The sequence below is a fragment of the Aulonocara sp. 'chitande type north' Nkhata Bay genome, linkage group LG2 (assembly GCF_057382095.1).
Source record: "Aulonocara sp. 'chitande type north' Nkhata Bay isolate Kocher_YH1m ecotype deep benthic linkage group LG2, A_spYH_male_GT1.1, whole genome shotgun sequence".
Lineage (NCBI taxonomy): Eukaryota > Metazoa > Chordata > Actinopteri > Cichliformes > Cichlidae > Aulonocara > Aulonocara sp. 'chitande type north' Nkhata Bay.
Window position 1 is genome coordinate 36,979,668 of NC_141345.1, and position 70,333 is coordinate 37,050,000.

The 70,333-nt window shown below is 41.7% G+C and overlaps 3 protein-coding genes across 5 annotated transcripts; 1 reads left to right on the forward strand and 2 right to left on the reverse strand.

Annotated features, from left to right (window-relative positions):
• Positions 1–11,030: 11,030 nt before the first annotated feature.
• Positions 11,031–19,406, reverse strand: LOC147338371 (ovomucoid-like). The gene is made up of 4 exons (XM_086264576.1): positions 19,261–19,406; positions 18,492–18,592; positions 11,253–11,362; positions 11,031–11,163 (listed from the first exon to the last, which is right to left on the reverse strand). The coding sequence occupies exons 1-4, from the start codon at positions 19,307–19,309 to the stop codon at positions 11,112–11,114; spliced, it is 312 nt and encodes a 103-aa protein (XP_086120702.1). The 5' UTR covers positions 19,310–19,406; the 3' UTR covers positions 11,031–11,111.
• LOC147338372 (uncharacterized) lies at positions 15,346–16,129 on the reverse strand. The gene has a single exon (XM_086264565.1). It carries the CDS (start codon positions 16,127–16,129, stop codon positions 15,521–15,523), a length of 609 nt encoding a protein of 202 aa, XP_086120691.1. The 3' UTR covers positions 15,346–15,520.
• Positions 19,407–30,283: 10,877 nt separating the features above from the next.
• csnk1a1 (casein kinase 1, alpha 1) lies at positions 30,284–58,899 on the forward strand. 3 transcript variants are annotated; one of them, XM_086261610.1, is made up of 11 exons: positions 30,284–31,021; positions 31,278–31,384; positions 40,580–40,706; positions 40,860–40,958; positions 48,292–48,375; positions 53,052–53,191; positions 53,436–53,514; positions 53,759–53,833; positions 54,111–54,217; positions 54,493–54,641; positions 57,741–58,899. In XM_086261610.1, exons 1-11 carry the CDS (start codon positions 30,899–30,901, stop codon positions 57,746–57,748), a joined length of 1,098 nt encoding a protein of 365 aa, XP_086117736.1. In that variant the 5' UTR covers positions 30,284–30,898; the 3' UTR covers positions 57,749–58,899. The 3 variants fall into 3 exon arrangements, with proteins under 3 accessions (XP_086117736.1, XP_086117745.1, XP_086117755.1); XM_086261619.1 differs by having other exon boundaries at positions 30,285–31,021; positions 54,493–54,605; XM_086261629.1 differs by lacking the exon at positions 48,292–48,375 and having other exon boundaries at positions 30,287–31,021.
• Positions 58,900–70,333: the final 11,434 nt, after the last annotated feature.

Consider the following 70,333-nt stretch of genomic DNA (forward strand, 5'->3'; position numbering starts at 1 on the left):
GCATAAAATGTTCTTGTCCTCAATTCTTCCAAGTTTGTACACACTCATTTTAGTACATGATTTGATAGCTTACACATCCCATCACTCAGTGCTGCTGCTCCAACACCTCAGGGCTGGATGTGCTGCAGCTGTCCCACAACAGACTGACCATTTAATTCAGGTGTTTTGGAGTGGGGAAACACCCCTACCTAAAACATCTAAAGCAAGCTGTCCCAAGAACCAGAACTTTGAACTGCTGCATTGCCATTATTGCCTGAAGAAAACTGGCCCAACTACACGGTGTTGCCCTGAGACAACGAACCAAAATCTGTCTATAAACAACTAAAAATACTTCTTCAATGTTCTTAAACATGCACAGATTTTAAATATATGCTTATTTCAATTTAAACGTACATAAAATTGATATTAGTCTCAGCATTAGCTAGCACTCTGTCGTGCAGATTTGACATCTGAGAGGATTGCTCCACCCCCGAGTCAAAGGTCAAACTCTGTGCTTCTCATCATTTTACTGAAAACTGAAGTGTGTTGTGTCACAAAACAAGTAAATATGTCTTTTTTAAATTATGGGAGAGTGTAATCACAACAAGATTGGTTTAATTCCTGAAGGCAACACTGTGCCATGGAGGGTTATTAGTAATGGGTGTAAATGGGTGAATGTGGTATGCTCTATATAAGAACCAGTCTATTTACAGATTCTTCAACCTGCATTTGTGGGATTGTAAGTCAACCAGTGTGGTTGTGTTGGTCACTCTGGCAGAACCAGTGCACTCAAGCTGATGGGATTCCAGAAGCTCAGAAAAAGAGTCAGCAGCAGAATCAGCTGCTTGACACTGGCAGAGAAGATCTGGCAGGTTTTCAACCCACATACTCAACCCTACTCTTTACTTTTGGTCCTAAGTTTATTATTCAAGTCAAGGGTAATCATTTATTTACATGGGCTGTTCGGTTGAGTCATTCAGCTATAGATAGATAGATAGATAGATAGATAGATAGATAGATAGATAGATAGATAGATAGATAGATAGATAGATAGATAGATAGATAGATAGATAGATAGATAGATAGATAGATAGATAGATAGATAGATAGATAGATAGATAGATAGATAGATAGATAGATAGATAGATAAACCTGTTAATTTAAAGTTAAAGTTAATTCTGCACGTCACATTTTTCCTCCCTCACATAAGAAACTTCCCTGTATAACACAGAAAAGGAGAAAAAATAAGTTGCAAATAGGAAAACAAAAAATGTTCATTTCAAAACAAAGTGCTTGAATTATCTGGGAGGCAAAACTTAACATCTTCTGCAACACAGGAACACTGAGTTGCTGAGGGGACAGTGTGTGATTGTTTGGTACCACCACATGGCCAGAGGGAGGAGCAGTTTGCAATCTCAGGTCAGGGAGAAAGGGAGGTTGGAGGTTGTGGCTGATAAATCTGAGGGGCTGATGAGAGTGCGAGGCTGTGACCCTGAGTGTTTCAGCATCTCTCAGGTGTGGATGTTGAAAATTTAAAGGGCAAAGGAGCTGATAATGCAGGTCGCTGATGGAGCTGAGGCTGTGCAGGTACGAGACAAGCACCTGGTTTGTTCCCACCTTTGGGGACAGGTGCACTGTAAGACCGGAGAGGATTGTAATGAACAATTTGAGACCTGACCTGCTACAAAGACCAAGAAGCTTATCGTGGACTACAGGAACTCCAGGGTGGAGGGCACACCCAGCAGTTTGATGGGACAGAGGTGGAGAGAGTCAGTGGTTTCAGGTTCCTGTGGATCAACCTCAGTGAGGAATAATTTGTTATTTGCAGGTCACTCTGGAATGGTGGCTGCACGAGTTTATTTCTCTTCACTTTTCACGTCTCTTCTCTTCTTTGTCTGTACTTGTTATGTCTGCTTTGCATTCAGTGCTGGAATTTATCACATAAACATACAGCACACACACAAACACACAAACACACACAGCAAGCTTCATGCCAACAACAGCCTCGGCCCTCCTGATGGTCAGTCTGTTTGCGTCCTTTGCTTTGACGCCTGCACCCCAGCACGCCACAGCAAAGACGATGGTGCTGCCAACAACAGGCCGATAGAACATATGGTGCAGCTGCTGCAGACACTGAAGGATCTGAGCCTTCGTAGAAAGTAAAGCCGGCTCAGAGCCTTTGTGGAGGCAGCGTCCGTGTCGGCAGACCACTCCAGCTTGTCATCCAGTTGAACTCCCAGATACTTGTAGGATGTGACTATTTCCACATCAGTCCCACTAATGCAGACAGGAGAAGGTGGGGATCTGTTTCTGCAGGTGGTTCACCTCACACCACCTCATAAAGAGATCAGTCCGTCCTCTGTACTCCTCTTCCCGTGTCCACACTTCCAATAATGGCCGTGTCATCAGAGGATTCCTGGAGGAGTTTCTGTGATGTGCTTGAAGTCGTCCGTATGGATGGTGAAGAGGAGAGGGGACAGCACAGTTCCCTGGGTGCTCCTATGTTGCTGTTCAGACTCTCTGACACACAGCTCTGCAGTCTCACAAACTGTGGTCTGCCTGTCAGGTACAGTGGGGAAAAAAGTATTTAGTCAGCCACCGATTGTGCAAGTTCCCCCACTTAAAATGATGACAGAGGTCAGTAATTTGCACCAGAGGTACACTTCAACTGTGAGAGACAGAATGTGAAAAAAAAAATCCATGAATTCACATGGTAGGATTTGTAAAGAATTTATTCGTAAATCAGGGTGGAAAATAAGTATTTGGTCACCTCAAACAAGGAAAATCTCTGGCTCTCACAGACCTGTAACGTCTTCTGTAAGAAGCTTTTCTGTCCCCCACTCGTTACCTGTATGAATGGCACCTGTTTGAACTCATCATCTGTATAAAAGACACCTGTCCACAGCCTCAAACAGTCAGACTCCAAACTCCGCCATGGCCAAGACCAAAGAGCTTTCGAAGGACACCAGGAAAAGTATTGTAGACCTGCACCAGACTGGGAAGAGTGAATCTACAATAGGCAAGCAGCTTGGTGTGAAAAAATCAACTGTGGGAGCAACCATCAGAAAATGGAAGACATACAAGACCACTGATAATCTCCCTCGATCTGGGGCTCCACGCAAGATCTCATCCCGTGGGGTCAAAATGATCATGAGAACGGTGAGCAAAGATCCCAGAACCACACGGGGGGACCTGGTGAATGACCTGCAGAGAGCTGGGACCAAAGTAACAAAGGTCACCATCAGTAACACACTACAACGGCAGGGAATCAAATCCCGCAGTGCCAGACGTGTTCCGCTGCTGAAGCCAGTGCATGTCCAGGCCCGTCTGAAGTTTGCCAGAGAGCACATGGATGATACAGCAGAGGATTGGGAGAATGTCATGTGGTCAGATGAAACCAAAGTAGAACTTTTTGGTATAAACTCAACTCGTCGTGTTTGGAGGAAGAAGAATACTGAGTTGCATCCCAAGAACACCATACCTACTGTGAAGCATGGGGGTGGAAACATCATGCTATGGGGCTGTTTTTCTGCCAAGGGGACAGGACGACTGATCCGTGTTAAGGACAGAATGAATGGGGCCATGTATCGTGAGATTTTGAGCCAAAACCTCCTTCCATCAGTGAGAACTTTGAAGATGAAACGAGGCTGGGTCTCCCAACATGACAATGATCCAAAACACACCGCCCGGGCAACAAAGGAGTGGCTCCGTAAGAAGCATTTGAAAGTCCTGGAGTGGCCTAGCCAGTCTCCAGACCTCAACCCCATAGAAAATCTGTGGCGGGAGTTGAAAGTCCGTGTTGCTCGGCGACAGCCCCAAAACATCACTGCTCTCGAGAAGATCTGCATGGAGGAATGGGCCAAAATACCAGCTACTGTGTGTGCAAACCTGGTAAAGACCTATAGTAAACGTTTGACCTCTGTTATTGCCAACAAAGGTTATGTTACAAAGTATTGAGTTGTATTTTTGTTATTGACCAAATACTTATTTTCCACCCTGATTTACCAATAAATTCTTTACAAATCCTACCATGTGGATTCATGGATTTTTTTTTCACATTCTGTCTCTCACAGTTGAAGTGTACCTCTGGTGCAAATTACTGACCTCTGTCATCATTTTAGGTGGGGGAACTTGCACAATCGGTGGCTGACTAAATACTTTTTTGCCCCACTGTAGATCCACTGGACCAGTGGAGCCTCCACCTGCATGGACTCCGACTTCTCCCTCAGCAGCACGGGCCGGATCGAGTTAAAGGCGCTAGAGAAGTCCAAGAACATTATCTGAACTGTGGTGTTGGGTCGAGGAACACGCTCTCTGCAGCACATGTATCACTGCATCGTCCACCCCCAGGTGGGGCTGGTATGGAAACTGCAGAGGGTCCTGTGACTAACTCTCCAGGGTGAGTAAGTTGCTAGTTGTTACACTACAAACGTAAGAGACAGTCTATTTTTTCCTGTTATTATTTAAATCAGTGTGGTGGTTGCATTTGGTTACCCATAGGTGTGTGTGGGACCATGCAGACAGCAACATATGTTCGTATCATCACACACACAACAGCTGTGTGCATTCTTAATGCCTTGTTGTAGGAGGTAAGTGTTTGCCCAGACTGTGTTCAGTAAGTTCAAATCATCACATTACTGTACACTGGTACAGCACATGTGGGTGAAGTTCTGGTGTGCAAGCTTCCCAAGCAACAGTGGTGTTGTCACGGTGAGCTGTGTGGCAGGCAGAGGTTGGACCCAAACGCAGGACTCAGAGATGGGAGCACTAGAAACAAAACCAACATTCAAACTCGGAAGGATGATCTAAACTGGGAGTTCATGACGCGGCATGACATAACCTGACAAAACATGACGGCCGAGAAACACACAACTTTTTATGTTTTCACTGTGAAGAATATAGTGACGTATTTGTAACTTAATGGGTGACTGAGACTGAAGAGCAAAAATAAAACTCAGATGTTGTACTTCTAGGTGAGATGAGAATATGTTAATTTAACGTTTGGTCACATTGTTGCAAACTATTTCTTTGCAAACTAAGGTGAGTAAATTTGAGTAGATACGTGTCACAGATAACTTGAGGATACAATAAAGTAAGTATTGGTGATATTACGGATAACGTGGGTAGAATAAGCTGAAGTGTTACTGTAACACACCCAAAGAAAGATTCTAGGTCTGACCAACCGTCTCAGTCGTGGGCAAAAAGATGACAGTCAATAAAATTCTAAAAGATAATTTATTGACAAAAAATATATCAAGAGATAAAAGATAAAACAGTCCAGTGTCCCATTTATGAATCGTATAAAAACACACAGTCCCAAGGCCAGAGCCAGCTATGCCACACAGCCAAGTTGCACTCCACGTGTTGCCTGTAACAGGGTTAGAAGTTGTCCTTGGAGACCCACCACCCTGCAAGCATATAGTCAGTGGTCACTCAAGCCTCTGCAACTCTGCTGCCTTTAGGCTGTGGCATATAATAGGCCCTGGCCTGCACAGAGAGACAAAACGACACAGCAGTGTTTGTAGTGTGGGCTATAAGTGGACCAGTGTATCAGTGCAATCAAGTACACCTGCCTCTAATTAGTCCAACCCCATTCCAGCCATTGGCTCACCAAAAATGTGACACACACACAAAACCACTCCCAACCCAGTGCAACTTCACACAATAATATGGAGCTGAATTAACACAGGCACATTAGTCTACCATGTTACATTACAAGTATCTTCATCAACTCCACAATAAATGTTTATGAGGAAGTTACACAAACACATTAAAGAGGGTGGATAGGAGCTTTTCATGGTTTACACATCATTATAAGGCTTGTCCACAGGTGGCTTTTCACATATCTTATGTATAACAATTGTTATTTGAATCGTTAGAACACAATTCAACTGTCAGGGCTCTGTGTGCGGGCAGGCAGAGATGAGGATCCAAATGCAGGACTCGGAAAACGGAATGTAACTCAAAAACCTCAGCTTTATTGCTGGCAGGAAAACAAACATGAAGTGAGGCTGGAACACTGAGACCAAGGACACACAGGCATAATCTGAGGGTACGACGCGGCACTGGGCATGGGAAAACACAGGGCTTAAATACACAGGGTAGTAATGAGGAAATGGGCCACAGAAGGGAGACACAGCTGGGAGAGATCAGGGCTAACGAGACATGGGGAACAAAGCTGCACACACTAACATAAGACAAAGACTTTCACAATAAAACAGGAAACATGAATCACAACTCAGAGACACGGACTCAACACAGAGACAGAAAATGAAACATGGAACTGAACTATACATGAAACCACCATTCCTAAAACATGGATAATAGAAACATGAAACTAATAATAATAATAATAAACATCACAACAAGAGAATGAGAAACAATCCAAAACACCAAGATAACTGAAACACAAAGTACCAGAGAAACAAAGAATAATCCATGATGCAAAAGTGAACCAAAACATAATAAACTCAAAATACTGGGTCCAACAGACCCAGAACCGTGACATCAACAAAAAGTGTTTGAAATAGTCTCTAAACTGAGGTGACATTTACTTTCAGTCAGCTTATCCGACTGCTAGCAAAGGGTGCATAGAAGGCAGTAGGATACTTTTAACACAGATTTGAGTTGTAAAGATTTAATCTTTTATTTGTTTAAAAAATACATTTCAAAATCAACAAGTGGCAAGATGCAGGTCACATAAATGTAACATTGTTTGCTTCTCCTACTGTGCTGTAATACTCAAGATTTGTTTTGCTGTTTTCATTCTCCAGAGTTCGGTGGAAACGAGGAGCGAGAGAGAGCCGCCTGGTGGTGTATCTGACAGAAGAGGATCTCTGAAGAGAACAGTTAGTAGGTAAATCTCACTTTGTTTTGTGATTATATATTTTTAAATGGCACTGTCATGATGTGCTGTGTATAAGACCCAAATGCAGAACTCTCAGAGACAAGACTGAAACTGAAGAAACTAAGAACCACGAACTGGGAAAACCACACAGCAAAATGAGGGTACAACGCACCACGGAAAACACAGGGCTTTTTGTTTTGATTGGTAATTTATTTCAACATGTGAACAATATACAAGTACATTTAGAAAAGAAATAAGAGAGAGAAAAAATACTATACAAATTACATACAAAAAACATTCTGATTAATTTACATGTTGAAAGGGAGTGGGAAGAAGTATACACTTATTTAATCCCACCCCTGTCCCATAAATTATCAGTGAATATTTAGTCAGCTTCCTTACTGATATAATTTGTAATAAAAATAGTGAACAGATTTCTGATATACTATATACTATAATATCACATCATGAATTTTTTGTTTGTTTGTTTTTAAATAGAGACATTCACTTAATTTAAATATTTTCCTTTTCTTTATAGATCGAGAAGATCATATTTTTATAACTCTTTTTGAACAGTTTTATGTTTGGACATTGCTTTAATTCCATATTCAGTTTGTTCCATAGTTTCACTCCTTGAACAGAAACACAAAAGCCTTTTCTTGTAGTACGTACCTTCATTGTTTTGAAGTTACAAAAACCCCTTAAATTATAACTTCCTTCTTTCAAAAAAACATACTCTGAATATTACCTGGCAGTTCTTTATTTTTTGCTTTGAATAGAATTTGTGCTGTTTGGAATTTCACTATATCGTCAATTTTCAATATTTCAGACTGCAAAAATAGTGAGTTTGTATGTTCCCTATAACCTGCAGTGTGGATGATTCGAATTGCTTTCTTTTGAAGAGTAAAAAGTGAATGTAATGTGGTTTTATAGTTATTGCCCCAGACCTCTGCACAATAGCTTAAGTATGGTGAAACCAGTGAACAGTAGAGAATATGAAGTGATGTTCTGTCGAATACCTGTTTTGCCTTGTTTAGTACTGCAATGCTTCGTGATACTTTGGAATGAATATATCTTACGTGAGCTCTCCAGTTAAGTTTTTCATCTATTATTACCCCCAGAAATTTATTTTCACTGACTCTTTCAATATCAACACCATTTATTTGAATCTTTGCATTTGTATTTAAACTACTATTTCCAAATAACATAAGTTTAGATTTATTCAAATTTAATGATAATTTGTTTTTATCAAGCCAGAACTTCACTTTACTTATTTCATTAGTCATATCCTCCAATAAATTCTGCAGATCATCACCAGAGCAAAAAATGTTTGTATCGTCAGCAAAGAGAACCATTTTTAATACTTTGGACACTTTACAGATGTCGTTAATGTACAAGTTGAAGAATTTTGGACCCAAAACTGACCCTTGGGGTACACCACAAGCAATGTCCATACATAAGGAGCAACCACCATTTATTTTCACAAACTGCTTTCTGTCACTTAAATAACTCCGGACCCAATCTAAAACTACCCCTCTGACACCATAACGTTCCAGTTTTCTTATTAATATATCAGGATGTATAGTGTCAAATGCCTTTGTCAAGTCTATGAATAACCCAGCCACATATTGCTTTTTGTCTATGGAATTTGTGATGTATTCTATTGAATCTAATAGTGCCGATGATGTTGATCTGCTTGATCTGAATCCGTACTGACTCTCAGTGAGTAGTTTATGTTTATCTATAAATTTTTCCAGTCTGTTTTTAAACAGTTTTTCAAGAACTTTTGAGAATTGAGGTAGTAAAGAGACATAAATACACACTGGAACAAACAGGGAATGGGAGACAGGAGGGAAACACAGCTGGGAGAAATCAGAGCTAATGAGACAAGGGGAAGCAAAACCAGACACACTGCACAGGGACTATCAAAATAAAACAGGAAGCACGCGACAGACACAGAAACACAGACTTGACACCGAACAAAAGGGACACAGGAGCAAAACCCAAGAACTAGAAATGACAGAACAAAGAACTAGAGAGCTAAAAAAAAATACCGGGAGAGAAACCTAAACACTAATAGTGACAACAATGATGAAGTCTACGATCAAAAAACAGAATGAAACCCAAAACACTGGGTCACCGACTCAGGACTGTGACAGGTACGTAAAATACTGACGTCTCCTTTTGTCCTGCGTGGCAGGATGGTGAAGAAGTTCCCAGAAGCTGTGGTAAACATCGCAGTCACCAGTTCAGTCAGTCCGAAGCTGGAGGACAGCATCTCAGAACAGTGTGAAGACGGAGTGAATGGGTGTGTTTTAGCTTCTAAACACACCTTACACAGGTAATAAACATGCTCGTGTTGTTATTGTTTGTTTATACTGAAGTACTGTTTCTGACCACTGATTTATAATTAAAGGGCTGCTGTAATATTTGATTTGGGAATTACTTGGAAAATGTTTTGTAATAAACTGTTTAATCAGTTGGAAAAGTGAAATGTCTGTGTGTGATTTTACAGAAGTTACTTTAGTAACTTAAAACTATTTGGATATTTGTGAGTGGGATATATGTAAAAAAGTAAGTTAGAGCAACTCAGCTAATGTAATGTGTCAACTTAATATTACCAGAAAATCTAAATCAATATGAGGTTGTTCAGCTTAATTATGCTTTCGGTGGTCAAAGTAAAACACGTTGGTTTGTTAAACCAGCCGAGTTTGCCAAACCTAAAATTACTTGCTGGATTTATTGAACAACACTGAGCTGAGTGGAAACTTTGGGCACATTTTTTTAAGTTGAGCCAACAAAACGTTTTATAGAGTGGAGAAGATGATGTTGTAAACTTGTGCAACATGCAGTGGTTGGATGTTATCACCAAACAGTGTTGGTCAAGTTACTTGAAAAAAGTAATCAGTAACTAATTACTGAAGTAACGCGTTACTGCCCATCCCTGTCACCAAATATTACATCCTGTGACATGTACAGACCCCAGTGTGTGCATTCACTGCTGTAGTCTGACTGCAGCTAGAAGACCTCTGAAGTCTCTCTCACGCACCAGCAGAACATGTAGCAGTCTGCCACTGAAGGAAGTACTCGGGGCTTTAAGAGTGACCGCCATGGAGGGGGGAGTATTATCTAACAGGTACGACAGTTCAGCCAACATTCTCTTATTGCTCACTACCACCACTGGGTCAAGAGGGCGTCCCACAACAGGCCTTCAGCTTGTTCCCAGTATGCTGCTGCCCCAGCAGACCACACCATGAAACACGAGTTATGATGCACTTCTTTCTGTGTGCTGTGGTGAGTGGACATCCAAGCCTTCTTGATTCCATAATCTAACACGGCAAAAATGATCAGAATAAAAGGCAGAACATACAAAACCAATCTGCAGGTTTGCAGTCCAGGCAGCGGTCCCCTGGTGTCTCTGCTGGGAATTTCCACTGTGGACATCTCATCTCACAGAAGGAAAAGGGAAGAACCCTATATAGAAAATAGTACATTTAGTGAGTTTTTAAAACTTTTTTTCTCTAAATTAAAACCTCTTGAGACCCAAAGCTGCCAGTAGCGGGGGCAGAGGGGGTGAACTGTAGCTGAACACTATTGGCATGTGTGGTGTCCACAACAACCTCAGGATCGCCACTAAATGCTCATAGAAACCATTTCATCCAAACTCAGCAAAAACAAGTGAGCTAAACTTACAGCCCAGATTCTATTCAGCTGCAAGACTTCAGACTGCAGTTCAGTTTTTTTACACGGCGCCAAATCACAACAGCAGTCGCCTCAGGGTGCTTTATATTGTAAGGTAGACCTGCAATAATACATGCATTATCTTCTGGCATGCTATAGGAGTGTTTGATATTTGGTATGTCAGAAACACTCGTGTAAAATATTGCTTAGCTGTGACTAAAGAAGAGACCTTGCTCATTTGGCAGGACATACACTTTTCCACCGTTTGTTGTATTGTCTACACATAAGTTGTGATTATATCACAGAAATGTGTGATGATGAAATTACTGTTTCTCATGAACAAATCATTGACTACACCACATTTTGCGTACCTATAATAAATAGTATTATGAGAAAAGTCCAAGTACAGCTTTGTGGGACAGGTTTGAGCCACTTACTGTTATTACTGTTTAAATTAAACCTGTTTGTGATCAGTGCTGTTGTCAGGGTGTTTTTGTGTTAAAGGATTAGACCAGAGACATGCTGCAGAAGGTAACTTTATTGAGAACACAAACACAGGAAATCAATAGGCCCTATCTAACACCCATGAGTGCAACATAGCCATCTAGGAAGCGCATGGCCCCTTTTTCGCCACCTTCACAGTATTCTTCTCTTCTCTGTAGGAGAGAAAAACAAACATAGATTCAGTGTGTGCGTGTGCGCGTGCGTGTGCGCGTGCGCGTGCGTGTGTATGTGTGTTACATGCCTGTTCTTCTTGCAGAGAAGACACTCGGTGTCATAGGTTTTTCCATCGCTCCCACATACTGGAGCATACTCCTTGGTGCAGATTCCTCCTTCGTACTTCCCACAGTTGGGCTGGATACAAAAGCAGGCAGTGACAGGATTACTGATTCTTAATTTAATCCCTTCAGCAAGTCTTGGGTTTAACCTCCAGTGCCTGGTAGACCTCTGAACAGACCCACACGGGGGTCACCATTAACAGGTGCTCATTTCTTAACTTCTTAACTGAATCAGGAAAATCTGAATCATCTTTATTTGTTTGTGTACACAAACAAGGAATTGCTCTCTGCATGCAAAGAACAAATGTTTTCAAGTAGCAGTATCTATAGTACACACACACAAACACAGGTGTGTGTGTGTATATATATATTTCAATGCGTTAGTATGGTCAGCTCGTTAACGCGTTAGTTAGCGCAGTGCAGCCCCACGCACGGGGCTCGCTAACGAAGAATTGCCGTGTTAATTCAGTTATGGCGTTGATGTTATTTTAACGCTGACAGCACTAATATATATATATATATATATATATATATATATATGTATATATTCACACACACATATATTGGCAAGAATACCAGAGGCACAAAACACCAGCTACTGGCAGACCGAGCAGTCAGCTGAGACTGCAACACTAGGCTGACCAACCTGTGCAAGAAGGCCTATGACTCAGTGCCCCACAGCTGGATCCTGGAATGCCGAGAACTGTACAAGATCAACAGGACCCTGAGAGCCTTCATCAGGTGCTCAATGGGGATGTGGCGTACAACACTAGCCCATAGCACAAGTCACCATCAAGTACCTCCTGCACAATCCAGTTTCTCTGTCCTGTCTTTGTTTATCGTACAGTTAGTATTGTATAGTATTGTATAGTTAGTAAATAGTACCTTTTAATCCCTTAATTTTACCGAATTTACCAATTTAGCATGTTATTTATTTGTAATTCCTAGTTTTATATCTCTTGGAGATCATTAACAAGACTGGCTACGCAGTTGTCAGCAGCCACCTCCTGTTCATGGATGACATCAAGCTGTATGCTAAGAGTGAGAGGGAAGGTAGTCAGAACTGAGGGGATCGAACTACCAGAAGGCAACATTGCAGACATAGAGGACAGCTACAGGTACCTGGGGATAGGGATGGGTATCGAAACACGGTTCTTGTTGAGAACCGGTTCCCACTGTTTCAGTTCCTTGGAATCGTTTGCCATTTTTGCAAACGATTCCCTTATCGATTCCAGTCGCCCCGAATGACGTCACCACGTTGCGGAGCGTCATTTACCTGACAGGAAACACGGCGCCTAAGCTCAACGCTCAAAAGTTTGGTTAGACTTTACGAGAACAGATGACATCAGGGCAACTTGCAATACTTGCAAAGTAGATATTTCATTTAAGGGAGGAAACACTACGAATATGCAAAAGCATTTGCTCACAAAACACGCGATGACCTTAAATGAATGTCGTGTTTTTAATTCCGCTCCGGACTCGTGAATCTCAACCCAGCAGCAGCGGTAACGTTTGCACGTCCTCTCCCGTTAATGCAGCAGGTAAATAATCAACTAACAGTGCATATTATGTTAGCGCGATCTGCCTTATTACAAAACCTGCCATTACTGTGCATTTAGTGACCATGATGAGACAGACAGAGTCTGGCTCAGATGCTGGCAGTTCTCGCTGCAGTCTACCGGTAGCATCTCCTTTCAGGCCAGGATAGACGAACGTCACCAGCCTAGAGGGAAGCGAGCCGGTGTCAGGAACAGGCTGAGAGCTCGTGCACACCGCACACCTCTGCCTAGCATCCTGCTCGCCAACGTCCAGTCACTGGAGAACAAGCTTGACGACCTCAGGGCCAGGATAAAGTTCCAGAGAGACATTCGGGACTGCAATCTCCTCTGCTTCACCGAGACATGGCTGAACCCAGCGGTGCCGGACCACGCCATCCAGCCGGCCGGGTTCTTCTCGGTTCACCGCATGGACAGGACACGGGACTCGGGGAAGTCAAGGGGAGGCGGCGTGTGTTTAATGGTGAACAACAACTGGTGCAACAGTGCGAACGTTGTTCCTCTCACACGCTCCTGCACACCAAATCTGGAACTACTGTCCATCATGTGTCGTCCTTTTTATCTACCTCGGGAATTTACATCGGTCATTGTAAGTGCCGTTTATATTCCACCACAAGCGGACACGGTCACCGCCTTATGCGAGCTGCATGAGGCACTCACACAGCACCAGACACAACACCGGGACGCTGCGCTTATTGTGACGGGGGACTTTAATAGCGCCAACCTCAAACGCGCAGCGCCGAACTTTTATCAACACATCACCTGCCCCACCAGGGGTGAAAGGACACTGGACCACTGCTACACTACGGTCAAGGACGGCTACAAGGCACAATCCCGCCCCCCGTTTGGCAAATCTGATCACGCCGCCATCTTCCTCATGCCAAAATACAAACAAAGGCTAAAACAGGAAGTTCCGGTTCAGAGGAAGGTCGCGCGCTGGACGGATCAATCGGTGGCCGCGTTACAGGACGCACTCGATGACGCAGACTGGGGCATGTTCAGAAACAGCTCCGACGATGATGTCAACGTGTTTACGGAAGCGGTTGTGGGATTCATCGGGAAACTAGCGGATGATACCGTGGAGACAAAGACTATCACAACGTTTCCCAACCAGAAGCCGTGGGTGGATAAAACCATCCACGACGCTCTGAGATCCCGCACCGCTGCCTACAACACGGGACTCACGACGGAGGACATGGACCCGTACAAAGCCGCGTCATATAACGTGCGGAGGGCGGTGAAAGAGGCAAAGCAGCGCTACGGGAGGAAACTAGAGTCACAACTCCAACAGAGTGACTCTAGGAGCCTGTGGCGGGGACTAAGGACAATAACGGACTATAAAGCACCAACAACCGGTATGACGAACGCGGCCGTGACTCTGGCAGACGAGCTGAACACTTTCTATGCTCGCTTCGAGGCTGCAGCTAAGGACTCCAACAATGCTAGTGCTAGCGGCGCTAACGGCTGCAGACAGGAAGATACTGCCAGCACCGGAAACGTGCTCGTCATCTCCGAGCATGAAGTAAGGAGAGCCTTCAAGAGAGTGAACACCAGGAAAGCAGCAGGACCAGACGGCATCCCAGGTCGTATCCTAAGAGACTGCGCATACCAGCTAGCTCCTGTGTTCACTGAGATATTCAACATCTCTTTATCTCAGTCGGTGATCCCCACATGCTTCAAAGAGTCCATCATTGTTCCTGTCCCGAAGAAACCCCACCCTGCTTCTCTCAATGACTATCGCCCTGTAGCCCTCACCTCAGTAGTGATGAAGTGCTTTGAACGCCTGGTCAGAGACTTCATCATTTCTTCACTACCAGACACACTGGACCCACTACAGTTTGCTTACCGTCCAAATCGTTCCACAGACGATGCCATCTCTCATCTCCTCCACACATCACTCACTCGGACACTAGAAGGGGGAATTATGTTAAAATGCTCTTCAATCAATCAATCAATCAATCAATCAATCAATCAATCAATCAATCAATCAAAGCTTTATTCGTCACATGCAGGTTGCCCTGCAGTGAAATAGGACCCCCCCCCGACCTTACACATATAGCACAAACATTACATGGGGATACAGGTCAGAGATTGGTAGAATCAGAAAAAAACATTGAAATGTACACTACACTGGGGAAAGTACAAGAGGAAAAAAAGAGACCCCTACTCATGCTGTGCTTCCATGGTAGGACAGCATGAGAACAGGAAACAAAAAACTCCTCTGCACAAGAAGCACATAAATGTCCACAGCACAACATTGTGAAGACATGACAAGCCACAGGGGTGGGTGGGGGTTGAGGAGTAATCCGAAGCGAACACAGCAGCCACCCTGCACAGCGCTACCATTCCAGCGCGGCACACAGACCCGCCGTGCTGCCCCTTCAGGAAACAAGCATCGAAGGCGTTTGGAAGGGAGGGGGGATGAGTGCGTGTTTATCAGTGTAAGTGTATATGTGTGCGTGTCCAGAGTTCAGCGGAGACAGTGTCCTTCGCTGTATCAGGCTAAGTAAACAGTCTGCCAGCCAACCCAGGTGGCCTTCATGGGACGGGAAGAATAGTCATCACACAGTCGTTATCAGGGAGTTGTTTTGGTGGGCTCCAGCCTTGGGCCTGCAGCTGGCGCCGTGGTGTCCAAATGTTGAATATTGTTAATTTCTGTTTTGTGAGCAGCTCGAATTTTAGCACTCTGAGACAGGTCCCTCAACTTCGCGTTGAAGAGCTGCGAGCCTCCCCATGATGGTATCAAACTTCAGTTCCAAGGTGTTGTCAGTCTTTTGATTCTGAGACTTCACAACTGCAGTGATCCGTTCCGCGATGTTTTCCAGCTGTCGCTCAAGGGTCTCATTTTGAGCAGGCCTCTCTCTGATGTTTCCCCTCATACGCTCAATGGTGTTGTTTTGAGCCTTCACAGCAGCAGTAAGCGTCTCCAAGGTGTTGACCATATTACGTTCGTTGTGAGAGGTCGCACCTCGTCCCCGCGCTTCGAATCCAGCGGGCAGCCTTGTGGGGGTTTGAACAGCCGGTTCCGCTTTCTTATTTCTCTGATAAACCAGGGCTAAGCCAACGCCGATCAGCATGAACCCTGTTATCATGGTTCCGAATAGATAGATATCTTCAGCGTCCTCGATCGACAGTCCCGCCAGGCACACGGTCCTCCAGTTCTGCCACCCGTCCATCGTGTAACCGGCAGGGAAAGTCCCTCCAGGGCACTCAGGCTCTCCCGAGCCCAGACTTCTTGTTGAGAAAAGGGTGTCAATAGCACTCAGGGACCAGTTGATCAAATCCATAATTCTCTTTTAGGTTTAGAGAACGACAGTGAGAGACTGTTCGAGGGAAAGTAATGCACGCAAGACAGGACAAGGACATAGAGGCTAAGCAGGGAAGATAAGGGTGAGGAGGAGAGGAGAAAGTGCGACCGCCTTCGCTGAGAGCTGAGAGAGACTACATAGACTACAGCTCTGCATTTAACACCATAATTCCCTCCACACTCACCACCAAGCTGGAGCATCTGGGACTCAGCTCATCTATGTGTCAGTGGATCTCCAACTTCCTAACTGGCAGACCACAGGCAGTAAGGATGGGCGGACATGTCTCAGCCTCCACCACTCTCAGCACTGGAGCCCCCCAGGGGTGTGTTCTGAGCCCCCTGCTGTACTCTTTGTACACATATGACTGCGTGGCCACTACCAGCTCCACCACCATCATCAAGTTTGCTGACGACACCGTCGTGGTGGGCCTGATCTCTGATAACAACGAGACGGCCTACCTGAAGGAGATTAGGAATCTGGAGAACTGGTGCCAGAGGAACAACCTCCTTCTAAACGTCAGTAAGACAAAGGAGCTGATAGTGGACTTCAGCACTAAGCAGGAGAGGAACTACCAGACCCCCGTCATCAACGAGTGCCCAGTGGAGAGAGTGGACAGCTTCAAATACCTCGGAGTTCACATCACGCAGGACCTGTCATGGTCCTGTCACATCAACACCGTGGTGAAAAAGGCCCGACAGCGTCTCTACCACCTCAGACGCTTGAGAGACTTCCAACTGCCCTCCAAGGTGCTCAGGAACTTTTACTCGTGCACCATAGAGAGCATCCTGGCGGGAAACATCTTAACCTGGTTCGGGAACAGCACCATGCAAGACAGACGAGCTCTACAGAGGGTTGTGCGGTCAGCTGAGCGCACCATCCGCTCCGAGCTCCCTGACCTGCACTCAATCTACAGCAGGCGGTGCTGGACCAAGGCCAGGAAGATGGTGAAGGACCTCAGCCATCCCAACAACAGACTGTTCTCTCTGCTGAGGTCAGGAAAGCGATTCCGCTCCCTGAAGACCAACACAGAGAGACTGAGGAGGAGCTTCTTCCCGCAGGCGATACGGTCTCTCAATCACACCACCACACAGTACTGACCCACACATATGGTTCTTACACACACACTGGACTTTCTGGACTTTGTTTTTGCACAACACTGGTCACTATATTCTTCATTTCCGGTTAATACTTGTACAGCTGCTGTTATTGTGTATATATTTATTTATATTTCTTCATACATTCTTATATAGTTCTATATTGTGTATTTTGTTGTACAGTTATTTTATTTTCAACTTTAATTTATATATTTTATCTTATTCTTTCCCAGTTAAATTTACCCTTCATTCTAATTTGTGTTGTACAGTTATTTCATTTTTTACCCTTAATTTATATTTTATTCCTTCCTAGTTAAATTTACCCTTTTTAATTTTTCATATTTATTTCCTATCTTATTCATAGCCTTTTCCTTTTTTTTCTTTAGGTCACGAGCAGTTGTCCAAGCATTTCACTGCATATCGTACTGTGTATGACTGTGTACGTGACAAATAAAATTTGAATTTGAATTTGAATTTGAAGGACATGTCCTGGTCAAAAATGACTCCAAGGTTCCTCACAGTGTTACTGGAGGCCAAGGTAATGCCATCCAGAGGAAGAATCTGGTTAGATACCATATTTCTAAGCTTTTCAGGGCCGAGTACAATAACCTCAGTACAGTTTGTGCTGACCTTTTTGGGTGGTAATATCAGCATGAAGTTCAAAACACAGTTTATGACCAAAAGAACACCTAAATACTTGCAAATCTCCACAATAACCTCATTCTTTCCTAAATTTCAAAACAGAAAATTAGAGGTCACCTAGAAAGTACAGATATTTGTGTAAAAATAAGAAAAATAAATATTGCCTGTGTCCAGCTCCCAGCAGCGACACTGACCACAGCCAAATGCAACACGCTGAAGAAAAAGTGTTTCTTACAAAACAAAACTGATAAAGGGGTGAATAAAAACCTTGAACTTTGACAAGGATGATCTCAACACTTTTAATAATAATACTGAACCATAACTTTCCCCAATACTGTTTTTCCTTTAAGCTGTTAAAGGTTTCTCAAGAAGAACAGTTCCATGAGGCTCTGAGAAACCAAATACATGTTTAAACTTGATGGTTTGATCTCTGTTAACGGGAAGATCTTGAAAGGGGCGACTCCCGTAAGTAGAAAGGCATCGTAAATAAAGGTAATTAGTTAAAAGAACGTCGTATTCATTTGAAGTGACCATGCCCACTAAGAAGATCCTGGAAAACATTTAAGACGGGAGAAATAAAAATACTGAATAAGACCAACTCGTACCTCTGTGAGATCAACAAGAGCTTCTGATCTTGGTCCTCCAGATGTCCTCAACTTGTGGTTGTTTGGAAACACAGATGCTGTCTCATCCTGGTGGGAAAGGACTGCACAAACATACACACATGTATTATTTGTGTATTTGTATATATGCTTGTGATCGACCCTGTTTTAACCATCACAATTTCATATCCGGTAAGTATGAGGGTAACCAGCAGTTTGTCCATCAGATTATAATCCCGGTAAGCATAATAAGAGGATGTCATCTGAACGTCCTGTTACGTTGCTCCACTCCAGGTCTTTGATGTGTGAATATGAAAAACATGTTTTGGTCTCTGACAACATCAAAGAAACTCTTCCAGTTTAAATATATTCCTGATCATAAAGGACATCAGGTCTTATCTTGTAAACTAAGGTTTGATAATAATCTGCAGTTCACTTGTTAATGTCGTTTCAAGAGAGAAAACTGGAACTAAAAAAATAATCTGTTTATTTCTTCTGACTATCCTTGAATCCTAAAAGCACACAGTGAATGATAATTTAGGCATTTTTGTATTGTTTAATTAATTAATTAATTAATGTACTGAAATGGACTGAATGTCTTTGTTATAATTATTTGTTTTTACAAATTGTAAACATTCTTTTAAATTAGTCTTGCTAACATATTTTACATGCACCTAAAACCTCAGTTAAAAGGAGGAAAAAGTTATTTAAAGAAGAGCCTGAGACAGAAAATGTTCTGAAGATCATCAGTTTGTGCTGTGAATGAACTCACCACAGACAGAAAACAGCAGAACAGCCCAGAACAGCACGGTCAGCTTCATAGCTTCCAGTTTGTAGACGTGTTTCTCTGGCAGCAGGTGTGTGTTTCACATGTTATCCTTATACACACACACTGTGGTCCTGACTGAAGCCGTCCTTTGATTGGCTTCGTTGTAAAGGAAAGGAGACACTCCCACAAGAATATGTCACTGGATAGAAAGAAAACAGCATCCAAAAACTAATATCCAGTTGAAAATGAAGAAGTACAGGGATGTCCACGCCAACAGTTACCCTGTGTTTGGCTTCCTGGAAGGAGGTATTCTTCCAGGTTGGGAAACTTTCAGATTTTGTGGTTTTGCATTTGTGCAAAATAACCCCAACATTTCAGAAAAACAGAATAAAGCTGCTAAAATGGCCCAAACACCTGAACACACACGCACACACAGACACACACACACACAGGGAAATGAATAACGTTACGTCGAAACCAAGCACACCATTATTTTTCTTGTGGCGTTACCAATAAGTGTGATGTGTCACATGGTCCTCTTCCTATTGAAGAAACAAAAGTTGTATCCAAGATGGCCGACTTCTAAATGGCCACCATGGTCACCGCCCATCTTGAGGAGTTTGCCCCTCACATATACTAATGTGCCACAAACAGGACTTTAATATCACCAACCATTCCCATGTTGTTACGCTGTATCCATGGCCCACCCTGTTGTACTACTTTTTACTTGCTCCCTACATGTTTACAGTTTGAGCCTAAACAGCAGCACATGGCCTGCAGTCCTTTTCTTTTATTAATCACCAGAGGATGTTGCATAAAAGAGGCGACCTGTGCCAAAGTCAGGGGTTAAAGGGGACGGTGGTAAATGGACTGATTCTTAAACAGCACTTTTCTACTCTCCCAGAATACTCGCTGTATACAACATGCCTCATTCACACAAGTGCAAACTAATCTACATTCACACACTGATAAACACATCGGAGGGCAACTTGGGGTTGGTATCGTGCCCAAGGATAGGGCTTTGGAGTTGACGTCACGCCGCAATGCATTATGGGAGCGCAGCGCCATTTTCGGGGTCTACGAATCAAACCAAACACACTGTGTTGGAACGACGACTACAAGAAAGATGCTTAAAAGCAGCTCAAAAGAGAACGGACTGCATAGAGACCGATTTCATTCAGAGGTGAAGCAGCGGTACTTGCAGAAAATAGCGTGCATTGGAAATGTGGACCCGTATGAAATACGGCCGTGGAGTAGAAACCCTGAAGACCAACCGCTACTGACGTAGCCTGATATATTTCATACCTTATCTGTGGAATCAGCGCGTACAAGTCGTCATTCAAGCAAAGGTAAGTCAGCTCGAGTACTGCGAGTGAAATGCGTTTGATTTCCCTGCAAACATTCAGATTAGTGCAGCATAAATTCATTCATGAGGGGAAATTACAGTGAGAACATGTGGAGACTGTTAGGTGGATAACATAGTGAGTTCAGTGCATTGATGAGACACTGTCCTGAAGGATTTAGTTATTCTTTATGGTTAAAGAAATTGCACTAATTTATTCATATTTATTATAAATAATCCTAATTAAACATCTTGCTTCCATATTTGTATCTTGTGTCACTAAAAATACATTTTATTTTAGTTTTATACTTTGATTAATGACCTGCAGAATCTCCTTATCATATTAAGGGATTCATAATTGTCACTTTATGCTTTCTCCATCTCTACAGTGATGACATCCTTGCATTACATACTTTAGGTTCATTTTCTGCAGGCAGATTTACACTATAACATGCAGCGTTCTATAGATGGACACATAAAGAAATGAAAAATGACATGTATGTGCTAACTTTCTAAACACTTTGTTACATTTATGATAAAGTAGATAAAACACATTTACGTCGGCCTTGGCTCATAGTTCTTGTCTTTAAATGAACTTTGTCTGTGTGTGTTTCAGGTCCTGCACTCTCAAAGACTGAATGAACCAGCATTGCAGCCATGGGTCACTGTGAGCATCACAGGGAAGGTTGAAGCCGCCCGCTGCACCTGTAAGGCCGGAGTCGCAGAGACCTGCAGCCATGTCGCTGCTCTTCTGTTTAATGTAGAAGCAACAGTGTTGATCGTGGCACAAGGACTGTTACAGATGAACCTGCATACTGGGTTTTGCCTGGTAATATGACCAAGATACAGCCAGAGGTTGGCCATAAGATAGACTTCTCCTCTTCAGCTGCCCAAAAAAGGCTCTTGATCAAAACATAAACAGACCATCTGTAGTGACGGGGAAAAGGAGCCGTCCTCAAAAAAGAAAAACCCCACCTGCTACTGTGGAGGAGTCGTCACTGCTATTGGATACTTTGCTGGAACACAGTGAAGCTGTGGGTTGTGGGCATGACCCATCATGTTTTATCTAGGGGTCTAGATGTATGCCTGTAGTGCACTGCCGTGTAAATAATTTGCATTTACTGAATATATACTGACTGAGTCCCACTGTTCAAAAGTTGAATAAAGAAACAAACTAATTTTTGCTCTTTTTTTTTTTTTTTTATTGAAACCACCTTATAGAACATCACATCCGGTACAATGATGATGTCATTTATAGTTTACAAATGACAAAATGTTTACACAAAATCATGAGTGTTTACATGACATCACCCACTACTAACTTTATTTACTGTATCTTTTGAAAAGAATACAGCAATTTTAACAGCACAAGACTTAAGAACATTTAACAGGAGCAGGTTTCATTCTTCCCTGGTTTTATTATCACACTGTTCACCAAACGCAGCAAACCTTCACCATCTTATCCAGAAGGGTCACCTCTTCACCCTCACATGGAAGAAGTAATCTGATTGGCATGGTGGTTTGTTTGCAGCAGGTCCCTTGTGTAGCGCTGGAACCCAGTCACGATGTTTCATCCATTTCATCGGCTGGTTTGCTGCAATAATGCCAAATAATTAGCAACTCTATAAATAGAAGGTAGTTCTGCAAAATCACTCAGTAGGATGTTTGTTCTAATTTGCTATGAGCTCAGAGCGCATCGAAAATAAAACTAATAGGCTATAAAGATATGAACATATTTAGAACTTACCGGAATGAAAATGTCTGGAGCACCAACAGATATTTGGAGATGGAAGAGAACTGGAGCTCGCCTCACAGCTGCTCTCCAGGCTGGACGCCTTCGTTTGGTAACATCGATACACGAGCTGCCTCGTGTTGCTTCCAGGTTGGGAAAGAATGAAAAGATAAACCATTTTCAACCTTATTCTCTTGCCGGTCGTGTGATCGAACATTGCAGCCGACCACACAGCAAATACGAACCATGGCTGTTGTGTGTGACTTCGCTCCCTTTTCACTTGCGCTAGACCCCCAAAATGGCGGATCGGGCCAAAATCCTTTCCACGCCCACCCCCCGTGACATCACGCTCCAAAGCCCTATATCCGGTTGTTCAGTCTGACGTCACTAGCCGTGTCTGGGTCTAAACTCTGCTGCAGGTCCATATATCAAACGATCACTGTGGCATTACTGAGAGTTGAAAAACTGTCTAAAGTCTTTCATCTTTAATAAAATGATCAGCGTTCTGCTCTACCAGGTGTAACAATTGAGTTTAACATCCAGGCATCCATGAAAACGGAATTTATGACATTTAACGGAGTTAGAAGTTAGCAGGAAGTTAGCTCGCTAGCTTCTATCTAAATACAATATAGCATGTCCTGACTGCGGGGTTTTGGAAACAAATTCAAACGTACAGCTCTGTTATCACTTCCAGCATAAATGAAGACAGAAAACTAAACAGCAGTGACGTTTGTAGGGTTACTGAAGTTGGGCTAGCTGGCGGGAGCCTGGGATTGTTTAGCTAAACGGCCCTAAACTGTTTCCCATTCATTCTCTATGGTAGCGCTAAAGCACTACGGGTGTGATATATTTTTGGCCACTACGGTCTTCCGGCGCTGTAACGAGTTTGAGATGCGGCGGCACTTTGAAAAAATCTCCTCTTTTACGTTTCGGGAGAGAAAACAAGTAACTCACCTCTCGCAACACATCCCAACGCTCCTCATTCATTGATCAAAGGTAAGAAACGTCGTTTGAAATAAGAATAAACAAACAGAATACATTTACAGCTGTATATTACAGGTAATAGGCGTGTTGCGATTGCATTTACGAAGCATCCATCGCTCAGTTAAATAAATTGCGTGTTTCATTGACGTGTTTTACTGTTAAATAAACTTTGTAGGTTTCTGACTGCTGTGACACTGACATTACTATAATGTGGTACAATTAAATAACCGATAAGTGTCTTGTTATGAGATGACATGCTAAATGACTGAACCTGCTTAAAAAATGTATTGCTTTCATCTTGTAATGGGCAGTAATCTTATCAATGCGGAAGTCTGTCTTGATATCTCTCTAACATGAGCAATGCCCACTCGTGTATGAATAAACACGATAGCTTAAATAGATATGTTGATAATCTACCAGCAATTCTTATGTGCCATGACTGCTAAGCAGTTACCACAAATTTTGCAGATAATCATTCAACCATGAAAGGTTTTTATTTACAGACAGAACAGTTTGTTATACCTGGAGGAAAAAACAATTTTATCGCAAATGTTGTCAATGTTCTTTCAAATTGTGTCTCTTTATTGTTCTCCTGCATCCTGCTGTCTAAACCAAGCAGCAAGATTATAACCTGAAATGTCTTTGTTTGTGTTTGGAATCAATTTTGTTTAATATAATTGTTTATTTTTTCACTGCATGTCAAGATGCACAAAGGTTTGTTGCGCCATATCCAGGGAAAATCTCTGTGGCGTTCCGCAAGAGGCCACTTGGATACCTCGTCAAAAGAAGCTCGACGGATTAAAAATGACCCCAAGCTTCAGGACAAGTCTGCACCTGTGAGGGAAGACGATGCTCTGACTGTCATCTATCAGAGAGGAGGCGATGCCTCCAACATGAAGGAAGTGCAGGGAGAGTACATCCTGCAGTTTGGAAAATATAAAGGGAAATCTTTCCGGTGGCTTCTGGAGAATGATGTCGGGTACACCATGTACCTGATCAAAGATCTCAGGAAAGAAGTGGATGCAGGGACCTCTTTGGAAGAAGGGCATGGCAAGGAGAGCTTGCATTCATTTGTACAGTAAGCCCTCAGCTTTGCAGAGATAAAAGCTCTTCTGGACTATGAGGCCAGCAGAGTGAGTGTTGCTGCAGAAGCCTCTGAGGATGATCAGCTGGTTGGCTTTGGCTCATGAGCCAAGAGCACCTGGAAGGAGATTCAGGAGTCTCCTTTCTACGAGGCAGAGAGACAAAGATGGGTGGAAGAAAAGAGGAAATAGGGGAGAAACTGTTGATATTGTACATAATATAGTTTTGTTCTAGTTTTGTAATGTTTATTTTGTTTATATAAATAAAAACTGATTGTAAATATAAAAATGTGAATAAATTGTGTTCTTTAAAAATAGCAGCACAGCTCTCTTCTTTATAACCTCTTAGAGTTCACCTGTATGTTTATATACCTGTGTGTGCTCACCATCAGGTAATCAGTTTTAAAAAGCTGTGAGTGCTGCCCTGAAAGCTTACATATTATTTCTAAATCACTTCATGTAATGATAACAAGCCATCCTTTCTCTAGTGGGGTCTCACAGCTTTTATCTTTATAATCTTTCTGGTTGATTTATATCATTAGAAACATGACTGCTGTCTTGTATCTGTGTGACTGTACAGCCTATTTCAGACATGACAACCAGACAGTGTCTGAAGTTATCTTTAATGCATGAAACACAGCTGGAGATAGTGCAGAAAAATTGCTCCACAGGCCATAACACTATATAATATAAATAAAATGATAATGAAATAAAAATTAAAAGCAAAGTGAAAAATAAATGTTATCCACAATAAGTAGATTGAAAATGGTGTTTAACTTTTGATAATGTAACACAACCTTTGTCCCAACCAGGACTCGAACCCGCGCTCAGACAGTTCAGTGTAAAAAAAACCCATTTTTTTCCAATGCCCGAAAAGCTGCGATTTGATTGGCTGTTTCTCCGTTACACCTATACGTTAGGAGAACAACTGAGATAATCCATCCAAAATACGAGGTTAGTCATTCATATACTGCTGCATGGGCTGGGCTGTAGTTACATCCTAAGGTTTTAAAAACTGAGCTTAAATAAATGATTAGTGGTAATAAAAGCCGAGGGAGGTCAACAGTGATCACTGACTGTCAGTGATCACTGTTGACCTCCCTTTCTTTTGAGATCAAATAGAAGAAAATACAAAACATTAAACATGTTAACAACACAAAAGCCATATTAAACGCAGACTACTTTAGACCCGGAAGTAGGATTCGTGGCGTCATCGCTGAACAACCGGATTTGACATGCAGACTGGGGAAGCTAAGGCTCGAACCACCAATCAGTAGCTGATCTGCTCCACCACCTGAGCCACAGCCACCCAGATGGTGGAGTTGTTGTTTGTTATTTGTTTTGTTTTTGCCACAACACCAGAACAACTGCGGGTGTCCTTAATAAGTTACAGTTGCAGTACTTCTAACTAGCTCAACAAACATCAGCACGCACACACTGTTTGTGTGCAGTGTGTTGCACAGTGTACCTGCTGGCTAAAGGTCCAGCTGCTGCATTTCACAGGGAGAAACAAGAAAGAGCTAGCTTCACTCAGAGTTGGAGAAAGATAAGAAAGACTGGAGAGGAAGAGGAGAGGTTAGATTTAAAGTGTGGTCTGCTCAGTGGGATTTTATAAACTGGAAATTTCAAGCTTACATGTAAATCCTCGTGTTTTTAAATCAGGGTTTGTGCACAAGACATTGTTTTTTTAATATCGTGGAATGTGCTACAAATCAAACTGAGGTAGACTAGCTGCTATTCAGAGGCTCCATTACAACCATGCTTAGGATCCCCCCCCTGCTGGATCCACTTTGACCCCTGACTCTGCACATTTTACTGTTAAGAGGCAAAGTCACCCTCTACAATGTAGGCAGCAGTGTGTGTACATATCTCCCTTCTGTTTCTTCAGATTCAGGCTGAGTGTAGTTATAACTACATATAATATAAAAGTATTTTACTGTGTATTTTACAGTTTTGTGCTGCTCTTCTAGAATATCATTAAATTCACATAAATAGACTGATTTCACATTTCAAACGTAAATTAACGTAAAATCACTGTAAATGTAATAAAACATAATCTTCTTGTTTTTTAAATGTATCTGTCTGTACATATGCATATTTAGATTGAAATACATTCACAAATGTATCATGATCTCACAAATATCTGTCCGTTATTTGAAAGATTGAACTGTTAAATTCAAATGTAATGCTATGGAAAAGTATATAACATGATTCTTATAAACTTTCTTTTACATCAAATAATAATTATTATTATTGTTACTTTGGGCGATCGTGGCTCAAGAGTTGGCAGTTTACCTTGTAATCAGAAGGTTGCCGGTTCGAGCCCCGGCTCGGACACTCTCGGTCGTTGTGTCCTTGGGCGAGACACTTCACCTGCCACCTACTGGTGATGGTCAGAGGGGAATTGTAAAGTGGAATTGAGGGTCTCAAAGAGCGCTATATGATTGCAGTCCATTATTATTTAAACCAACTGTTAACTGTATATTTCTGTACATTTAAGTATTATGATTCATATTGCTGCATTCGCTGACCTTGTTTATAGGTAATTTCATTGTTTAATCACATTAAATTGTTCCTAATTTAATGTTTAAAAGCACTTGAAAAAGGCAAAATCCCATGTAAAATTAGGGCAACAAACCGTATTTTCATTACTGGAAATAACCGTATTTTTATGAGTAAGTTATTTTCTGTTATTTTACGGTATTGTTTTGGCGCCCCAGCTGCCAGAATATTACTGTTTTTTTAAGATGTTTTTTCTAACAGTGTACAATATCTACTGATATTATTTGTATGAAGGTTCACAAACCTCATATAGAAACCTCCTTTTTACTGGTTTCAGAGCCTGTACTTTTTACTTTTACTTGAGTAAAGAAGTTGAATCAGTGAGTAGTTTTTAACAGTAGTATTTATACTAACACGTAAGTACAGAACGCCTGTGCTTTTGCCATCTCGTTGGTCTCTGGATTTCAGCTGGATTGGGCTGAAAGGCCGTTAAACCTGCCAGCTTTATTCCCCATTTCATAATATGTTTTATTCATATATCTGACATGTCCTTCTGCCTTATAAGTTAGTAACCCATGTAACTGTCGTTAGTTTTTCATTGTAACATTTTCTCTATTGTATAATTCCTTCATCTTAATGCATGATCCCACACAGAAGTCTAGCCAGTCTTCATTTGGGCACATTTCAAATTGTTATTTTCATGACTCCTATTGTTTCAGTGAAGATGACAAAATGTGTTTCATCATCGTGAAAAAACGTCCTCATGATTGGTACACATGCTAAACAGGACAGCAACTCCCTACATGATGCACTGCGTACTCAAACCCTTTCTCTGACTCAAGAAACCCTAAATCATTTCTCTTGATTGGGTTATTGATTGTGCTACATTATAACTATGATGTTTTTGTTTAAACAAGTGTTTCCCATAAATGTGCTTCACTTGTAGATGGGTGTGAGATATGTCCACGACATATGTCAGGAAAAACAAAGAAATGGCATTAATAACACAGAGCAGGACCTCCAGTCAACCACGGTCGTTTAACTGTGTTTACCTCTGTGCTGGTCAGAGGGGTGAGACCTTCCCCCTCTGTGGGAAAAAAGGCTCAGTACGATGTCAAAGAGGCCCAGATGAGTGTAATCTGCTCATATCGAACCACCAGGACATTAAGAAATATCTCTTCTATTACTGTGACATGTAACTGTCCACATCGTCTTCATGTTTATGGATTTATGGCATTCATTGTTCCTCGTGTAGGTTCAACTCCCCTCCTCTTGTTTTCTTTCTTACAATTGAGTCAACAGACCTCTGCCCTTTACCCTTAACGTCCAGCCTTCCTTCAGCTGTCCTTAACATGCTCCGTTTCTCCACAGCATATCTCGACTCTCCAGCAGCAGCGTGGCCTCCGTTAGTGCAGCGAAAGTCTCCTCTCCGGTGTGCAGATATATTTTCACTTTTGCTGGATGCAGACATTTGGCCTGGACATCCTTTCTTTTGATTTCGTGAACATTTGCTGTCTTCATTCGTGGATCGGGACAGTTGTCTTTTTTAAAGAATGTCCATTTATGTAAAAAAAGACTTTTTGGCTCCATGCTTGTTATTTCTTGCTGTGCTGAGGAATCTCACTATTATCGACCTGGGAGGTGCTGGTGAATCTCGAGGACTAGTTTGGATGTCTGGATGTCCATTTGGGAGGTAGTTTCAGTGTCTGCTGAGCAGCTCTTTCACAACTCTGACTGTATCCTTCCTTTCACTTGCCTCTGGGACCTGGAAGATTGGAATGTTATTGGCCTGTTTTGGAGATCTTTGCGGAGAGGATCCATACCCGGTGAATTCTGTACCGCAGCACCCAGCGCTGCAACATGACTGTGTCTTGGACCATTCTAGCTCTTTCATGTCCTGGGGGGCAGGCCTGTGGCTCCCCCCACACACTATTAGATACTTAAACACAGAAACCTTATGAGCACAGCACGCTCACACACACCATCTTGGTCGGCTGCTGCCTCTAAACATGTCATGTAATATTAATACTGTGTGCTGCTCAGTAACACTTATCATATGTATGTTACTCTTAGTTATACATATGCTGGTTGTTGCTATGGTTTCCCTGCTGTGTGGTTTTTTTCAGCAGGTATTCAAGCAGATTGTCTTGTTTTTTCTCTCCCTGCCAAACTTGTCTTACTTTCTTCTTTTGCTTTTCTGTCCCCCAGTTTTGTCTGTTGTGATTTTAATATCTCAAAATAAAAAAATCCTAATAAAATATGACATTATAGCAAAAGGTGTAATGGTCTACTTGAGGAACAAAGATCTGTTTTTTGGTCTTCTGACTGCCCACTAAAAAAATCTACCCTTGTCATATTCGTTCTCTGAATGACCATGTAGAATTTCTGGCAAATATTTGTAACATATTTTGGAATAATATTTCATGTTTTCCAGTCACATGACGTAGTCTGTTCGAAAACATCACCTGCTGGTGCATTCAAGTGCTCTGTGGTGGAACCTGACCAAATTATCAACCAAACAAAAGTTAACCCCCCAAAAAGAACTTTTCACGGTTAATTAATTGGCCTTTTGTGCTTTACGTTTTATTACTGGCTATGGAAGTCGTGTACATCATTGTTTTTTGTATGCTGCTGCTAAATGTCCATCTTTGCATATTCACAGACTCTCCCATTGGTTGATTTTTATCTATAAATCTCTCCTTGGGCTGGTTCCATCTTATTTATGTGTTTATATGTGTAAAAACCACAACCAATACAACCTTCGTTCGAACAAAATCATACAACTGATTGTCCCAAAAATCAGAACAGAATTGGGGAAAAGGGCTTTTATATACGCTGCCCCTGCTTCCTGGAATAATCTGCAGAAGGAACTGAAATGATCAGAATTGGTTACCTTGGGAGAGTTTAAGTCTGTTTTAAAGGAACGAGAGAACAGCTCTTTTACTCAGTGTGATTGTTTTTAATGTACTCTTAATTTGATCTGTTATTGTATATTTTACACATGTTTGTATGGGATATTGTATTTGTTTTAAATGTTATATACCTATGTGGTATGTGACTTTTGTTGCTATGATGCCAGGTCTCCCTTGTAAATGAGATTTTTAATCTCAATGAGATTTTTACCTGGATAAATAAAGGATTAATAAAAATTAATTGGCCTTTAACATACGTCGACACGCGATAGGACAAAAAAACAAATTAAAAAAGAAACAAAATATACAAAATTTTAAGGCCATTCAAACTAGGAATGTTGCGTTATAAAGCATTTATACTGCGGGCATACATAAAGCATATTTCCTTTCTTAGCACTAAGTTTTGTGGCATATTTTTTATATTTACTTTTATTTCCGATAGCAACTGAAGGGGCCATGAGGTACCTTAGCTAATCGCCTCCAACGGCAACCAGCTGAGAGAAAGGGTAGAGAAGACAAGATGGCGGAGTGAGTGGGTTGTACTTTGTACAGACGGTTTCGACCCTTAAAGTTTGCTGAAAACGTCTTTAAAAGATCGAAGAAGCAACGGCACCCGCGAGAGTATAAAGATTTACTTTCGCTCTTCACTGCAGAGGAAACCTGGACAGTTTCTCCGTTGCGTTCGTTACGACGACGTTAGCTTGATGCTAACGTTAGCTAACGTTAGATTTGACGGACATTAGTTGCTACTTCGAGGTAGCTGGTTGGGTGTTAAAGGCCTTAGGCTTGTTCTAATTTAGTTCTGGATGTTTGTACGTCGATACTAACACGCCATTGAGCGTTTACCTGACCAGTTTGTGTTTTAACTAAGATTATTGTAGCCAGACGAAAGCCAGAAAACTATATATGAGATCTATCGAAGCCTGGTTCATTGGTTTTCGAAAATATTTTGTAGTAACAGCTAGCCCACATTGCCCCCTGTAACACCAAGTGGATATACGGGACGCCGTATGTTCTGCTGACAATCGGGCTAAATTGCCACAGAATTTCCTAAAGCAAATCAGGTGGAATTTGATATCTGGTGGATATGGCGAGCAGCAGTGGCTCTAAAGCAGAGTTCATAGTCGGTGGAAAATACAAACTCGTCAGAAAAATCGGATCAGGATCTTTCGGCGACATATATCTGGCCATCAACATCACAAATGGAGAGGTAATATGGTGCATCTTTCTACATCTTGGATTGTTTAGCTGTCTTCTGGAAGTTGCTAAATAATTTTACCGAATATGACGGTAGCTTTGTCCTATGTGTGCGATAACTTTATAGGTTGGAAAGTGCACAGCTTCTATTTATCTGCTAGGGTTACACAATACTTTTAGCTGCATTCAGTTTATGAATCCCTGGATGTTAGTAGTAAAAAGAATGGTTAATATTGAAGTGTATTTGTTGTCGTGTTTCTATTTTTCAGGAAGTAGCTGTTAAATTGGAATCACAAAAGGCCAGACATCCGCAGTTGTTATACGAAAGCAAACTATACAAAATCCTACAAGGCGGTGTCGGGATTCCACACATCAGGTAAGGAGACATGGTTGGGCGGCACGGCGTCTGTGTCGATACTAACATGGAAACATTTATTTCGGTCAATAAATGTCGTCCCGTCTGCTCTGGGAAAAAGACGGCTAACAGTGATTGTGAACCCTGCTGGCATTAGGCCTGCTAATCAGCCCAACAGCTACGAGGACACACTGTGTATTATGTATTTCCAGCCACCGCTTTCAAACGCTTCCCTCTCGGTTCCGTTTGACACTTTTGGCTGCGTGGTGACAGCCGTGTACAGACCCTAGGTGCGTACTTGTATCCTGAATTACAGCTGTTACGGAGCGGAAAGGGGACTGTGTGATTGGAAATGGCCGCTCTTTTGTTGTGCTAGCTTCCAACATGTCCTCCGTTCCCTTGTCAGAAAATGGCGGCGGCGAACAGAAGCGAAAACAGCAGACCATGCCCAGCAGTGTGTGTTTGCAGCGCGTAAACGAAGCCTCTACAGGGCCCGTCAGCGGGGACACGTAATATTAGTTGCTGTAACTGCTAATAATAACCATTTAGGGTGAGCGGTAATCTTAAGTACACTAGCTGCGTCCCACTTCCACACTGTATATTTGAACTATGCAGTGTGTACACTTCAGTCCGAGCACCAGGGTCGCGGTATTTCACCTCTTTGTTCACATCGTCTGTGCCAGAAAGACTGCTTATGATGACGTTTTTGTTTCATTAGTCGTGAGTTGGACCGGTTGTTTTGATGAAAGCATTACATTTTCTTTAGTGTATGTTTATTTAGAACAGATGTGACACCACAATAATTTAGATTCCTGACAGGTCTCACATGCCTTGATTACCAGCATTAGTAAGGAATTGGGTAGCTGCTGTTAATGATGTGACCCGTGTTAAATGTAGGGCAGGCTGCAGCTGTCAAAGGTCAACTGGATTTTTCTTTAGCGTGCTGGAAGGCAGAAACTGGAGGCGGATTTCCTCATTTCTGGTTCATTTTTTGGTTTCTGGTGTAACACCCGTCCACTCATGTCCACAGACGAACATATTTGAAGGACCATTTTTAGCCATTGGTAACTACAGAGCAAACAAACTTTAATGCAGTGTGAACACGCGTCACTACTGACCATGATAGAGGAGGGACGAGCCATTTAATTAGCTTGGGTCACTTTGTCATCGTGGCACGCAGTGTGAAAGTTGGATAACGTGTGTTTTTTGTTTGTGGTAGTCATTGAACTAGAGTTTTAATTAAAAGCTGGAATCCTAATTTTATTTGTATTTTTTTTAATATTCATGTGTAATTGGTCAGGGCAAAATGTAGGTGACAGAAATAAACAAGACTTCTATTAGAAGATCCAAAAGGCATCAAGACAGGATGAGCTGGGAAATGAGCAGCGCTGACCTGGACCTGCCCCTCATCCTTATCGCTTTTGAGTCCACCCTGCCGTGCAGATCTAGTTCAGTCACTACTCTCTGGGTAAACCCACAGAGACCGGTTGAGCTGAGCTTCAGACTCTAACTGTACCTTTGAATGTTGTTTGATATAATTGATCACTGAATACACAGGAACACATTTCAATAAGAAGTATTCCAAAAACAGACTGCATTTTAAAATGCCTGCACACAGTCTGCATCATCACTCCTGCTGAAGAACAGATTATTGGTGTCCCTCAGCTGGACAGTCGCTCCCTGAAGATGAGTGCTGATCACCTGCTTTGTTCAGCTGCTCTTGATACTGTTGCTCCTTTTAAAACAGAGTGTGTTAAACCTAAAAAAGGTGCCTGGCTAAACAACGTGACTCAACGTGCTGTTAGAAACGAAGAAGAGAAAACCTTCAGCTCTCCTTTGATATGTTAAGCCCTGTTTGGTTAGCAGGATGGTGTTAGAGGAAGGATTTTAGGACAGAAGTATTTATCAGACATCATCTGTAATTCCTGTCACAGACCTCGTGTCTTATTAACACCATTAGTTCTGCTATCAACCACCAAACACTTTCCAGGGTCTCCAGCCACCTGTGAAAACTCTTGTTTTTTGTCAATAAGGTCACTGCTATCAGGTCTCATATCACTCCTCCAGCTTCTGTTCCCCCAAATTTATCAGCTGTTGGATGCCTTTGAGCCTGTTTCTGTGTCGCCTCGACATTATCCCCACTCGTTATTTTAAAGACGTCTTTGAAACTATTGGACCTAGTGTGTTGTCCATTATTAACACCTGTCTTCTAATGGGAACTGTACCAACTGATTTCAAGCACGCCATGGTGCAGCAGCCATTTCTCAAAGAAATATATTTAGGTAACGTTTAGACATTGTGTCTTCACTCAGATATTCATTGTGACAAAGCGTGATAGTCAATAGTTTAATTAAAAAAAGAAAGAAAGATTAACCTGTCTTTGGCATTTCGACTTCATGCATCAAACTATCCAAAGCAGCCACGTGATAATGTTCATATTTGACCTTCAGAACAAGCTGCTGATCATGTACCGTTTGTTAATGCTCCTGGCACTTGTTTTAGCATTTAAGTGTTCTATTAAAAAAATAAAAGAATTCATTTTTCTTTTTGTATCTTAGACTTGTAGCTGGATTTTCTAAGGTCAGCGCTCGCAAGCAGGTTTCATACCCGAGGGGAAAATCCCTCCAAACTAAAACAGACACTTTTCTTTCATTGGTTACAAAATGTACCACATGAGCCAATCAAAAATGATGTGGCAGCACGTGGCATATGGTTGCTTAGAAAGAGAGGAAAGTTTTGGGATGGAGTTTGAAATGTGAGAGATTTGACATTGAATGTGTTTGGAGTGTGTAGCTGGTGTGTAGCGTAGCCATTTGTTTTGTGTGTTAAAACAATGAGACGACTAAAAAGCCACCAAAGCCTTCTGTCACTGTACATGTAGAACACAGTTGTGGGTGCTCTGCACCAACTGTGTATGGAATAAAAACATAAATGTTAGGGCAGCAACAATACACCCGTCTGTCTTGTGGTGGACAAGAACTATCAGGAATAATTAGTGGCATCTTGTCTCCCCGATTGTTCTGTAGTAGAACAAAAAAGGAATTTGCTGCAGTTTTATATGAATGGTTGGACAGAACTTTGTTGCCCACCTTATATTTGTATTTCAAATAATGAAAAGCTTTCTTTCAACATGTTGGTGGTTTTCACATTAAATTGAGTTGTTTTGGGGGTTTTCTTTCAACTTTTCCCTACTTGGACTAGATTGTCAAACGTAGAATCCAAGTATGCTCGCCCCCGACCGGTCGCAGCAGATGGCCCCGCCCCTCCCTGAGGCTGGTTCTGCTGGAGGTTTCTTCCTGTTAAAAGGGAGTTGTTCCTTCCCGCTGTCACCAAAGGGCTTGCTCATAGGTGTGATATTTACCTGTTTTCTTTGTGTCATTGTAGGGTCTGTAAAGCGCCTTGAGACAACTGTTGTGATTTAGGGCTAAATAAATGAGATTAACTTTTATGATCCTTCACATCAATTAAAATTTGTATCTATAGCACTCTCCTCAGCCTTTGGCAGTACTACGTAGATGAATGGTCTCTAGCAACATACATGAACTGTGATTAGGCTGAACGGCCATGTCCATCTCAGTAATGTATGTGTTCATTTAATAAACTACATCTAAATTGAGCCTGCATCTGTTTGTTGAAAGACATAATTACACACTAATCAGTGGATATTTAGGAGTACTGCATTTGTTTTTTCCCAGTTAAACTGGACTTTCAGTGAAACGACTGACTTTGGTGTTTAACAGTGTGCTAAACGGCAGCTTTTCTGACGTGTTTACATTCTGGTAGTCATCTATTCATGTCATATACCGTGTCGTCGGGGTCTAAGGAGAACATAGTCTGGTCAGATGAGACTGAAATTAAACTCTTTGGATGCCTCAGTACACACAGTGTTTAGAGGCCAAAGACACTGCATATTAGCCCAAAAAGAGGGAAGTCTGCAGCTGGGAACATAATAGCGTGGGGCTATTTTTCATACGGCACTGTCATGCTTCATTGATGGAAGGATTAATGTACTGAGACGTTCTTGATAAAAATCTGCTGCCACCTACTGAGGATTGCCAGTAGCTGTGTCCAACTCTGTGATCCCACATAGTTCCTCATTATTACACATCATTTATGGACATCTATGGTTTGAATTTGCATATGTGGATTAGAGGGGTTGTTACCAACATCTGGTGAGAATTTCCTGTCAACAGTTGCTTTGTAATGCTGTGGAATGTTTTCTAGGGTGATGTAGCCTGAAAATCCTATAAAAGCCTTAATAGCCACTAGTATGGGTTATAAAATGGTTGTAAACCATAAATCCCAGTTTAGGCTTGTTTCAATTTGGCTTTTTTGTAGTTTAAGTCTAAAGTAAGTTTCCACTTTAACTGTATTGCAAACAAGCTGTGTTCAGTGAGTCTTGGTGCTCATAGTTCTGGTTTCATGTTGAAACACTCTTGCCTACAGCCTGCGCAACCTGCTGATCTTGCTGCCTCTCCTACATTCCTGCTACGGTCTGACTTGACTTTTATTCAGGCCCCACCTATACCAGTTTGTGCAACTTCCTCACTGTGGCTCGGGCTTTTTTTGTGTGTAAAGAAGTGACTCAAGCCTTGTGTTGGGGTCATGATTATGGCCTGTGAATGTTACAGACTTCAAAATCATGGTAAAGCTGTCAGTTGTGTGCATATTGTGACTATAGTTGATTCCCACCAGGCTTATGGATTGAAAATATATCGTGCCATAAGATAATTATGGCAGTTACAGGTAGGGTTGTTCCTGGGAATTCATTTCTTAGTCTCTTTTTTTTCTTTTGGTCTCGTTTAGTTGACTCATCAGCTCGTCTAAAACTAAGAGACTGATATTCATTGAATTAAGTCCCTGTTTAATGGGCAGTGTCAAAAAGGCATTTGTAACCGTTAATTACATTCCTTAACAAGGAATCATGACGCTTGACCCTCATTGCCATACACCTTTCATCCCCACCCAGTTTATTTAAAGTATCGTCATCATCGTTTATTTATATAGCACTTTATAAACACACCTGGTAGACCAAAGTGCTGATCGATACAAATATAAAATAATACAAAAGCAAAAACCAAACATAGCAATAAAATTGTCAGTTACCCACAGAGTGGTAACTGTAGTATAAATTGTCAGTCGACCCTGTTACACCTTCAGTATTACTTCAGTCAAATGCAGTGCCACAAACTGTTCTCTTCATTTTGAAATGTTGCCTCTAGACCTTGTTGACATAAGAGTATAGCCTGTTCTGAGTGAAAACAAAATGAAACTATGAAGTTAACGTTAGTGAGACTGCAGTTTTGTTTTAAATCATTTGAGTTTTTTCAGTGGCAGCACACAATCACACCCGTTTCCCTCTGGGCTCAAAATTTCCCCCAAATCTTTGATAGTTTAAAAAATATAAAGTGGATTAATCACTCAGTTATGTTACTTTTAATTAAAAGTTTATTCAAACACAAAGATTTCATTATTCCATTTCAAATCGAAGGTCAATAAACACCCTACTTCCATTAGCACCTATTTGGATTCGCCAAGTCATGGGACATCATAGCACGGGCCTCAGTGAAGGCAGACTTTAATGACAACTGAGCCCTTCCTCAGTTTCCACCATTTACAGGCCAACAGCATACAAAGTAAAATGTCACAGGTATCATTTTTCGCCCTCGGAGACCTTCTGTAATGTTATGGACAACTCAACAAGTTTTTTTTTTTGTTTTTTTTTAATGTGCACCAGCATGGTTGCCACTAGGGCTGCACGATTTTGCATAAAATGAGAATCACGATTTTTTTTTTTGCTTAGAATTGAGATCACGATTCTCTCACAATTTTCTTTTCCAGTATAAATATTTATTGCGCTTATTAACTGCACATCAACTTCGCAACAGTTGAGACATAAAAACAACAAATGTCTCATTTTGTCGTTGCCAAATGTTGTACTGCTTGAGATTCCGTCTCCACCGTTGCTCGACGCTGCGTGTACAGAGCAGGTAGTGCAACAATAGAAAAATAGTTGCGGGACGGCACTGTGTAGCGTTTGTCGAGGGTGTTGATCATTTTCCTAAATCCCTTGTTTTGCACAGTGTTGATGGGAGCCATATCTTTGGTCAGGTGATAAGTGATAGCCTCCGTGATTTCTTTGTGCCTGCGGGAGTTCGACGTGTATAGGGAAGCACTGTATAAGGTTCCCGTTATTGATGTTTGGGTGGTTGACCGGGACGGATTTTCTCCTGTCACTTTCTTGTCATCCCTGACGTGCTCTCCGTTGTTTTTCCCTGCTAATTTTAGCAGCCAGCTTCTGTATCACGTGGTAGGAAGAGTGAGCGCTTGTTTTCATGCAGATTACGTCCCGGATCAAAATGCGGTACAATCGTCTTTTTTTTTTTTTCTTTTTTTAAAATCGTTGTCATTTGGAAATGAGATCGCACATAAGTATGAATTGAGATTAGGGCTGCCACAAACGATTATTTTGATAGTCGACTAGTCACCGATTATTTTTGCGACTAGTCGACTAATCAGATCATCATCCATTGGACATAAAACGTACAGCTGCATCTGCTCTTATATAACTATCATTAGCTTGTAGCTTTAAGTGTTTCAGGTCTGTGCTAACTAAAAATAAAGACAAGATGATAGTTTATTAAATTTTAATGAAATTTGCAGATTGTTTCGGTGAAGTTTAATAAACTCGGCCGTCTGTTCTTTATGTAAAATATAACAGGACACTGGAGTAAACTCTCGAGCATCTCACACTTCTGATAATCAGCTGTCTGTTTGACGTTTATTCAGCTGTGTGAAAACTAACTTTAATCTCAGCCAAACAGATTTACTGAGGAACCAATAAAACACTGGAAAAGCCAAACAATAACATTTTTAAGTTATCTAAGTGTTTGGACAGTCATCACGGCGTCGCTGTAACCTAATTGGCCTACAAATGCGGCCTCCGAAGGATGCAGCCGCTAAATTTGGACACAGCTATGAAACCTGACACAGCTTCTTCTTCTTCGGGGTTTAACGGCAGCTGGCATCCCTGGACATGCAGTGCTGCCATCTTCTGTTTCAGTCTGTTATTACACTCTTAAATACTACTACTACTTATTCCTGCGTCTTTTGTATCTTACAAAGCTTCAAACGACGCGTCGACTATTAAATTTGTCGTCGATGATTTTGATAGTCGACGTAATCGTGGCAGCACTAGTTTGTACGTCCATTCAATTCATCTTTCTACGCTTGTTGGCATACACATTTGATCCCTCTTTGTTTGTCGTGTTGGGCCTCACCTCTTCAATAAGGTAGCTGTAGCTTAGGAGGTGGAGCAGGTCATTTACTAATTGAAAGGTCGTGCTTCGATCCCTGACTGTTCCAGTTTGGATGCCAAAGTACCCTTGGGCAAGATACTGTAACCCTAAGTTCCTCTCCAATGCAACTATTGGGGTGTGGATGTTAGAAAGCACTTAGGTGTAGAAAAGCTTGTCTGAATGGGTGACTAAGGCATGTCATATAATACTTTGAGTGCTTGTTGTTCTTGTTATTACATTTTATACAGTTGTTATCGGTGCCTTTAAAGACGTGGTTTAAAAGTGCAGTTTGGTCTGGAGATCTGGTGTAAGTGCGTTCCAAAGTCTTGGGACAGAACAACTAAAGGCTCTGAGTCCCATGGTAGTCAGGTGAGCAGACAGGGGAAGATGAGCAGAGTGTACTCTGAGTACGTATGGAGAACATTTGATAAAGACAGGCGAGCAGGGTTATAAAGGACTTTGAAAGTGATGAACAAGATCTTGAAATTGATACTTAGGTGAACTGGAAGCCATGGGAGCTGTTTAAGAACAGGTGTTATGTTTCAGCAATTCTAGCTGCGATTTCATTCTTTTGCCTTTTCATAAAATTAACAGTTACAGTGTTAACTAAACGATGAGGCGACTTGTCACTGGGACCTGAGCACCTGTGGACGTGGGAAGTATAATCCCTGTATAAGTAATCTCGGTTCAAGCTGTAATCAGTAAAATTGAGCTTTTAGAGAGGTATGAAAGCACATCAATGCAAAGCAAAGGGGTGTTTGTTACAGATATTTATTTACTAACAAAATATTCTATGAAAAAACAAAATCAAAAGACTGACTTTCAGTGATTAGTTTTGAAAATATAAATATACAAAGAACCGTGGTTGGTTTGTTCTTTTCCATGTTTCTAGACACATAGCTGGCTTTAGTGAACAGATTGTGTTCAATGTTTTTTCCAGAGTCACATGACTCCACATCACAGTAGTGTTTTAGAGTAGGGAGGAAAAAATGAGACTGTCTTAAAACAATTTTAAAAGGTAAAAAGTTCAACCTCTGCTGCGTCACAGTAACTTGTGTTTTCTTGTTTCCTTGTTGACACATCAGGATGTCAGTCGGAACAACTAAATTAAACCAGAATCCCACTAAGCAATGATGTCATTGGTGGAGAGAATTCATGTGATGGGCTTCCATGGAACAGCGTGACATTTTAATGTCTCATGTTTGTACCTCAGAAACACATTAGAATTGTTTCAAAGTGACCTTTTGTTCTTATATATACACGACTCATTTATTATGCACAAGGGACACGTAAAACGAGCCTTTTTATAAGAGGCCAACCTGCTTTGGGTCTACAGTGGTCCCTCGCTACAACGCGGTTCACCTTTCACTGGATTTTATTTTTGTGCACTTTTGCATGTTTTCTTGTTTGTTTGTTTGTTTTTTGTTTGTTTGTTTTAAACGGCGTATTGTGTCCTGCGTCCTGATTGGCTACGTTCAGCTTGTCACATTTACATAAATCTTCGATCACTAGCAGTGTGACTCTGAAGTGCTGGACTGTATGTTTGTACGTTTTCTCCCCAACAAACAACAATGTCGACAAAACGTCGCCACCTGCGGGTTCCTTTGGACTTGTTTTCTATGAAGGTTTGAACTTGAGAGTTTAAACGAGAGAAAAGTGTGAAAATGTTCCTGCCTGTCTGAGAAACGAGTATAAAGTGTGTAGTGAGGGCTTTACAGCCTTAAAACATCTATAGTAATTGTAAAAAATAAAGTTGGCTACTTTGCAGATTTCACTTATCGCAGGTTATTTTTGGAACGTAACTCCCAGGATAAACAAGGGACCGCTGTATATTCAGCCTGTGAAGTTGGTTTAGAGAATGCATTGTGACTGAGATCAACCGTGAAAACCTACTTTTCTATGTTACTGTTGTCATCAGGTGGTATGGCCAAGAGAAGGACTACAACGTCCTAGTTATGGACCTGCTTGGACCCAGTCTGGAGGACCTGTTTAACTTCTGTTCTCGCCGCTTCACCATGAAAACTGTCCTTATGCTGGCAGACCAGGTATCCAGCTCATACACACCCACTTCTCTGCAGGCTTTTAAAAAAAGGGAACTAAGCAAAGGTTTATCTGTATCCTGCCTTCATATATAACCTGGAAACTTTTGTCCATTGTAGTAATTTGGTCACATTTAAAACACATTTTTATATCTTCAGATGATCAGCAGAATCGAGTATGTACACACAAAGAACTTCATCCACAGAGACATCAAACCAGATAACTTTCTCATGGGCATCGGCCGTCACTGTAACAAGGTAAGATATGCAGGACCAGTACATAAGTATGTCATATTCAAGGACTGTATAGACCTGTTGGAGGATAGTGATATGACAGGGGCCAGATATTATGAAGCAGTTTCAACATACGTCTTTCAGTTATATGGAATCACTGACGACTAGACTATACGGTCACATGAAGTTGGTTAATCTGAGTTAATCCAGGGTTTCACCTGCAGTTCACATGAAAGGGGTGTTGGCAGCATCCAGTTCATCTAAAAGGGGCTTTTTCATGGGTTACATGACTTTTCTTCCACATAAAGTGGAAGAAGGGGAAATGACTCTAATTTGTCGGCAGATCAAAGTTAAATGAATTTGAACAGGTGTTCTACTAGCTGCAGTTACAGCAGTGTAAAAGAGAAATATAGGAACATTTTATGCCTTTTCGAAATCAACAAATTAATACATGCACATTTCTGTGACAATGCAACACAGTGTGTGCTTCACTCAGTGGGTTTAGGTACAGTTCAATAAGTAGCATATGTATGCCCCCAGCATAGAATCCACATTGCTCTTAAAACATGCTGTGAATAAAAGAAACAGTGAAAACGGTGATTTTAAAATGAAACCCCCAACATAACCTGCTTTGGACACTTGTAGTTTTTATTCTGTCCCCGTTGTCTTTAAAGGGTTTGAGAGTAAAGTTTAAGAACAGAATTCAAACAGGAAGTGTCCTGTTTTAGGATCATGAATTAAAGGTAAATGAACAACCAAAGTGTTAGTGTTTGCTGCCAACGGGGGAAAAACACAGGATTAAAGTTGCATCTAAGAATTAGATCTATTACTGATACTCATCAGGGAAGCACCCTCCAACTCTCCATGCAGAGGTTACAGGAGTGGTGATGCTGTATTCTGCAGAATCAGTCAGTGGGCAGTGATTTCATACCTGTCGATGTCTAATCTGGAACATCTATAGCATGAGGCTATAGCAAGTTACACCTCTGTAAGTCAATCACCTTTTGTACTACAGAAAACCAGGACTAACCCTGAAGTCATCTGGATAAGCTGAAGTCCTGCTTCCTAATAGACACCTCTGGTAGTAAATGTATAGCTTTAGTAATCTCCTGATGGTGACGTCATCAACACAAACGTTTTGGTTTTCTGCTTTGATGCTTTGTGTAATGACTCCAGTCGGCACCATGGAAACATGAACCTCTCACTAAAACAGATCTGTAATAGAACTGTGGTGTGTCTAGGAGTGTGCTTGTGAATGTAAAAAACATAATGATGTTAAAACAATGCAGCCCCAAGTTTTTAAAGAACAGACTTCTGATACCAGCAGCAGTGAAGATGATGGTTTCATATTTTAACGTGGAGCCGCAGTCTGTCTACTTACAGTGTAGAGTAATAGATTTCACAGGGAAGTCAAAATTAATAAATTATTACATTATATGCACAAGACGGTGAGCGTAGGTGAAGGAAAGCATCCAAAACAGCAGCACTTGTTCCTGTAATCACAGTAAATCCCACACAGGGAAAAAGCTCAAAGTCACTCATTAAGCCACCTGCTCAATAAGCTGGGAGACAAAAACAAAACTGAACTTTGTAGCTGCTCACATCCGCAGCCAAAAGCCACAGACGCTACATTAAAATGTGCATATCGGTCAGATACGGAGTTTAAGCTGAAGAGAGCCGACCCACTTTCTGTTGCAGTGACACCTGCACCAAGCAGGGGGCAGTTTAAACGGTGAGGATTTTCACAAGACCATATTGATTTCAAGCCCTTCATAAAAATGTTTTAATTAAATGTAAAATAATATAAAATATTAATTTGTAATAATATATAAAAATGTTTTTTTTGCAGGCCAGTTATAAATGTACATGAGTCTGAACCAGTCACCTGCAGCTGTTTGGTAACTGAATTATTACCATCTACACCGGCAGAGAGGCTGTTTTCAGCAGCACACAGTGTTGCAGCAAAGCTCAGGGACAACTTCAGAATATGCTCACTTTTCTTCATTGCAGCCATCACATGTTCTTTTTCATTGTAGTTTTATTTATAGAGCACAAAATCTTTAAGGGCTTATCCTGCACACACAACCACATATACCTGAACACACAGTCTGTCATCCAGCAGATACAACACTGTTCCATCAGTGTTGTATCTGCATTTTTGCCTGAATGCAGTTAAACTTTGAGTTTCTAAAATGGAGAAACCTTCGTCATTTTCTGTTTTGGTTTTGGAAGACTGCAGATCAGGTGTGACTATTACTATAAATATTAGCAACTTTTCTTTTTGGTCTACTAGAAATGGAAAGGGACATGGTAATCTGTGTTATTGAACGGCAGGGTTTGGTGCCTTGGGCACAAGTATGAATTGTATTTTACAAGAGGGAACAAAGCCTTATTTCCCATTTCCAGCTTGAAGAAGTTCTCATTTAAACATCAGTCCTCCTGTTTTCTCTTATTAGGATTAAGAGGATTATGGATTAGGATTATGAGGGCTGAAAAATTCTCCCAACACACGCAAATTAGACTTGGCATGTGCAAGTCTGCATTTGTGAACATGTTCATGAGTCCCCATCCCCATGTTGGGAATATTGGTTGAAGGTAGATTTAAATGGGCTTGAATCTCTAAATGCATCTGTGGGAAAAATTGGATACAAATTTGACACCTCTTTATAAAAGCTATTGCCATTAACCTTGAACCATCGTCGATCCCCAACATTATCATCCATGAACATAAGTAAATAAAGCTCTTATTTTGAAAATCGCTACTAACCAGCCAGCCCTGCTCGCATCCGTTTTGTTTCTTTGTAGTAATTGTTGTTTTGCTCTGGATCTGCTGTCAGCGGGAGGACTCATATTAACATTAACGTACAGTTGGTGGACATCTGGTTAATCTTGTGACCACACTCACCAAAACTGCAGTGCAGAACCAGGGTTACTGTTGCCAACTGTAGGTCCAGATAGGGACCTAACACCGTTTAGTGGTGTCAACATGAGCTTATCGCAACTGCAAGATGCAGTCGCAAAATGTTGAACACCTGTAAAGTCCAACATGAACGTGGACTGAATGTCAGCATGCTGAAGGAGCTTTGTGACTGGTGGGAATCAATTCTGAGTCTACTTCCTGAAGTTATTGTGTTTACTGGACATACCGGTCTGTTTTCCCAGATGTCCTTATCTACCAGTTAATGATGCTTCACTGTGGTAGTGTTGCTTAAATGCTTTCCTATTAAACCCCAGTTTCTCACAGAAATCCCTTAAAAATAACAGGCCTTGGAAGTATAGTTGTAAGTTTCATTTACTTGGTCGAATTTGTGACCTTGTTTTGTGGTAGTGTTAGTATCTAATGCATTTTGGGCCACTTAATAGTGTTAGTTTCTTTCATAATCTCTCTCTGTTACCAAATTCAAGTCTGCATGTCACCATGCCTGAGTGATGTGATGAGTGGTGTAGAGCCGGGGACTCATTTCCATCAGCATTGTGGTTTCCCTCAAAGGACCATTTGTAACTGGATAAATGTAATTGAACTTTGCCATACTGTTAAACTGTCTCTGTATCTGATTTTTGATATTGGGTTACAAATACTCCAAACATTTGCATAAATGCAACAACATAGGTTGACACGTTGCTTTAATTAACAACTTTTAAAGTTATAAGTTTAATAAAGTCACACTACAGCAGCAAAAATAACCTCTTCATAACTTAGCATGTGAACTTTGTCCAGGACGAGCTTTGTCACAGTGGGTGATGAGCAGCTGCTGAGAATGTGGGACAGATTTGTATTTTAGAGAAACAAATGGCTCAACAGTCTTCACATTGTCAGCATAAGCTACCCCCAGCTAATGATGTAGTTAAACAAAAGAAGAGGGGGGCTCTGCAAGCACACTGAATACATAACTGCACATACAGAAACGTGTAGAATTTATTCAAAAGAACAAATTTGTTTCAGTTCACAACTAGATTGGTGAAGTTGGATCGATGGTGTGACCTATGGTCGTGTTCTAAAAAGAACACAAGATGCAAACACCACCATTAAATTTCAGTTAAATAAAACTATTAGAAGATTTGAGTTAAAAGGGGATAATAATTCCATCCAGATGAGATGCTGACCACAGGCAAACACAAATTCTGTTTGTTTTTTTTTGTTTTTCTTCTCATGAAAAAAATCTCTCCTGAGCTTAAATAGTTTGAGAACTACGTTCCTGCTCAGCTTCTGTGGATGGTATGGCATGTCTCCATACACACAATCCACACAAAGCTTCTTGATGGATGATGAAGTAATGTTATCAGAGGTTTGTGGCACCCCCCCCCATTTTTGTCCTATGTTAATCCTACCAAGCAGCCTTTTCCACCACACCGGTCCCTCCCTGTCTTCGTCCCATGCATTGAAGCTACATGAAAGAGCTCCTCGGGACAGACAGACGTCAGCCTTCACGCCCCATATAAAAATTGCTAACTGCACTGTGTCAGTGTTGTCTGTGCTTTTATCAACAGCTAATGAAAAAGCCAGATACCTCCCTCTGTGACGGATGTAAGATTGCCTGTAAATTCCCTCACTCACTCTGCTACTGTGTTTTGTTTTTTGACAAATTGATTTTTCATTATTTTTTTTAAGAAGTCTTATCTGGTTGGTGGATCCCTGGTCACAAAGCCTTGGCATGCACCGCTTCAAAAACACTGAGAAACTCTTTGAAGCACGGGCAGTGGCCACAGTAAAGCTGTTGGTGCTGTGTCCCTCTGGGCTGTAGCTTTGATGAACACATTCTGCTGAGGTTGCAGTCTGCCTTTAATTCTTGAACCACGTTGTGTTTTTGATGGAGACTAAAATGACTGATGTTTTTTCTTTTTTAAATACATGTGAAGGAATACAACGTATATCGACCTCCCTCACCACCGACACGCTCACAGCACAAGCTGTTTTGGTTTTTCTTCTTAAATAACAAATATTCATTTTCCTATTTCTCATTAAACAGCCTTCCTTCTGCATCGATTCTCCTTCTTCTGGAAATTCTGAGATGGTCACTAAACCCAGTGGTGTTGTAGAAACACTTTAATCTAGTGGCAGTTTGCTGTCTCTTCATGGGACGGCTTGCGTTTTGGGATATGTAGTTTATTGTCACTTTATGTATATTTGTATTGAATCTCTCGTGGCAGATTAGGCCCGCAGCCTGGTGTGTGACACAAGTGGTGTAGAGCACATAACACAGATCACAGGGAGGTGGTGCTAAAGCTGTGTCCACACTGGAAACAATTTGCTGTGCTTTGAATCGACAGCTGTTCAGTTGTGGACATTACAGGCCTCTGATACATTTAGTACCAGATCGGATGTTTTTCATAATCATTGATAGTCACTTGAGTGACTCATCTGGAAGTTGAGAAACGTGTATCTTGGGTCCCACGCTCGTGTATACTTATTAATATGATCAGTATTACCAACATTTAACTGTTAAGAGTTTGAGTTACCGTCACTTTGTCCCTGTCTTGCTCATTTTTTCTGCACTGCCTGCATGCAAGAAGTTAAAAGCTGCCGTAAATCAAAATTCTGAGTATTATGTTTGCTTTGCAGTTTTAGTCAAATTAAGGTGAAACTGAGCACTTGATGGGTTTTAATAGTGATAAAAGTAAAGCTTTTCATTAAGTTCAGGCGTTGTATTTATAAAGGTTTCCAGTGGAAATCCTAACATCTTTCCTTTTTAAGAACCTTGTTCAATTACTTGGAGGCTTTTAACCTAAAAATTACAACTTTGTGTGTAGTTTGCTTTTGAATATTTTGTTTTCTTGACATGCAGAAAGTTCTTCCTAATATTGAAATATGCTGATGAGTTATAACTGCTAAAGAAATGAGAGTAAGAAGCTGGCCTGACAATTTTAAGGAAAGTAAGGCTTTGGGCCACTCCTTAATATGCAGCCACCCCACAGGCCCTGTGAATAAGAGTGCTGTCATTATGGAAACAACAAGTCCCAACAGGACAAAACATTTTCATCAAAAGAAAAAGGTTATTATTCAGGACAGTTTGGTATTCATTTAGGCACAGATTCTACTCAATGTGCAAACTATAGTCATGGATTTGTTTAATGCTTCTTTGTAGTCTAATCTGTGTCCACTTCACAAAGCAGAGCTGTGCTGAATTAGTATAGTGTTGTGCATGCGTGTACAGACCTTGCCATGTGAAGTATAATACTGATGAGGCACATCTAATGTTAGACCGAGGCTTCCTTTGCTTGGTCATGGCCCCAAAAATCCCAACATGAGTCATTTATACCTGCGTTACTGGTGCGTACTGGTTTGTGGCAAGGAAAGTGTCCAGTAAAAACACAAGTTACCTGTGTGGTGGGTATATTTTGTCAAAGATTGATTTTTAGCTTTGCTCTGTTTGCTGTGCTATGTGAATGCCCTGGGTAAATATTGCACCTCTATTGCTCTTCACTAATGCAAGTAAGCTTGAGTAGGCCAGTAACAGAACACTGGACGTCCTCATTCGCTGGCTTCTACCTCCCCTATTAAAGAGCTAAAATGACGCCGCATGCCCGTTATAAGAGCTGTCATATTTCATAGCAGATTTATGCAGTGTTGACCATTTAAAAAAAAAAAAAAAAAAAATACATTTTTAAAAAATTAGTATTTATGTGCTAGGAATGTCCAACTTGAATAGAACCAGATTTGGGGTTTGTTGTTGTTTTTAGATCACCAAATCACAAACCACACATTAGCTTAGTCCCTCTGCTAGAGCCTTAAATCTTTGGTAAGGTTGCACTGTATCAGAGGAAATCTTGGGTGTTGGTTTCAGACTTTACAGGTGACTTATTAACCACTTTTGGTTTTGGTTTTTTGGCAATACTAACCTAACTGTAGAAAAGACATTAACCCATGAATTTGCTTTTTGTTTTTTACATGCTTTATGTTAATATCAAATACTCTTCACCACTCGTCACTACCAGTTTACCAAAACCCCACTTGTGCCCAGGTCTTTAGTGAGATATGGCACTTGCTGTCTATTTCCCCCAAGTGTTTGTCAGACATCATACTGAAGCATCCATGTGTCCCATACTACACACACACTTTTGATCTGATCTTTCCATGGTTGTCCTGACAGAAGAAAACCATAATATGATTTCTTCTAGACAGGTGGCCAGAATGATCAAATCTGTAGCACGGTTATTTAAACTGTATTTCTTATTTAGATCCAGCATCGCATGTACAAAAGCCAGTGCATATCCTAGCTCTACAGGACAGTGTTAGTTGTTAAAAGGAGAAAACAATGTGGGTACAAACAGAACTGCCTGTTGTACTCATGTTAACTGTAACTGAAGGTGGATGGAGGCTGTGTAATTTTGACCCCTGCCCCTCTACTGTCTGCCCTAGTGTTTAGACTCGTCAGTGGGGAAGAGGAAAAGAAGCTTGGCTGTTAGCTCTTCTCAGGATCCATCTTTCTCAGGATTAAACCAGGTGTGACCTTTACCACAACACCAGCTGCCTCACAACTGCAGTTGTCGCTTTGCAATCATATTTTACTACACTGGTTTAAAATGAATTAGCCCACCAGCACCCATCTTGCAGTTGCATAATGCCCAGCGTATGTACTCCATCTAACAGTGTGAATCTTGTTAGCATTGGCTAAGAAGTAGTTGTCATTGCCATGTAACAAAGACGCTGCATTCATCTAAATTATACACGAGTGCCTGATTGTCCTCATTGGCCTAAGAGGAAGTGAAATGACTTTATTTTTATTTTGTTTTAGCGATGAATCAAACCTAACTTTAATAACAAGAAGTCAGTGAGCTAATAGGAACAAACACTGGAGAAACTGCAGAATCATAGAATCTAATGTTCTGGTTGATTCTTGTTAAGTGTTTAATACTTTACCAGTACTGGTGGGTGGTGGGACTGACAGACCAGTGTGCACTGTGTAAGTCTATTTCACACAGAAAAGGAAAAATGGAAGTCTATTTCTTTCTCACCAATAAGACTGGTGTCTTAATGTGCCAGCAGGACAGCAGCAAATCGCATTTAACGTGATTGACATACAGTGATAAACTGTTTGACCTGCTTTAGTGCCTCAATGTTGAGGCATTAAAGTTGCCTGGTTCTTATCCCCCTTTTTAAAGGTCGCTTATAGTTGCTGTGTTTGGTTTTCTAAGCCTAAAATGAAATCTTTCAATAAGAGACATTCAAAGTCTTACAGCTAAGCTGAGGCTGTGCGGGGGACATTATTGATATGTCATCCCAGTGAAGGTGAACTGCACGTGCGACCTCTGTAGAGTCCAGTTATCATGTCATGCTACCTGTAGTGACACTGACCATAGCCAAATATAAAAACTACTTTAAAAAAAGAAGCCCTATTGTTGTCCGTCTAGTGCATCGGTTAATTTCATTACCACCAACACAACCAATGTCAGAGGTCAGGGTTTTTCTGAAAATCCTGTCAATGCAATCAAGAAAGTTGCCTTGGATTTTCAAATTGATGCAATAAGTGTCTACTTAGGTCTGAGGGGTCATCACCGGCAGTCACCAGTACTTTGTTTTTTGAGCAGTGTATCTGGTGCTTAAAACTCATATCAAATAATGACTATTTGTCAGTTGTGGAAAATAAAATGGGCCAGTATAGTGAACTGTAGGTGTGCTCACTCCAGTCTTGGAGTGAGTAGGATTTCTGTCTTGATAGGATTGCAGGTTTGGTCATGTTGTAACAGGGTGTTTGTGTGTGAACACTGTAGAATTATGGCTGCAAGCCTAAATTACAGAGATGAGACACCTTAATTTGATTTTTTTTTTTCCCCCCAACCCCTTGACCATCTCACATTTGGGAGGGAGCTATTCATTTATTTATTTATCCCCCCCCGGTCATAAATGGCAGTATTATATTGGCTGTGAGTGTGCATCCAGTTGTAACTCCTGTTGTTGGAAATGTGTCTTCTCTGGACCCCTCAGCCGTAAAAGGTCAACGGGGGTGTTGACGTCATGATGCTGGTTGTGCGGGCAGTTTGGATGCCTATGTTTGTGAATGTGACAGCTTGAGAGCGAGGTGACATAGGTACATAGATACCACAGGTGTATCGACTTAAAATCCCCCTACCAGTGACTTTGACCTCAAGGCCAAGGACGGAGGTCAAGTTTTCTGAACATTTTGTGAATGCCATAACTAGAGGAAGCCGCCTGGGATTTTCAAATTGATATCATTGGTGCCTCTGCTAAAACTCTTGGGCGAGTTTGAATCTCACCGACCTTGACTTGAAGATCAGAGGTCAAGTTTTCTGATTAAGTCGAGAGCCAGGCGACGTAACATTTTGACATTGCTAGCATAGATGTAACCTAATGAAGGTACTGATATTTTAAAGTGTTGTGATCAAGCCTTTATTTGACTTTGGGGGTTTTGTTTTTGATTTTTTTTTTTTTTGTATTTAGCATTTAAGGGTGGGGTTGTTTTTTTTGGTTTGGTGTTTTTGTTTTTTAAAAGAAATTCTAATAAAGCAAAAATACATCGGAAAGTTTTTGGGGTTTTTTGACAAATGTTATGCAGTTAAACGATTACATATTGCAGTTTCTAAAATGGAGAATGGGCAGAAGTGTCCGATTACTTTTAAGTAACAAGTAAGATTACTCTTCCAAAAAAGTAATTAGATTACTGTTACTTTCCCGTAAGCACACCGCATTACTAAACCGTCGTGATTTTATTTGTGAGAGTGTCTCATGACGATGGCGTAAGCACGTGTGATGTGTGCAAGAGAGTACGACCATGCAGCGTTTAAAGCGTGGACGCACTGACAGTACTTTGAGTTTGATTCTGTAAAAACTGACAAACATCTGCATGGTAGAGGTGGGAATCACCATATATCCCACGATGCGATATTATCACGATATTTAACTCACGATACGATATTATTGCGAAATTTAAAAATATTTTGCGATATTCAGATTCTGCACATAAAGGTAAACTTGATCAATATTCATTTTATCTAATAACAAAGTCTCGCACTCAGTCTTTCTCTCATCTCAGTCAGTTTTATTGTTGACAAACTGAACGGTTTGTATTACAGTCTAGTCCAACTGAACTGAATGCAACCATCTGGTACAATTACAGCTATTCTGAACTATGCAATTTATGAAAACTATGCAGCCCCTTCAGCAACTGAAGAATTTGAAAGTAAATTAAAACAAAATATAATTTTACATTAAATAAAAAAGTTTTAAACTTAATTAAAATAAAACATGTCTTAAATTAAAATAAGTAAACTGTCATGTTTATTGCTGCCATAAAACAAGTTAAAAACATTTGGACAGTGAAGGAATGTCAGGATTCTTGCTCAGAAAAAGGATCAACATGCTCTGAAGTCAGAGTCCACAAAAACTTTTTTTGTAACAAAATATCGATTTCTGCTGTCCCTGTATCGATACATTATTAGCAAACAAAATATCACGATACTACACAGTATCGATTTTTCCCCCACCCCTACTGCATGGGAAGAAATGAAACTTCAAATCTGAGCGAGCACCGAGCACGCCGGTTGTCAAAAACTGATTTCCGGTATTTCCGTGTGTTTACTTATATTGGTAAATAGACTTTACTGAACAGGATTTACAAAGACGTTACATATAAAATTGCCTGTTTTTCAAGTATCTTTACAAATCTTGTGTTATTGTACCGACATTATAATCGATCCGGTCCTTTTTGGCCACTTAAAATATGTTTACAACATAACTGTTGTATTGGTTGCGGGTTTTTTTCTGCTGCCCTCTTGGCCAGATTACTCTTAAAGAAGACAGTTTTATTGTCAACTGGATTTTTTTTTTATGTATAAAGGAAATATAAAAGTCACTGCTAAAAACTGATTGTAGTTTCTACCTTTGCAGCTCAGTATGACTTGATATCTGCGTAAAGTTATAAGATTAAAACAAGTTTAACTAAATGTTATGTGATTATGCAGAAAAAAACTGGGCTCAAAGGTCTGTTGCTTTATTACGTATTCAGGTTGTGTATCATGTTTTTAAAAAGTAATAAAGTAACTAATTTTGAAAAATAATCAGTGAAGTAATGGATTACTGATTACATCTTCAAGAAAGTAATCAGTATCTAATTACTTCTGTTAAGTAACATGACCAACACTAATGGAGATTAATGAGCAGTTTGTTCGTTTTTTCATATTTATTATTGCTTATTTAATAAGACTGGATACTCTTTATCCAGTTACTTACCTGGTTACTTAATCAATGGAATACCAGATTATTACAGTAATCAGTGGCAGCTGTAATTCAGTGTGTGCCGTCATCTGTACAGCACAGTGGACATACTGCCATGGTTTGTGTTTCAGCCAGTAACGTTGGTAAAATTTGGTAATAGTGTGAATGCAGAGGACTGCGTGAGATTTTGGACCAATGCCATGTGGAAAGTTTCTAGCTTTAGTTTTAAACATGACAGTGATTGCAAAGACACTTTGAGGTAAAGGCATATCTGATAGGGGGGTACCCCCAAAATAAAACAGTGGAACTGTGAACCCAGGCTGCATTATTATTGAAGCCAGGTGGTGTCATATTGAGAGAGTGGAACAAAAGACGGCTCGCCTCCAAATGAAGCTCGGCCAGTCGTCCCAGAAGGCAACTTTAAATATTACCAAAAGCTTTAGGCTGTGTTGAAGATTAAGGGTGCTCACTACCAAATACACTCTGAAGCTTGTTAACTTGTTTTGTTGTTTTGTTTGTCCATGTATTAGTTGCATGTGTCAATAAATCACTGCACCCATTTACGCAACAAAGAATAAATGACAGCTTTTTCCAGACTTTTGCACAGTGCTGTAAACGCAAACTAGAGAATCAGTAGTCGAGTAATAGATCGATTATCAAAATGGCTTTTTACAGTCATTTAAGACATTTCACCTGAGACTAGTGTCAGTTCATATAAATGAATCGTAATGTTCCAGAATAAGAGTGCAGTGCCCCCACCCTCCAAGCACACTCCGCTCAGCAGACACCCGTACGCTTCTGCATATCGACACCATCACAGGGTTACGTTCATCGTTGAGTAATGTTAGTATTTGTTTTACAGAAGGACAAAAAGGATGATTTTAATGAAAGAACTCTTTGTTCGTCGGTAACCGACAACTAACTAGTCTTCTGTCCCTCTCAATCAGTTGTTCCTTATTGACTTTGGTTTGGCAAAGAAGTACAGAGACAACCGAACACGACAACACATCCCATACAGAGAAGACAAGAACCTGACTGGCACGGCACGCTATGCTTCCATCAACGCGCACCTGGGCATCGAGCAGAGGTCTGTGCAAACATCTGATAGACAAAGGACATTATAAGTTACTTTTTTCCCAACAGTGTTAAAAATCAAGCCAATTTTTTTTTTTTTAAATGGGCTTTTTTCTGGTTTACATTGTATCTTTCTCTTCGTAATACTGCCACAGCAACCATTTCTAAGAGAACGAAAAATAATGAATATTTTGACGGTGTCAGGGAAACGCTAATGCACTCGTTGTGTACTCAATGAACACTTTTGTTGTCTTCAGTCGCCGTGATGATATGGAGTCACTAGGCTACGTGCTGATGTACTTCAACAGAACCAGTCTGCCATGGCAGGGATTAAAGGTATGTCGCTGCCTTTGACACACTGCAGGCAAAGACGGTAGTTTTGTTTGTGCTGGACGTGTGGTAGACAAACTACAGACGCAGCACACCATGATGTTTTGTGGTATCGCTCACTAGCATGAGTTAGAGATGCACTGATTGTAACTTCTCTCTGGCTCAGACGCAGTGCACCTGTAGCCTGAGTGCATTTAGTGTAACAGTGGGTTGTGGCGTAAACATGCTGTTTGTATTTTGTGTTGTCCAGGCTGCCACAAAGAAGCAGAAGTATGAAAAGATTTCAGAAAAGAAGATGTCCACCCCAGTTGAGGTCCTCTGTAAGGTAAAAACACTTTAACCGCACAACACCAAGAGTTTGAGACCTACATGTTCAGTGTGCCCACACAGAGAGAAACCTAAATAGACTGTACAAGGATGCCAGAGCTAGCAAAAAGAACACTTTGAATTTTACATGTAACATTAGTCAGGCCAATAAACCCTTCAGTTTAAAAAGTCTAATGAAAATGGCCTTTTCTTGCAGTTATGTCACATCTTACAGGGTTAAACAGGCACCATGATCAAAGCAGTGCACACTCAGTTGTATGAATGCATATTTCCAGGGTTTCCCAGCAGAATTTGCCATGTATCTAAACTACTGCCGTGGCTTGCGCTTTGAGGAGGCTCCAGACTACATGTATCTGCGCCAGCTGTTTCGCATCCTCTTCAGGTGAACACACGTGTCCAACTTTCTGTACATGGCTGTCAGTTTTGGGGTCGTCAGCTTTGAGAGCTAAATGCAGTTTCCAGTAGTTAACCCCAACACGTGCTTTTACTACATTGCCATTGCTGATCCATTAGCTAATCTTTTGTATGCAATTGCAAACTTTTAGTACAGACGGATTTGTATGCGTTTGAATAAACTAAACTGTTTCTTTCCTACAAAATTATTTTAAACTGTTCAATGTTAACGTTGGTATATTATTTCTGTGTGTGTGTTTTAAGGACTCTGAACCACCAGTATGACTACACATTTGACTGGACCATGCTGAAACAGAAAGCCGCTCAGCAGGGGGCCTCCTCCGGGGGCCAGGGCCAGCAGGCACAAACCCCCACAGGCAAGCAAACTGACAAACCCAAGCCTAACATGAAAGGTTAGTAGCAAACAGCCAAGTGACGTTTTTTACAGGCGCCAATAGCTCAGCATTATATTCAGGACTTTTAGATACTGGGTTTATTTTGTTTGTTTGTTTTATTGTTTTGTTTTATTATTAGAATTCCCTATTCCATGCCCCAGTGCCCCTGGAGAACAAACAAGCACCAAATTGGAAATGTACAGCAAAAAGGATATTGTTGCTGAAATAAAGTCAAGCCACATTATAAGCCTGAGGCACAATAATATTAATGATAATAATAATAATAATAATATTGGAAAAGAGAAAGATTTAATTGGAAGCAAAGACGTCCTTGGGGAATTTGACTACTAACTTTGCTGTCATGCTATTCTGTCCTTTTTGGGGGTTGGACTACAGGCTTTCTCTGCTGTCGCAATGTTTTAATACTGACCAACTATCATTCTTGATTCTTCTGCAGTCGCTAACATTTCCTATCCAAATGAAAATGCTGAACATGTTGTGTCTCTTGCTGCTCCATGTTACATGATTGAGATGGTTACACTGTATGGCAATGGCAGCTGTAGGCTGCTGCTGCGTTTGTGTGTAAAAACATTTTTGTACACATTTGACAAATTGAATAACATCAACAAATAGCAACATATCAGGAATTTCAAAAGTGGCTGCATCAGATGTTTTTGCTGCAGCGCCCTGTTTAACAGGGATTTCTCTGCCTCTATCTACATAAAGATGCAAAGGGAACACACGTGCACATATGTACACACAGAGACGTGTGTGCACATGTGTGTACTGTTTGAATGTCAGAGCTTGACATCATTCAAAGTTGTATGTATTTATTTACTGATTATAAGGCTGTAAATTCTGCCCAATACTGACTGTAAATTATGTGCCTTTAACTTCTTCTAAACCCAGATCACTCAAATGCATCATTGTGACAGCAGCATCACGTGGCCCAGTTTGCATTAGAACCCATTTTGGCCCCACCAGACTTGAGGCTGTGACAGTCTTGCTGTAGCAGGACCTCGTGGCAGCACACATATGACCACGAGCATGTTCTTTTGTTGCTCTGTAGTGAAAAATGGCTTTGAGAATAAGACCAGTCTAGAAGGCGCGCAGCATTTAATATCTATCAAGTGATCAGCGTGTTCGTCTGTTGATCTTGTGCTCAACGTTTTGCACACCATAATCTACATGTCATAGTTGGTTGCAGTCACCAGAGGGCAGCTGCTCTCATGCAGTGCTGTTTGTGATGCTACTTTAGTTTAGCTTGTGCTACAGAGAAGACCTGGACAGTCATCAGGCTATTGCACAGCCATGTGCCATGTTCCTGCAGGCACAGGAAGAACATGCAAACTCCACACAGAGCTGAACAGCCACATGCAGTTTGTTGCAACAAAGTGGTCCATGTACGCCAGCATATAGAGTACTGACATACCTGTCTGTGGGTGACATGTTGTGGTTCAGGTGAGATGCAATATGTCACCATTTAAAGTAGTTTAGTTTACAGCATGGTTCGATGTAACATTGGCACGCACATGTTGTGCATGTGCACTACCGTCAAGTTTTAGAGCACCCCAGTTTTAGGACGCTGGTTTAGCTCAGCGGGCGACCACGTGCCATACGGCTGAGAGCGGCCGGCCCGGGTTCGAGTCCGACCCACAGCCCTTTCTGCCCCCGCTTTCCTGTCCTTTCTTCACTAAATAAAATATATATGTTGTTGTTTTTTAAAGAGCAACCCCAAATTTTCCAGTTATTTATTGCAATTCAAGTCGTTCAAGTCCAGTGAAGAACTTGAAATGGTGCAAAGGACAGTGGTGAACTGCCAGAGGTTTAAAAGAAGGTAAGGTTGCCTAAGACTAGAAACTGCATTTCAGAATTATTCAAAAAGGCCTTTTTCAGGGAGCACAAAATGTGTTAACAATTTAAAGCTTCTCTGCATCAATGGAGGTTCAAGCCTTGAGAGCTGGTGCTACTAATGCCTACATGAACCTAGTTAGTCAGAACCATGGTGAGCTTGGAAACACGGAGCGTCCAGCACAGTCTCCAGACTTGAACCCCGTCCATTTACAAACTCATGACAGAAAGAAAAATGTTCAGAAAAACATTTAAATAAAAAAGCACAATGCTGCTTCTCTTTTCCACTCTGTTTACAGTGTCTCTGACACTCGACCAAACAACAAATACAAAGATTAAATAAAAAGTCTGTTAAAATTCAAAATGTCTCTTCCAGCCATCATTAAAGGAAACAAACTCAGATGTTAAGTCTTTTGTGTGATTTGGTGCATCTCAAATAAACAAGTATCTGTGTTAATACTGAAACAGGAAGGTGAAATATTCCCTCCAAACAAAACGTCTAAATTCTAAATGCACAAGTCAGTCCGTGCGTGATTACATCGCTCCGCCCATCAGAAAGTCTGTGCCTGCGTCCGTATCGCCTGTCGTCTTTTATTGGACTGACAATTGTCGGTTGGAATATTTTTACACATCGCCCAACTTTAGTCTATAAATTGATTCCATGATTTCTTTTTTAACTCCAGTTTCTTTCATACAGTGAGACATTAAACTGCGTCATTTTCAATAAAAACTGCAAACACTGGGGTGTTCTAAAACTTTGGTAGTGCACATCGGTGAGCTCACCAAGTGCTGCTAAATATCCTACATTAAATGTATGATGGGAATGCTACATGTAGTTAGAATTTCTGGGTTTTGTAGTTATGTTGGTATAGTGCGGGCTGTATGGTTAAACATGCTCGTGTTACCTGTGTAGTCTCACACTAGTTGAGAGTATTGATGTTGTTTCAGTAACTAGTTTGAAATGAAACCGCAGGTAGCTTGATGGACTTTCCTGGGGAATCCCAAAAGGTCGATGCTGTTCGTCTGGGCCTTTTCAGAGTTGCTCACCTGGATGGCTGAGCATGCAACAAGACGTTTGTAGGGAACTAGCGCTGTAGGACACTGATACACCTCCTGTGTTCTACACCTGTGTGCTGGTTGTAGTTCTTTGCTGCTGGCCTTTTGCTTTCACTGCGCTACATGCTTCCCTCGCTGGTGTGGGTGTTCAGTTTGTCCATCTCTGTGCTCCTGAACAACTGTGGTAATGATGCTTCTGTCTGTCTCCAGGTTTTTGAGGGGTCTGCTCTGAGCAGAGCTCCTGAAGTGTTGGTGACCAGGACTAATAAGTCTCCCTTCCTGGATAAGCGACAAACAAGAAAGTCTTTCCTTCCATCATAACTGTCTATGTAATGGAAATATATAGATTTACACACACCTTTGTCAGCTGTGTTATCTATATATTCATATATGTGTATATATAATAAACCCTCCACTCTGGAAGATTTTTTTTTTTTTTTTTTTGGGCTTTTGGTTTTTTTAGGATGTGGAGGCTGTAGCCCCCCCCTCCCCAACACACATGCCCTCCCCCATCCATCCTTCTGTCTCTGTTCTCCTCAATGTTGACTTTGTTTCTTTGGAAACTGAAGTTGAGATCAACTGACCATTCTTCTGTTTTTCCTCTCCCAGTAGAAACATCTCAAAGCATCTCTTCTCTTCCCATTCAGTTATTTCACTCCCTCCTTTTACCAAATGTTAAACATGTAAGCCTACAACCTGTTCTCCCTTTTGTTTCTTATATAATTGAATGACACACCCCTGGATGTTATTTACTAAAAAAAATCAAATGTTGATTTTTTTCTTCTGGTTTTGTTTTCCTATGGTGATTAGGAGTTTGCCTGTTAATAAGCAGTGGATGGCAGTCAATGGTAGAATGATACTCCGGCTCTCTCCCTCTCTAGAGCTCTGAATGATAAATCTGTTGTTAAATCTTCTCCATAAATGCCAATAAAAATATTACATAACTCAGAGCAGCACAAGTTCTTATCAGCCACCTTCACATGAAAACTGTGTAGAAAGCACCAGCCAGGCATGAATGTGAGCGTCTGTGGCTTGGTGTTTGTTTTCCCCAGCAGGCAGCACCATAAAGAAATCATGTTCACCTGAATATTCGGGATATTCACATGGTATTAAAATCCCTTCTGCTGTTCTTTAGTATACCAACGTGAATTTTTAACTTACTGTTTTGTTTTTTCCCTTGTCCCTTTTTTCGGGCTTTAGGTTCAGTGTGCTGCATCATGAGACCAAACTGTTTAAAGCACCGTCTCAAGATTGAGTCCAAGTTATCACACGTATACCAGTCGCTTGTTAGGTGTATAAAGAACACTGGGAAACAGTTTTTCTTGCTCAGAGATGTCCTTTATTATAAAGATTCAGTGATTATAAAATATATGGTTGTCTTTGATTATTTTTTCTTCTTTTTTGTTTCCAACGGTGGAAAAAGCTTCTCGTCATCATTGAGTCTTATACACTGTACACCGATTAGCACTGTAGCCTCGTACCCAACATTCGACCAAACCACTTATTTCTGAATAAATGTTGAGATGCTTTTGGGTTTTGTTTTTGATTTTGATTTTTTGTTCTTAAGAATGATTTAGATCAGAAAGACTGGATGACCTGCAAAGGTTGAAACTGGGTGTATTTAAAGGCATGTTTCCTGTCGTGCTGTTAATGTAGAAACTATTCATTTATTAACAGTAATATTTAAGTCCAACCTGACTGCATCAAACTAAATTGATCATCTGTGCCTCACCTCGCTACTGTTAGCATGTGACTCTGGAACAACCAGCCTTGTTGTTGGGGATTGGGATGTGACCTGTACAGAAACACAGTGACCTAAACTGCAACTTGTGACACAGAGCACGAATTATAGTTCAAGTTAAGGACGGAAACACTCGCACCGAGATGGACCCTGAATACAGATCAAACTAATGTGAATGTTGGACACGAACCTGACGGCAAAGCAACAGTGTGCACAACACACGGTGCTCTGTAGTTTGTGTTATTTGAATGTGAGCTGTTGCACACTGTTCAAAACCTGCAGGAAAACCAGCACAAATGATGTGCAAGTTTGCACATTTGTATCATTTAGTGTAAGCAGTTTCCACTGAATGTTTGGATGTGTGTGAGATCCTACTGCAGCTGTTGGGGTCCAGCTGAAACAAAACATAACAACACAACTTTTCCGTTTGCATAACACGGCAGTACAAACCATGAACGTCTGCACAATCGCCACCAAATATGTGGAATCCTGGTGACAGGAGACCAGATCCATAAATACCGACGTGTCTCCATCCTTTGCATGCTCCATACGTTATACAGAGGTTGTGTTTTTTACAGGCGACCTCCATCAGCCCCCAACAGTCAAACAAGCTTAGTTTCCAATGAGCCGTTATTCCTGGAGAGCAGAGCAGGTAACTCAGTACGATGGGCAAAGTATAAACACGAGTGGACGTCCCAGCAGCAGTCTGATGTGCCTGTTGGTGTTTGTGGTTCCTCGGCTGTTTTTGTAACAACTTGTGACTTAACCTGGAAATCACTGGTATTTTGCACAGCTGTCCTGACGTAGGTTTGACATACCAACACAAAGTGTTTATTTGAACTCCAAACCTTAAGTGACGCTAAATCTAAGAGTAGTTCTGTTGCCTGACCAAAATGTAACCGAAGAACCTTGAAAAGCTGAAGTGACTGCTGAGCATTCTGTTGGTGTTACAAGAAACGTCCCCACTGTTGTCTTTTGGACATGACGAGGTCATTTGTCAGTTCTAATTATGCTCCTGGAACAACATCAGGTATGTTTGTTATGGGGCTGAAACGGCACCAATACAGCAGAAGATGTAACGTGTTATTTTTAACAACACTAAGAGTCAGTTACTGGAACTGTTTGGTTTTACCTTCAAGGTGAGCATCTTTCTCCAGTTACATCAAAAACACTTGGTGGGCCTTTTGTAGGAAGAATGTTCAACAAACTCAAGTTTCCTGTATGTTCATCGTGTGTGCACGAGCAGAGGAAGAGAGATCATCGATATGCTTCGTGATGGCAACAGGTAAGGAACAGCCTCCATCGCACTCCTGTGGACCGAGGAGTAAGAACAAGTGTCAGGAGGAAAGAAGAGTTATTCGTGATGATCGGATGAAGCTAAATTCTACTTTTACATTTGATTTTAAATCAAATTATTCATCTGTAACCCAACAGGACAAAATATAAAAGGCATGAAGTGAAGATCCAATGTGGAGAAACACGTCAGACACATTATTGTGTAAAATGCTTAAAGACAGGACTTTGAGTGTTTCTATTGTAAGCTAATATCAGCCATCGCTGATCGATGGCAGCCACTGTTTCACCTCTAACGCTCCTGTAATCCTCGGGTCACGTTCACCCCGTTCAATTTTTAGCATCCGAAAATTTATTAGAAATTTTAAAAAAAGTTAAACTTTTTTCGGCTTCATATTTCATGAGCATAAACTTTTTATACGTTTCCAATGAGCTGAACACATTTTGCATACATCGGTGCTCCTCTGGGGTTGTTTTAGCTGTGGAAAGCATGTCTGTGACCGTGAATCTTTACACCTGCATGTGCGATGTTGGTCCTTTCAGGGGAAACGTTCCCAGGAGAACTTTGATACTTCTGCCGTGTGGCTTGCGAGTCGTTCACATCCAAGTATTGAAGTGTGCGACCTATACTCTCACCTGCTCAGTCAGACCTGATATTTCTCATGCGGCGGTGGGCGGCCATCGTGTGGGACAGACGAAGACGAACAGCCCTGCCACCTCTCCTGCCTGTGGATTGTAACACTGGAGAATCAGTGGTACAATCCACAGGCAGGAAACGTGGCAGGAGCCAAGTTTGTCCCACCAGAAATTATTCTAAGACTAGCATGACCCCTGCACACTGCACATCCTGTGTGCTGCAGTGCAGACAAACATGACTGCTGGACAAGAACTTCATGTCCTGACTACTTAACTGATGCCCCCCCCCCCCCCCCCCCCCCCCCCCCCCACACACACACACACACACACACACACACACACACAAAAGCAAACCAACAATAAAAGCACTGTTCAACTCTGCCGTTGCCCATATTTTTTTAAAGAGGAGAGGTGAGTGAAAGCGATGCTGCGGCGCTGCAGCAGAGGGTCTAGGACATAGGTGTCAAACTCTGGCCCGCGGGCCAAATTTGGCCCGCAGACTAATTACATTTGGCCCGCGAAGCCATACCAAATTACTATCAGAGCTGGCCTACTGGTATTATACAGCTAATGTATATATTGTCTAGTATTAAGCTTTGCTTGTTCCATATTCAGTTTTTCAGCAAAACGTTTTTGAGTCCATAAGAAAAGATTCATTCTTACATCTGGAGGAATAAATATATTTCAATAAATATTAACGTTAGCCCGCGACTTTGTTCCAGTTTTGAATTTTGGCCCACTGTGTATTTGAGTTTGACACCGCTGGTCTAGGATCAGGAAATTCAGCAGGATTCCTTCTGAAGGGTGGATGTGGTGGATGTGCACCCCGAATTAGAAAAATATGGAGGAAGGATTTTGAAGATGCACTGAACCTAAAATTGAAACTTTGACCTGATGGTGGTGCTAGAGAAAAGGTTATGTCATCACCAAAAACCAGTAGGGTTCATCTACTTGTGGTCATTAATGTTGTCCATTGTCATTTGTGTATTCAGTGCACCTATACATGCATCCAACAGACCACTTTTCACACAGACAAGTAGGGCAGGGGAGCAGGCAGATCTTCCACCCTGTCTGAGGCTGGGTTTGGGATGCACCAATCCATCCATACTTCAGGGGGTGGACATGTGTCTTTGTGCAGGTTCTGTGTCTGTGGGTGAGCCTGGATCTGGGGCTCATTGAGCTTTGGTTACTCTGGGACATTGTTATAAAGAGCGGAGAGGATCTCCTTCCCTGCCACTCCCCACTGGTCGTTGCTTCTGGTACTTATGTGGCTTCAGGGTACCTGACTAGGCCCACGTGGGCACGTGTGATTCATGGACACACGTTTAAGGCTTTGCAAGAGAGCAAGAGGGATGTCACATCTGTGCACACTCACACACATATTTATAAAAGAGAAAAGCAGCCGAGTCGTGAAGCTGAACTTAATCAATTGTGTGTAAATAATCACCATTTATTCAGGTTTGAATGTAGAGGTTTGTCAAAAACTGTCTGCTCAAAGTTCGTGTGCGTGCGGATGTAATTCCTTAAAAGCCAAATCACTGTAGAAACTTGTGGATCGTATCGTACGCACTCGAATCATTTTTGAGGCAAATTTCTCAGCTTAGCTTCTGAATGATCTTGTTAATAATTTCACATCCTCGTTAAGTTGGACTGTGGATCCTGCAGCTCCTGCAGCTCCTGTGACAATCAGAACAACCCCAGGTTTCTCTTCAGCTCTGTAGCCAGGCTGACAGTCAGAGCTCTGTCGGGCCAACCATCCCTCTAACCTTAACTAGTAACGACTTCATGAATAACATTTGAACCATTAGAGAAAAATGACCAATAATCATCCCACAGATGTAATATTATTCAATTCAATTCAATTTTATTTATATAGCGCCAAATCACAACATAAGTCGCCTCAAGGCGCTTCACAGATACAGAGAAAAACCCAACAATCATATGACCCCCTATGAGCAGCACTTTGGTGACAGTGGGAAGGAAAAACTCCCTTTTAACAGGAAGAAACCTCCGGCAGAACCAGGCTCAGGGAGGAGCGGGGCCATCTGCTGTGATTGGTTGGGGTGAGAGAAGGAAGACAGGATACAGAGAGACAGAGGTTAATAACAGATATGATTCAATGCAGAGAGGTCTGTTAATACATAGTGAGTGAAGAAGAAACACCCAGTGCATCATGGGAGTCCCCGGCAGCCTACACCTATTGCAGCATAACTAAGGGAGGATTCAGGGTCACCTGGTCCAGCCCTAACTATATGCTTTAGCAAAAAGGAAAGTTTGAAGCCTAATCTTGAAAGTAGAGATAGTGTCTGTCTCCTGAATCCAAACTGGAAGCTGGTTCCACAGAAGAGGGGCCTGAAAACTGAAGGCTCTGCCTCCCATTCTACTTTTAAATACTCTAGGAACAACAAGTAGGCCTGCAGAGCGAGAGCGAAGTGCTCTAATAGGGTGATATGGTACTACAAGGTCATTAAGATAAGATGGGGCCTGATTATTTAAGACCTTGTATGTGAGGAGCAGGATTTTGAATTCTGGATTTAACAGGAAGCCAAAACAGGAGAAATATTATCTACAGCTGCTCTTAGCACCACTGATGTTAAGTCAGACTCTTTTTCTCCAGTCGATCTTTCTGAGTTAACTTCAATAATTACTTCCTCCAAACCATCAACGTGTCTTTTAGACCCCATTCCTACAAAACTGCTCAAAGTCCTGCCATTAATTATTTCTTCAGTCTCTAATAATCAGCTTCGTAGCACAACATTCATCCAAGCACCAGCTAACACTCACACACAGACTCTGATGGTCGGAGAGAAACTTGGCTCAGTATCTGGCCCAAGGACACAGACTGGGATCGAACCACCGACCTTCTGATCAGTGGATGACCTGCTCCACCTCCAGACCTACTGCCACTTCATACTGGAATTCATAAACTGGAAAAAAGATACCAGTATAGCTGGTTGAGGAAGTTCTTTGATGTCTGCTGAACGAGCAATTAAACAAGTAACGTGTTCATATTCAGCCGTGTGCACAGATGTGTTGATCTGTACATGTACAACACAATGCAACATGCAGGGAAACCGTTGTTGTTGTTGTTGGGTTTATGAGCACAGACAGAACAGAGAAAATTCATAAACTGAATCATTTTCAGCTTTGGATTTATTTTATTTTGTTATTAACTAAACTTCAGTATCTGTATCGCACACCGGACTACATGCAGGAACTGTAGGTGCAGGAAATGGTTAAACTCACTGCAGTATACTGAACATGCAGCGTGTTAGAGGCTGGGGTTAGGTGAACATGGTGTCATCATCCATGTGTGCTTACTGTAATAATTCATTTTGAAGTATTGATGTATATAAATGGTGTTTTTATTTTAAATTAAATTAATTACTTCAGTAATGTTTAAATGAATAAAATAATGTAAAAATGAATTTATTAATGCATATTTTATGGTGCTGTTCATTACTGAAGCACAAGCATCTTTGATGCACATGGCTCTTCTCCTCCATATCCTGCTGCCATGTGCACTTACAGACACTCGTGTTTGAACACAGTGTTAGTCATGTGCAGCTTGGGTTCAGGTCAGGCAGGCTGTTCCACCCAATCACGCCCCTCCACATCTCACCGTTGTTGCCCACATGAGCGCTGAAGTCTCCCAGCAGGAGGCCTGAAACTGTCGTGTGCTGCATAAGCGGCAATGATGGTGAGGTCCCACTCCCCGACCTGAAGGTGCAGGGAACAAACCAGCGAGTCTTCTTCTGGCCTCTGACAGTGGACTCATCTCTGTGCTTGTCCTGCTAGACCTCAGTGCAGCGTTCGATACTGTCGACCATAATATCCTATTAGAGCGATTAGAACATGCTGCAGGTATTACAGGTACTGTGCTGCAGTGGTTTGTATCATATCTATCTAATAGACTCCAGTTTGTGCATGTAAATGGAGAGTCCTCTTCACACACTGAGGTTAATTATGGCTTGAAGGAAAAATTCCCTTTTAACAGGAAGAAGCGTCTGACAGAAGCAGGCTTTGGGAGAAGCAGCCATCTGCACCTCCTCCACCTCCTCCCTGCTCTCGTTGCTGTCCCAGGTGAGATCTGCGCTGTTGTCTGTGAACTTCATGATGTGATTTGTACTAAACTTTGCATCAGCACCCCTGAGGAGAACCAGTGCTTGGTAGAGACGTGGTAGGTGTGTTTTTAACCACCGTGTTGCCCGTGAATCAAAACCAGTACAGGAGAAATATGCTCTCTCTTTCTAGTCCCTGTCAGGACTCTTGCTGCAGCATTTTGGATCAGCTGAAGGCTTTTCAGGGAGTTTCTAGGACTTCCTGATAATAATGAATCACAGTCGTCCAGCCTGGAAGTAATAAATGCACGAACTAGTTTTTCAGCGTCACTCTGAGACAGGATATTTCTAACTTTAGAGATGTTGTGCAAAAAGAAATCAGTCCTACATATGATGATGGATGTCCAGGTGTGTGTATGACAGCGGTGTGCTAAGACTGTGACACACCAGCACTAACAGAACAACCTTTGATGTTCTGGGCCGTGGCGGTCACGTAGATGAAAGTGCATTTAGTGGATTCTTCGTGTTTGCTTTGCAAAGACAACGAGGAGCAAAAAACTGTGCAAAGCACAATTAAAAATACATTTTCTGAAAACAAAATGTAAACAGGAGCCAGGACCTGTGCACACACTTGGGAACCTCAGCGATAACTATGACCGTTCAGCCTCCACGTTCAGTGCATTACAGTGAGAGGTGCTGTAATCCATGGAACCATGAAGCCTGCTGTGCCAGGAAATCCTGAAGGATTATATTCAGTCATCGGTTTCAAACGTGTCAGCGAGCGTCCTGGTGATTGAGGTCCTTTGACATAACTCAGTGAACACGAGTACCTCACGACTCCTCCACAGAGACGTGAAACACTTAATGCCTGATTTATATTCTTGCTGCTGAGATATCAGGTTTAGGAGGCGATGACTTTTTCACAAGCAGCTTTGTCTAGTGTTGTTTTAATAAATAAAAAGGAGAGAAGACAAAGAGACGAGGCCAGTGTCAACATCACAGATGCAGCTATAAGAAATAATAATATGATAATTCTATAATAATTCTTAGACCTGCCCAGTGAAGTCATTGTACCGCCTCAGCTGACTTCTTTTGCTCATTTTGAAAGTTCAAGCTTCATTACTCGGTGCTTCTGCAGACGTCGGGGTAACCAGCGTGGCTGAGAAGGCCGCTGAGCAGATGCACGTGTGCGGACTGTGTGCAGCACATTTTTATGGAGAGAAATATGTGTCAGGATTGCAGCTGTGTATAATCCACAGGAGTAAACCCACATGGCAAAGGGCTGGGATTAAATCTGTGTGTACTTCCTCCCACTGAACTGAAGCAGAGCAGTTGAAGCTATATTGAAATGTATTAGCTTCATTTTCTAAACCATTTCTTTTCTTTGCTGAATGAACTTTGTTTACATGATTGAGATAAATTAACAAACATATAAAACGATTTTACAAACGCACACATCCAAACCTGAACAAAGACTCGCAGTTTATTAAACTCAGGAATCATAGGGAGCTTTCTGTGCACACAAACGTCTGAAACCGCAGGAACATTCGCCGTAAACACGCATGGACGAATCGCCTGATACGCACAGGTCACGCCGCGCGCCCACGTGGGGTTTGGGGACAAATTCGCACAGATCCACAAACGTGAGCTGCTTCCCAGTTCCACTGTAAAACTGGGACATCTGTGCTTCCACTGTGTACCTGTGTTTTTCCCCACAAATAAAACCAAAACAAAGATAGAAAGCGCGCTTCAGCAGTCACACGGTTTAAACCACCTGCTGCTACGTGCTGGACACAACAAGTACTGAGCATGGATCATCCTCTGGAGCATATCTGACCTAATCTCTGTATATTTTATTTAATCTGTGTAATGTGGAACAAACGTTAATCTTACTGTTCTGTAATAACTGCAGGCTCACATTAATAATCATGTTTTTGCAGGTTCTCATACATCTCACTGTGCGGCAGGCTGCGCTGTGTCTATGAGCTGTTCTGTTTATTACAGAAAAGAAAAAAAAGAAACGTACACACACACAGAAGTTCACGGGGGGCTCCTGTCGCCCACCCCTCTGGTAGCACCCCTGGATAGCAGTAACATGTAGCCCCATACGGCTCGTGGTGAAGAAACGTGGCTCGACACTGAGCTGTGTGGCGGCTCCACCACGAGGGGAACAACGTGTCACCGTTTGTGTGGATGTGACTCCCGCAGCTCCAGCTGGTTTGGACCAGGTCGCATCTGTGGTGCTTCCTGCTGCAGCCTAATGTTCGATCACGTTCAGCTTCATCACCATGTCTGTCATGATGTGGTCATGTGTTCAGTTAGTTACTTATGGACGCAGGTGATGCAAGTATATACTCCTTTGTTTGGAGGCACTGTACTTGTACTTGTTTATATTTTCTGTTACTGCTTTTCTTCCCATTCATATGGAAACACGTTTCATTGTACTACACTGGAAAACCTAATGTTGACATCATTAAGGAAGTAAGAAGCACAGCAGACATCAGCAGCTGGAACAGTCACGAGGACTTTTCTTTATTGTTTCTGAACAGACGAACAACATAGTACTCCAGCACAGGCGGGATCATGACACACACACAAAAACGCTTCATATTCAGGATGAAATCTTTTTAAATAAAATGTAAAACCAGTTATTCTTCCATCTTCACCTAACGACGTGTGACAGTAAATATTTCTCCATCACGGTAACATTACAGCCGCTCCTCACTTTGGTTTCTCTTGTGTTTAAATAACACATGAATTCAAAAGTCAGTCAGTGCAAATAATCCGTTTTATTATACAGTTAAAGCATAAAGGATTGCTGATAAGCCCCACCCCCAAGAACAGTATTTCCAGGAATCCCCCTTTCTGATAGGTCAAGGGATTCCTGGGAAAACTGGACCCCAGGAGAGAGGAGAAGAGGAAGGTACAGTTTGTTCTCAGCTTGTTTCCAATTTCGTTTGTTCTTGAAATGGGACAAAGCAGCATTGTTAGAACTGGAATAGTTATAAATTCAATTTAATAGTCCAGTCACCTAAAATCCACAGCCATGCCTGCAGCTGCCTCCTTTCACAGGATCCGGGATTTTTTCCTATTCCAGCAGCAGGTCTGTGGAGACCTGCTGCTGGGCTACGTGTCCTGGTGGTGGATATGTTTAAATTGGTATTTGCGCCCTCCGTCCCGAGCTACAGTGCTTCATCTCAGACTACCAACTGACCAGAGATGCAGCACTGCACCATGGGCCGCAGGGATGGAAGGAAACTGCAGAAACACAGAGGGAAGCAGTTTAGATATGAATGAAAAGAGAGGACCTCAGAACACATATAGACGAGTCACACTTTCACGGTGCGTGTGTGAGAGTGTGTGTGTGTGTGTGTGTGTGTGTGTGTGTGTGTGTGTGTGTGTGTGTGTGCATGTGTGCGTGTGTGTGTCTCTCTGTGTGTGCATGTGTGTGTGTGCGTGTGTGTGTCTCTCTGTGTGTGCATGCGTGTGCGTGTGTGTGTGTGTGTGTGTGCATGCGTGTGCGTGTGTGTGTGTGTGTGTGTGCATGCGTGTGCGTGTGTGTGTGTGTGCATGCGTGTGCGTGTGTGTGTGTGTGGAGCGACTGACATGAAGTGCAGAGTTCAAACATTTCTGCAGGAATAATCGAGCCAGAGATGATTTGATTTGGTAGCTGTGCACCGGTGTCCCGTACTGGTTCAGCTTCTGTGTGCACGCAGTCACACACATCGTCTCAGGTTTTGGAGTTTTGTGCACCTGAAACACGTGAAAGACATCTGCAACATACACGAGTAGAAACAGAAGACGCCCTTTACAACGGCCGCCTCAGTAAGCGAGGAGTGGATTCTGCTGTGGCCTGGTCCTGGTCTGTGACACGGGAACATGCCGCTGCTGTTTGGGCCAGTCTCAGAAAGCTGTTCATCTCTCCCACAGTTTGGATGAGAGCTAAAACTCTGCCGAAGGCTCGGGATGGACCGGCACGTTACTCCGGATCCATCTGAGAGAACTACTAAGCAGTGATTATTCATAGAATTCCTTTTTCCGAGCTGTTCATCCATCAAAGGACGGTGCAGCAGACTGAGACACTTAAGGCAATGGGAGAAGCAGAGGCCGGGTGTTTTCCACAAATGTTCTGACTCTGCTCAGCTGGAAACTCCCAGTCTGACCATATAAGGCAAGTCTCTTATTTTGAGGATCATGGAAAATGGGATCACTGCTTTGGATAAACATTCCCTCTTCCAGTCTGCGATCGCTCCCACTGATAGTATGTGACCCCCCCACCCCCCAACCTTCACCCGCACCTCCTCCTTCGGCAGCAACATTCCCTTTTCTAGTCACACCAGTAAAAGACTCACTTAAAAGGCAGCAGAGAGAGGAGGTCTTTATCTCACTCAGTCCTGCTCCGTGTGCGTTTGGCTCAGCACGACCATATTAAGAAGAAAACCCAGCTGTTTGCCTTTCTCACACACAGTGGCTGGCTGTGTGTGAGAAAGGCCACAGTCCCACAGTGGCTCATATCTGAAGAGACGTTCTCCACAAATGGATTCACATCAAAACAACGTTGCAAAGACATTTTGGTGCACTTTGCATTTAAATGACAGAAATAAAGTTTCTCCTGATAAACTGAACATTTGTGGGGAGCAGCGGTGGTTTTTGCCATTTATCAGATGCTTCTGCAGTTTGCTGTTGCTAAAAAAAAGCCCAATAATCTCTGAATATAAGAGCATGATGAATAACATCTTTACATCAGCGACCCAGTCTGAACTAATCATTACATGTTAAGAAAGCTCGTCTGTAATCAGTGACGTTTAGCTGCTGGGAATCTGTGTGTGTTTAGACAGAGTGTGATAACAGTCAGAGCCGTGTCTTATGCTAAGACAAACATTGCCAAATATGGTCTTCTTTCTCTTCCCCCTGGCTCCCTAAATCACACACAGGAAGCCCCTCTCCCCATCTGTCACATCCTTACTCGAGTGCCCCCCCCTCTCTCACTGACAGGTGACACCTATGTTTGTGGAATTCATCTTTTTTCAAATAAAAGCTGCAGGACAGCCTCGTGTAGCCAATGAAATGGT

Excerpts from the sequence above, each read along its gene's own strand:
- LOC147338372 (XM_086264565.1), bottom strand. The coding sequence starts at position 16,129 with ATGGATTTGATCAACTGGTCCCTGAGTGCTATTGACACCCTTTTCTCA.
- LOC147338371 (XM_086264576.1), bottom strand. The coding sequence starts at position 19,309 with ATGAAGCTGACCGTGCTGTTCTGGGCTGTTCTGCTGTTTTCTGTCTGT. Across the intron at positions 18,593-19,260 it reads TCTGCTGTTTTCTGTCTGTG|TCCTTTCCCACCAGGATGAG; the intron begins GTGAGTTCATTC and ends ATGTTTGTGCAG. Across the intron at positions 11,164-11,252 it reads CTTCTCTGCAAGAAGAACAG|AGAAGAGAAGAATACTGTGA; the intron begins GCATGTAACACA and ends TCTCTCCTACAG.
- csnk1a1 (XM_086261610.1), top strand. The coding sequence starts at position 30,899 with ATGGCGAGCAGCAGTGGCTCTAAAGCAGAGTTCATAGTCGGTGGAAAA. Across the intron at positions 40,707-40,859 it reads TCCTTATGCTGGCAGACCAG|ATGATCAGCAGAATCGAGTA; the intron begins GTATCCAGCTCA and ends TTATATCTTCAG. Across the intron at positions 40,959-48,291 it reads TCGGCCGTCACTGTAACAAG|TGTTTAGACTCGTCAGTGGG; the intron begins GTAAGATATGCA and ends TGTCTGCCCTAG.